At 48.8% G+C, this 61,854-nt stretch overlaps 1 protein-coding gene across 1 annotated transcript; it reads left to right on the top strand.

Moving 5' to 3' along the window:
* Window positions 1-25,886: 25,886 nt before the first annotated feature.
* Window positions 25,887-26,819, top strand: LOC134413824 (olfactory receptor 14A16-like). The gene has a single exon (XM_063147866.1). The coding sequence runs from the start codon at window positions 25,887-25,889 to the stop codon at window positions 26,817-26,819; it is 933 nt and encodes a 310-aa protein (XP_063003936.1).
* The last annotated feature ends 35,035 nt before the right edge of the window (window positions 26,820-61,854 follow it).

Raw genomic sequence — 61,854 nt, 5'->3', positions numbered from 1 at the left:
GGGGCTCTGTGTCCCTCTCACCGCTGAGGGTGCTCGTGGCTGGGGGGGCTCTCCGGTCTTCTCATACCTGAGTGAAGGTGCAAATGAGACCATGGGAACGCAACCTGTGGATCTGCTCGAACTTGGACTGTACTAAACAAGAAATGGAAAGGAGTGAGGGAGAGAAAGAAATCAGAAATGTTTTCAGAGAGAAAGAAATAGGAAAAGGCTCCGTCCCGGACTCCGCAGCTTCCAGGGTCACCGGCAGGGCGCACCGCCTTTCACAATTCCAGCCAATCAGAAGAGGCACTAACCAAATTCCAGCCAACCAGAGCTTTTCTCGCCGATGACTCACCGGTTGCCAGGCGGGCCCGCAGAGCCCCGCGGCCCCCGAGCGGAATTTGGGGCTCGGGCCGGGGGACGGATCCGCCCCGGGGGGGTCCCCGAGCCCCCTGCCCAGCCCTGGGGCCGATCGGGGGCTCCCCCACCCAGCAGCCGGTGCTGCGGGGCCGCGGGGCAGAGCGGTGGGAAAGGGGGGTCCGGGCTGGGAGCGGAGGAAATGCGGGAGGAAGAGGAGGGAGAGGAGGAGCAGCAGCAGGAGCGGGAGAATCGCGGCGCTCGCAGCGCCCGCACGCCGAGCCTGCAGCACCCCCTGCCCCGGGAGCATCGCCCCCAGCCCCGAGCCGCAGGGGAGGGCGGAGGCCGAGCTCGCCCCGGCTCCAGCCAGGGGTCTCCGGGAGGATTTTTCTGGAGAGTGTTCGGAGCCGGCAGATCCTGGACTCGAGCCCCGGATATCTCCGGGCTCCCTAAGAGGAGCTTTATTGGGGGAAGAGGAGCCGCGATCGCCCCTCGGGAGGGTCCCGGGGGTCCACGTGGGGATGGCCCGGTACAAACGGGGCGGGACATGGGTTTTGGGGATCCCCGTGAGAGCCGGGGCTGTGGAACGGGGGACCCCCGGGGCGGGGAGAGGGGAAGGGGCGATACCGGAGCTGGGGGACCCCGGCAGCCCGGAGATGAGGCGGGGACGGGACCCCCTGACCCTGACAGGGGTGTCCTGGGGCGACTTCGTGATGCTCGTACCCCATCGGTCTGTTTAGCCCAGAAATGAGTTCTGCACCTTTCAGGCCGGTTATGAGAGGGAAGGGGAGGAGGAAGAGCAGTAGTTTGTTTTCATACACTGCACTCACTCCTCCACATTCTGGCTCCTGGACTGTTGTGATGACTTAAGGAGCTGGAACAGAGGCCACATGGAGTTAAGAGGAATAAAGTTGATTTTTATTGAAGTGCCTTCAAAGGCCACACCCTGGCAGCACAGGAGCCACAGCTGTGGCTCTGCCTGGATGGCTCCAAGATGGGAGCAAAAGAGGGCTTGGTCATGAGATCTCACATTTAAACAAGTTTTAGTCCATTTGTATATAGAAGTTAACTGCTCAATTAATAGTTTCAAATTATGAAGTTACATCTTCCTTGCTTGCATGCCTGCTCTCCTCTTTTCACGTTGTTTATGCTTTGGGCCTGAAGTTTGAAGAGATTGTCCTTGAGTCTCCAGCTAGAACAGGTTTTGTCTTCACCACCCTGTGAAAAGATCCCAGTAACAGTTAATATAAAGCTAAAAGCTGCACATCAAAACAGAACGGAAAAATTTAAAACCTAAGGTATCAGTTGTCTGCATTTGGACAGACAGCAGGACAGAGCTCTCCTTTGCTTTTAGTTAGTTTTAGCTCGCTGAGGCAGAGAAGTTCCCCCAACTGTGGTTTTTCTTTCTCTTTGGAGCTGTTTAAACCTGCTCTGGACTGAACACCCAGAACACCACCGGCAGCTCCCACCTGTGGCCCACCTGGCCGGGCCTGGGCCAAGGCAGTTCCAGTGCTGGAGGGGCCGGGCCCTTAACAGACTGATAAGAGACTGATAAGAGACTGAGTGAGCAGAGCTACAGCCCACGGAGGGACTTTCTGAGTTTGTCATCTCTTTTGGAGCGGCAAGAGGTTTTATTTTTTAATATTGTTCATTTTTTGTGCTGGTGAATGCTTTGCCTGTTAAATAAACAGTTTTTTCCCCTTTTCTCCATGGAAATATTTTCTCGATGTGGTTGGAGGAGGGGCCGCTTGAATCTGCTTTCTAGAGGAAACTCTTTTGGAGATTTTCTCCCACATTTGCCCTAAACCAGGAGAGGGTGGTGGGAAGAGGGGAGAGTCCCTAGTGACAGGACTGGGGTGAGGCTGGAGAAGGGGACCCCAAAACCCCCCAGAATCCCTAAGCAGGACCCTGGAGAGGGGAGATCCCCAGTGCCCATGGGATCTCAAACAGCCCTGAGGCAGGGGACCACCAGAACCCCAGAGACTGGAAATGGGAAAATCCTGGTGGCTTTTTTTTATTCACTCGATTTTTGAAGGGTTTTATGGACACCAGATGACTTCTAGTGATGGAGTTGGGTGGGAGGAATCCCCAACCCAAAGCATTTACACCTTATTTTTTCCCCAAACCAGGATTTCCCGTTCCCAAACCTTGGTAATATGGAGGAGGAGAAGTCTGCAAGGAAGAGGAAGATGCCCTGGGACAGCCAGGCAGGTGAGGAGGAAGTCAGTGCCCCTTTCCCCCTCTCTCCTGCTCCATCTCCCAGCTCAGCATGGCCCCCAGCTGCAGGACAACCCTGCTGCCAACACTGTCCTGCCGGGGATGCCCTGGGGGGATCTCCTTCTTCTTCCCTCTGGCACAGAGGCAAATCCCATCCTCTCCTTGTCCTTCCTACCCCAGAAAAGGAGCTGAGGATGGAGACCAGGGATGACAAATCCGCACAAAACCTTGTGGAAGAGGCTGTTTTGAGTGACTCCAGGGCAGAGGAATCCAATGGGGAAGAAAACCCAGCCCAGTGTGCTCTGAGGAGGAAAGACCCACCCTGAGCCAGGAAGGCAGCCAGAGATCCAGTCAGAACTCAGAGCTGGTGGCCCATGAGCAGCTTCATGACAGTGAGAGGCCCTATGAGTGCTTGGAGTGTGGGAAGAGCTTCACCCACAGGTCCGACGTGGTTGTCCACCTGAGGTTCCACACCGGGGAGAGGCCGTACAAGTGTCCCAAGTGTCAGAAGAGGTTTTACACCAGCACCCACCTCCTTGTACATGAGCGGATTCACACCGAGGAGAGGCCCTTCCACTGCCCTGAATGTGGGATGGGCTTCAAGCACAACTCCACCCTCGTCACCCACCGGTGCATCCACACCAGGGAGAGGCGCTGTGAGTGTCCCCAGTGTGGGAAGAGCTTCTCAGACCGCTCGTTCTTTACCCGACACCAACGGAGGCACTGGTAAGGGCAGCCCTGTGAGTGCCCCGAGTGCAGGAAGAGCTTCATGCACTGCTCCAGCTTCATCCCCCATGGGAGGACCCGCGTTGGTCAGAGCCCTGGTGACCCACATTCCCGGTGATCTGCATTAGGAAGACGGCTGGGTATTCTTTTGTTATGACCCTAATTTTCTTTGGATTCATCTTCATCCCTTTAAAACAGAGAAAATTGGGGTAAAAATCAATAAATTCATCAAAGGCATGAATCCTCACTTTTTACTTGTGTTTCAGGGCAGTCTGGGATTCCGGGAAATAATTGGGAGAATTTGGGGGTTTTGGGGGTATTTGGTTTAGTTTTCTCCCTCTCTTGGCACTTAAAGAGACAAGAGGGTTCGATGTGTCAGCTCAATAGCACTGAAACTACTCACTCCCACCCCAAAATTCCTCGATTCCACAGCCCCTTGGTGTGGAATGGGGTTGGAAGGGGATTGGGCGAAGTGTGATGCAAATCAGGAGGGGTGAGATGGGTACTGGGTGGTGCAGGATGGGTGGGATGGGGTTTGGGAGGTGTGAAATTGGGGAAGTACAGCTTGGGAGGGGGGGTCATGATGTCCAGAAGGGGTGGCATGGGTTGGGGTTGAGGCTGGAGAGGTGGGCTGGGGTCAGGAATGAGACAGCCAAAGTTTGGGGATGATGAAGGGAGGAAGAGCCCTTTACTGAGTGAGCTTTTGAATAATCCACATTTCTGAAGAGATTTTGAGGTATCTCACATTTCTGAGGTGGTTTTGGGGCACTCTCCAGCTCTTGGGGGGTTTCCTGAGAGCAGCTCCATGGAGCCCCATTTCCAGGGGTGGTTGCCTTGGGCACGAGCTCAGAGATGTAGCCAGAGTCCGTTGCCTCAGTGCTGGAAAGCAGAGAAATGATGAACGGCCCCAGACATCTCCAGTGGGTGTTTGGGGCAGGGAGAGTTCTGCATAGGTGGGGCGGTCACTGCCCCACCCCAGCCACTGCAGCCTCTGGTGCAGCCCCAAAGTGGCTGCCAAGCCCCTGGCACCCCGAAAACCCCACCTGAGAGAGGGACCAGAGCAGGTCAGGCTGTGACACAGGTGTGACACTGACACATCCCATGGCCCCGGAGCTCACAGCAGCTGAGATCCAAGATTGACTGTGGATCTCTCTCTCCCTCTCTCTCTTCTCCTGACTTCCTCTTCTCAAAATCTGGTTAACTTGCAATTGGAACGGCTAGAGTTTGCTAAGTCAGTGCTTTATGAAGTGATTTACTGAAATTACATGTTGCTTCAGATTTCCTAAGTACCTCATTCTCTGAAGTTTGCAACTAAAAGTTTGTTCTCCACCCTCCTGAGAAGTTTGTTGTTTTCTCCCCCTGGCCATGTGTCCTGCAGGCTGTACCCCCTGTGCATGCTGCTCCTCTGCCCTGGCGGGCTGCACTCACCCATCTCGCTGTGCCCCAGCATTTCTCACCCAGCGTTTCTGTGCCCTCCCTGGGCTCCCTGCACCCAGCGCTGCCGGCTCCTGGCACACAGAGCCAGGGCAGGAGCCCACCCTGCCAAGGGGCTCTGGGGCAGGGCGGGAGCTGCGATGGCTTCTGAGCTCAGCAGCTGCTCCTGGCATGGTTCCATGGGGATTGAGCACAGCAACGCTGCTGAGCATTGTCCCTGCTGAGGGTCACACACTGCCGGGGCACAATCTCTGCCTGCAGGATTGCTGAGCATTGTCCCTGCTGAGGGTCACACACTGCCGGGGCACATTCCCTGCCTGCAGGATTGCTGAGCATTGTCCCTGCTGAGGGTCACACACTGCCGGGGCACATTCCCTGCCTGCAGGATTGCTGAGCATTGTCCCTGCTGAGGGTCACACACTGCCGGGGCACATTCCCTGCCTGCAGGATTACTGAGCATTGTCCCTGCTGAGGGTCACACACTGCTGGGGCACATTTTCTGGCTGCAGGACTCGTGCCCGACCCAAGCACTGCACTGATGGCTCCAGCGTTGCTTTCCAACAAAAACAGGGGAAGGCAAACTGTGTGCAGCTCATGGTATTTTAGAGTGTCTAAAACTCACTAAGTCATTGATCTTAAAGGTGAGATGCATTTGGAATTCATGGCATGGAGAAGAACTCCAAGATGGAAAAGGGGAGCATAGAAATAAATAGAGGAAAACATTTCAGATGATTTGTTTCTATTTTCATTTCACTTCTGGAAAGCTGGTTCAGTTTTCCAAGAATCTTCTCCACAGTCCTGTCTGCTCTTCTCAAAAACCTTTCCTGGAGAACAAGGTCGAGCTCCTGTCACAAGATGTGCCACCACGTGCAGCTTCATTTGGCTTTCCACACTGTGCCTGCAGCAGGACTCTTGCAGCAAAGCAGGACAAATGTTTGGAGAACTTGACAACTTGTCCTTTCTTTTCCTGGGGGACTGGGGAGCTGTGCCATTGGTGAGGTTTTCATTGTGGCTGTTCCAACCTTGGAAAACAGGAGGTGGTACCAGGACTTGTTCGGGAATGCAACTCTGACTGAATTCAGAAAAAGAATCTCCAGAAGCTGCAGCCAGAAGTGGGGAGTTGTGTGATAATCATTCACACATCTCCATAGACACCTGGAAAGTGATCTAGAACATGAAAATTGGTTGTCAGAGGCAGTTTGTTTCTGTTTTCAGTTTAGATGATTGTACATCTCTTGTGCTGGTATAAATCAAGAGCACAATTAGTTCACGATAAGCAACAGAACAAGCTGCATCTCCCAGAGTAGTAGACTGAAAGGATCTGGGAAGGAGAAATACAGGGAATGACTTGGTGGACTTTGTCTGTGAGAAGGGTAATTTCTTTTAAGAGTTTCTAAACTATTTCCTCTGCTTTTCTCCTTCTTAATATGGCCATTTCCCTCCCAGATTCCTGATGAAATGAGAAGCCTGACCTTGTGGAAAAGCATGAAAAATGCCCTGTTCCTCTGCAGGGACAGTCAGGGTGGAACAGGAAGCAGTTTTGAAATAATTGTGTGATAGATGAGTAATGCGATGGTTGAGTCTCAAAATTAAAAGGCAGATATTATGCATATCCTAAGACAAGTTTCATAGTTTTATAGTTATGTTTTACTCCCCCCTTGTTTTGTTGTTTCCTGGTAGTGGGGTATTTGGGAGGATTGGCTTGTTACTATGGCAACACCTGACCTCCAATCAGGATGTAAGGAAGTGACCTCCGCCACTGGACAGGAAAGAAGGAGTTGATTAACAAGATTTTGAGACGGGCTAAAGGGTTAAAAGGCAAAACATCCATTGTGTGGATGAGCACATGGTGGGAAAAAATCCTTTGCTCCCTGTGCCATAATATTTTCTGTGTTCAGTCTTCTGTTGTTCTTTTTGATAAAGTTTTAATAATCCTTTTAAAGTTTTGGAAGTGAGCATAATTTCTTACAAATGGGGACTTGTCTGCGAAATAAACCTGGTGTCCTTAGGAGTTTTCAAAAGGGACACCCCCTTCCACAGATTGGATGGAGTCTATTGGACTCTCCCAGTTCCACCAATAGTTGCAGGTTGGAAGCCCAGAGACACCAGGAGATTGGATAAAGAAAAGAGGGGAAGAGAGGTGAGCACATCCACATAACTATTTTTGGCCAGATTGTGACTCCATAATTCCAGTATATGAAAGTGAGCTTCACATTAGTAATATACTGGATCCATCCTTGTCTCTTGAAGCGTCAGGATATTGGACGTTAGAAAGGAAAAAGGAACAGTGGGATGCATGGAGGGGGAGGAAAGCGGGGATCCCATAGACAAGGACCCCATGGCTGGTGGGACATGTAGGATTGAAGGGTTTGTGGGGACTTGGGAGCAGGGTTCACCCATTGGGGAAACTGTGTTTGTGCCGGGGACCCACAGCGGGATTCCCATCCAGCACACACCAAGGGAGCCGGTGAGTTCCACATGGCGCGGCAGCTCGAGCAGTGCTCAGAGCAAGGGCAGCCTCTGGGGTGCAGCCAGTGCTGTAATTTCCAGGGCCAGCCGAAGCCGGGCTGGAAACGGGGTGACCACTGAGGGGTTTGCTGCAGGGAGTCATCCAGGAGCCAGTGCAGCAGTTTTTGTGCTGCCAAGTCAAGGGGGTCAGGGCAGTCCGGCCACCAAGCTAAGTCACGTCAGGGCAGATCTGCCAAACCGAGGGGGTCAGGCTGGGCCGGCTGCTGAGCTGAGCCAAATCAGGGCAGGCAGAGCTGCTGAGGCTGAGCCGAGTCAGGCCAGGGGCAGGACCACAGCTGCCAAGCCGAACTGGGGCGGGCGGAGCCTGCAAGCTGAATTGGAGTGAGCAAAGCTACCGAAGCCAAACCAAGTTAGGTTTGAAGCAGGATGGAAGCCACTGCATTGAATCAATAATGGATAATTATACATGGTGGAGTTGCCGAAGCCGAGCTATGTTGGGCCAGGGGTGGGACTGCAGCTGCTGAGGGGAATTGGGCCAGGGGCAGGTCATAGCCCAGCTGAGCCAGGTGGGACAGGGAGCAGAATGCGACCGTGGGACCAGAGCATTGAACCAAGGAGGAGATGAAGGGCAGGGACCAATCCTGTAATACGGAAGCCCTGGATTGTAAGAATTTTTTCTTTTTTTACTTGTCAAAAGAGAAGTACAGTGTTTTTGTTTTTTCTCTCTTCCCTTTCCTTCTCTTTCCTCCTTCCCTTGTTCCTTTTTTTCCCACTCCCCCTTTCCTTTTCCCTTCTGAGAGAGGCAGGCTCTGTCCGGAGGGCCTGTGGTTGCAAAGGTGGGCTCTGACAGAGGAGGGCCTTTGATGGGCGAGTCAGGATGGGACTATGGGCAAATAGGGAATCCCCGAGGGAAGGAGTAGAAATTGAAGAGGTACCAATAGTTATACCCCCAGATGGCCCACTGGGAAGGAAACTAGCCCGGTGGAAATATGACCCAAATACTAGAGAAAAGGATGAGCTCAAAATTCACTACTGCATGGTAGAATGGACCAGAAGGGAAATTAGGAGCAATCATGTATACTGGCCGAGGTATGGGTCAGATGAAGGATGGATGTGTCAGGCATTAAACATCCATGTAAGAGCTATGTTTTGCGGAGAAAAGAAGAAACTTCACAACTTCGTAAAAGTTGTAAAGTTCGGTATGCTTTATTACGACACATGCTGGACGCAAGCTTCTCTAATAGGTAAGCGTACTTCTGAAGACTTCGGGTCTTCTTTTATCTCTCTCTCAAATGCATATGCATACAGTTTCACAATAAGTTCATACATATTCATTCTGCGTGACATTTAGCACCAGTTCTTCTTTATCAGAGGAATTTTTAGGTCTGGGGTAGATCGACTTTGCGGTAATTCCTGTTTTCTTTTCTCTGTTTCTTTGCTGTCTCTGGAATGCGGCTTTTCTTTCAGTTTTTGGCTCTACAGACTTCTCACTTCTTCTCGGCACTTCACTTAATTCAGAATGGATTTTTACTTCGTCTCATTCCCCCCTTTCTTAGGAAATAAGTAAATTCTTTTACTTAAGGAAAATTCTTGCGACGATAGGTGTTTTTTAACGCTTCACTATGCACGTTTGACAAAGATGTTAGTACAGCTATTCGTTGTAGCATTTTACAGTTCTAAATTAACAATGTAATAGATAGTCTTAAACTTATCTTAACTAATATTAGTAAAACTACAATGGGGTGACACAACTTATTAAAGATTCTATTCGCAGTTGGTGACTACTTAAAGATCACATCTCACTAGTGATGATTTATATTTTGTTTTATTCTTTGTAGAACTCTGGTTATCTCTTTTGTATCGTGTTGGACAGTAATTAAGGTTTTCTTTCTACTTTCTTGGATTTCTTTCAAGATTTTTAATAAGTTTTGGTGCTCAATTAATTGTTTCACTAATGTAAGGTTCATCTTAATAGGGTAGGTGGTAGTCTGTGATACATTGTGTAATTAGCTTTAATTAGCTGGTGGGATGTCACTGGGGCTAAGTACGAAAAATCACACTCGATAATCTTAACAAAATTACAAATACAGAAGTTAGAATGATTTTTATTAGACAGAATAACATCATTGCTATCAATATTTACTGCAGCACAGGCAGTCTTTAGACACACACACTCTTTTTTAGTATATACGATATACTAAAAAATATATCGTATATACTATAATATATCGTATATACTGACAGTTCTCTGGTCAGTGACTGGATGAATTTCAAAGTGACAAATACTCTGTTCAGTGTTCAAACACACATCTTGAGCATTAATAGTATTGCTTTCGCAAATGAATCTCATCTGTTCTCTAGTAATGCAGGATTCTAAGTTTACTGTCTGCTACTTTCTATTTATCTTTCGTGCTTATACTCTATGTTCTGAGGGATAGAGTATGGTTTTTTCATGGTTTAATCTTAGGGCGATGATGGGATGGATAACATAAACAGTGGCATTACGTATGGTAAGCACAAAGGCAGTTGCTACATTAGAAACAGGATCATAGGTGAAATTCACTATAGTCTACTAGGACTGAAATTTCTTTTCAAAATCAATTGCATTGTCTTACACAACTTTCTGAATTTTAGCTGGAAAATTACCTTCACCCCTTTTTCGTATAATCAGAGCTGCTGTTGCTTGCATCTATAACTGTGCTTGTATACAACTGAATGCTAAGGACACATTATCTTGAACTGTACTAAGTGCTTTTACTATCAGTTTGTGGTCTTGATCTTCGGCTGTTTCTCATTTTGACAGAACTTTCGAAATCTGCTACTGGCTAGTTCTTAATGCTAACAGAGATGACTGCAAGGGTTGCTTCAATTTTGTTAGGCTACTTGCTGCAGTGGCTAGTCTATTCATCAGTATTTTTGAATTAATTCTATTTAAAACTCTTAATCTTGTCTCTAATATGCCAGTTAGATTTCTTCTTGTTCTGTTTCAGAGGTATGCTTGTTTTTGTAACTATGCTGTCTAGCTCTTAAATGAAGTTTTTAGGAAGGAGGAGCAGGCTGGTTGGATTTTTGAGATGTTAATTTGCATTATCAACTCTACACGTTTGAGAGACTATTCTGGATTGAATAATAGTTGCTGCTCACTCACATTCTTTACTACATAGGGGCTTACTCTATACACTTCAGGTTCAAGTTTGGGTTGAGTCTGAACTATTTGAGTCTTGGTGTGGGCTGTATAGGGTTCTGCTGTGGTAAAAGGTGTAGTATCTATTTTGAATTTAAATGAAAGCCTGATATCTTCTTGTGCTTAAAGGCAAGTTATTTCTACAGGCTGTATTAAGGTGAAATTACACTAGCAGTCTGATTCATTTAGGCTATCACAGATTTTTTGGCGTTCATGTACACTAGGAGAGGTTGAGACACTAATTTCATTTGGTTTCTCGTAAGTTGTCTCATTTATCATCTGGCATCTTACTTTAATTTCTTATCTTCTGATCTTTTGAAGTGTCTACAGCTTCTGTTCTTGCCATTCTTGCTCTCTATATACTTGATCTCTATGAATTACTACAGTGGATAGGTTTAAATCTTTTATCTCAGAAGGTTTTCTCATGGATTTAGTATACTGATTAAACGCCTGGGACTAAGGCTATTCAGCATTGCTCTGAATAAAGGTACTTTCAAGTTCTAAAACTTTAGTTATGATTACATACAAAACAATTCTACAAACTAAAATATGAGCTACTCTCGACTGCAATATACTCATTTTGCTCGAGTAAGTTTTAGTCTCAGTTCATCGTCTCTTGGCGTCACTCTTCAAGAGGTTTCTGGGCCTTCTTCACTCGAGAGTGATGAATCTAGGCGTTCTGCTCTTTGATTTTGATTGTAGTGAAGGTGGTGAGAAGCACTTGGAATGGTCTTTCTTACTGTGGTTCTAAGGTCTTTTCTGTAAGAGACTTAACATATACATAATTTCTAGGTTGTATATTATGTACTGGCTCATTTAATTCTCTGCTCTGAGTTTTAGCCACATGTTTCTCAATTTCTTTGAGCTGTTTGTTTAAAGCTACTATGTAGGTGGCTAGTGTTACTTCTCTAGTATGGGTGGACACTCTCTTTTGTATTCTATATGGTCTTCTATAGAGTATTTCAAAAGGGCTTAACTTTTCTTTAGCTCGAGGTTTCGTTCGAATTCGCAACAGTGCTATTGGAAGAGCTTGGGGCTAAGGTAGATTAGTTTCTTGCTTCAGTCTTATGATTTGCTGTTTAATCAAATGATTCATCTTCTCTACTTGGCTGCTTGATTGGGGGCGGTATGGAGTGTGGAGTTCTCAGTCTATGCTCAGGTGGCTACTAATCTGTTGTACTATTTTGGAAATGAAATGTGATCTTCTATCTGAGGATATTGTGGCTGGAACTCCGAAGTGTGGTACTATTTCTTGTAATAATACTCTGGTCACTTCTCGAGCTTTGACAGTTCTGGTGGGGAACGCTTCTGGCCACCCTGAAAATGTATCTGTCAATACTAGCAAATACCGATACCCCCCTTTCCTTGGGAGTTCTGAAAAGTCAATTTGCCACTGCTGTCCAGGCCCATGGCCTCTCTCAATCTGACCGAGTTTCGGTCTGGGGGTGTTTTTGGGGTTAGTCTGGAGGCAAAGATCACACTGTCGGGTCACTTGAGTAATAGTGGCATATAAATTCTTAGCAACAATTCTTTCAATCAGATAGGTGTATAAGGCATCTATTCTTCAGTGCGTTTTCTGGTGTTCTTCTTTTACTAGTGACTACAATAGATGGGAAGGGATTACTAGCTTCTTTTCAATGGTAGCTCACTCTTCTTGGTTATACGTCTCTTTTTGATCTTCAATTAATTTCTTATCTCTCTTGTTGTATTCTGGCTTACTTTCAAGGGAGATTTGTCTATCTGGAATAAGGGCTCTTTTAGTAGCTACCTCACTTTTTGCTGCTTCTTTTGCTTCTCTATCTGCTAGCTCATTTCTTTCTTTCAATTCTGAGCTCACTTTTTGGTGTGCCTTAATATGCATAATTGCTACTTTTTCAGGCAGCTGAACTGCTTTCAGCAGCTGGATTATCTCTTGTGCATGTTTGATGTTCTTTCTCTGTGAGGTAAGCAGTCTTCTCTCTTTTCAGATGGTCTCATGTGCATGTACAATTCTGAATGCGTACTTCGAGTCTGTGTAGATGTTTATCTTCTTCTCTTTTGCTCTTTCTAAGGCACGGGTCAGGGCAATTATCTCAGCTTTTTGCGCGGAGGTACTTGTTGGTAAGGGTTCAGATTCGATTACTTCTCTGTAGGTGGTTACTGCATACTCAGCATGTCGCTTTTCATTGGTAACATAGCTGCTCTCGTCAGTGAACCAGGTCTCTGCATCTTCTAGAGGGGTGTCTTTTAAGTCTGGGCGGCTGGAGTAGGTCGCTTCGATGGTCTCTAGGCAATCATGGTGTACTGCTTCTCTTTGGTTTCTACTGAGAAAGGAAGTTGGGTTGACAATATTAGTCACTATGATCTCTACATCATCTTGCTCTACTATGATGGCCTGGTATTTCAGAAATCTCTGTGGCGAAAGCCAGTGGCCACTCTTTACTTCTAGTACTGCAGATACAGTGTGGGATACTAGCACAGTCAATTTTTGTCTCAGGGTAAACTTGCGTGCCTCTTGAATATTCAGCACAACTGCTGCTACAGCTCTGAGGCAACTTGGCTATCTTTTGGCTGTTGCATCTAGTTGTTTAGAGAGGTAGGCAACTGCCTTTTGGTATGGACTCAAGTTTTGAGCTAGTATTCTCAGGGCAATTCTCTGTTTCTCATGGGAAAATAGGAAGAATGGTTTACTCACATCTGGAAGTCCTAAAGCTGGAGCTGACATGAGAGCCTTCTTCAGCTGGTGAAAGGCTCGTGTTGCTTCTTTTGTCTACTGGAGATCTCTGCTTCTATCGGCAATCAGAGCATAGAGGGGTCTGACAAGCAGTCTATAATTATAGACTTACAGCTGGCACTATCTTGCTATGCCTAAGAAGGTTCGGAGTTCTTTTATGGTCTGGGGTTTTGGGGTTTGGCATATGGCTTTTTTGCGAGCCTGCCCTAAAGTCCGTTGCTTAGCACTCACTTCGTACTTCAGGTAGATAACTTTCTGTTTTACTATCTGCGCCTTTTTCTTTGATACTCTGTATCTTTGGAGTCTTAGGAAATTCAAAAGGCTTACTGTCTAGGCTACACATGCTTCTTTTGTCTGAGTGGCTACTAGAAGGTCGTCTACATACTGCAAAAGCCTTCTTTCTTTTTGTGGAGCTTCTCAGGACTCTAGATCTTTTGCAAGTTGCTCTCTGAACAAAGTAGGGGAATTTTTCTAGTTTTGGGGTAGTCTGGTCTATGTGAGCTGGGTTTTGCGCCCACTCTTAGGGCTTTCTCATTCAAATGCAAAAATTTTTTGGCTGGCTTCATGGATGGGGAGGCAAAAGAAGGCATCTTTTAGATCTAAAACAGTAAACCAGGTTAGCTCAGGTGTTAGGCAAGTTAATAAAGTATATGGATTGGCTACCACCGGATACAGATCTTCTGTTATTTTATTGACAGCTTTCAAATCTTGTACTATCTGGTATGACTCATCAGGTTTCTGAACAGGTAAGATGGGGGTATTGAAATCAGATTGGCATTCTTTCAGTAATCTTAACTGCAGAAAATTTTCAATTATTGGGCTGATTCTTTCTTTATCTTCTTTCTTTAGGGGGTACTGCTTGATTCTCACTGGTTGCGCCCTTTCTTTGAGTTTGATTATTATGGGAGAGGCATTTTTCGCCCTCTTTGGCACATCAGAGGCCCACACCTCAGGAAATACTTGACTCAGTATTTCTTCATCAATTTCTTCCTTAATGCCAATAGCTGTCAGAGTTAAACTTAATAACTCTATGTATTTTTGATCATTTACCTCTAGAGTAATTTCTCTCTTTTTGAATGTAATGGTTGCTTGTAACTGTTCTAATAAATCTCTCTCTAAGAGTGCTCTTGGTGAGTTAGGCATGTACAAGAATTTATGAATACTTTATTGTTTTCTTAATTTATACTTCAAAGGTTTACAAAAATATGCTCTTTCAGACTGGTTAGTTGCCTCTTGCACTACAACATAATCATTTTCTACAGGTACTAAAGCTTTATTTAGAACTGAATATGTAGCTTCTGTGTCAACTAAAAATTCTACTCTTCTCCCTTCTTCTCTCAGCTTCATTGTTATAACTAGTGGATCTGCTGGGGTAGAATCTCTCGGTCTTCTTCAGTTGTCTTGTACGCGTGCAGCCATCTGCTGGTTACTCTTTCTTCGTTCTGGGCATTGGTCTTTCTAGTGACTAATTCTTTTGCAGATTGCACACTGGTTCTTGTCTAGCCGAGGTGGTTTCTGTCTCGGCGGTCTTTGGTTGTATTTCTTCTGCTTTTCTTCTTGTACTACTGCCACTAACTTTTTCATTCTTTGTTTATATTTTTCTTTTTGGTTACTAAATACTCTTTAGGCTTCTTCTAACAAGGCTTTGAGATTCTTCTCATTTGGTCTCTGAATTTTCTGAAGTTTACGTCTGATATTTCTAGCAGATTGCTCTAAAAATGAATTAACTAGTTGATTTATCTCTATTTCAGACTCTGGATCTAATGATGTATGACGACGCATAGCATCTCTCAAACGCTCTAGGAATTTAGATGGAGTCTTAGAAGGCCCCTGCTTAAGGGAATATAAGGCAGACTAGTTTATGGTTTTTGGAATAGCTCTTTCTACCCTTGTTGCTATTTACTCTTGATACTCTGTTAATTTCTTTACTTATGCTGACACATTAGGATCTCATTTTGGATCTTGGAGGGGGAAATGTTCTTTTACATTTAGCTGTGTGGCCTTACAGTAATCTTTTGCCAAATTCTCTGTTGTTTTTAAGATCAGCTGTTTCTTAGTCTCAGTGAAAGCATGTAGTAGAACCTGGATGTCAGCTCAGTCTGGATTGTGTTGTTTGATAACATATCGTAAGCATTTGGCAGTGAGTATCGGGTCAACACGATAATTCTTTGCAGTCCTCCTCCTTTTTGGGGAAGTTCTCTTCTTCCTCATCTTCGGTTTCAGCCTCAACTTCTTCTGCCTCCCCCCTCCCGGGGAGGAGTTGGAGGACTTTTCACTCACTCAAATGAGTCTCGTTCTTGCTCTTCAGAATGATAGACTTTATCCGATCTCATACACCGTTGTCCTATACTGCATGCTGAACAACAGCGTTTGATTTGCTCTCTCTTTGCCTTGTTATCTTTTTCGAGGGCCAAGACCAGTGGGTCTGAGGGTGATTTAATCTCACAGTCTTTTTGCTACTCTTGGTGATTCCTTAAAACAAAAAACATATCAGCATATGAAACCTCATCTCATTTACCTTCTCATCTTAAAAACAACATTAACTGCAGTAAAGTATTATAGTCTAGGGTTCCAGTGGGTGGCCACCTTGCTCTGTCTCCTAACTTGTACAAGGGCCACCAGCGTGTGCAATACTGGATTAAATCTTTTTTATTCTCAGAGCCTCTCCGGCTAGTGATTTTTTTCTAGTGGGCTAAGATGCACTCTAAGGGGTTAGCTCGTAGAACTTCCTTGCTCTGGTTGGTTCCTATTATTTCTTTCTTGCCCTATCTCGCTTCTACTTAAATTTCTTTTCACAGGACTTCACAGTAGCTTCTCAGTCTTCTTCCCACACACTCCAAGTGGCAGGTACTAGATGCGATTTTCTACACAAAAGCTTTAAGATCTTAGACTCTGAATCAGTTCGATGAGAAACCTCTAACTTACACTTGGGGCAAGTGCCCCGTCGCCTGCTGGAACAGCAATACTAGCGTTTTTTACAAACTATGTACTCTAATAATACTCACGCAGCGTGCCAGCCCCTTGATGCACCAAAGGCTACTGGAAATTTCTCGCTCTAAATCTTCTACGGCAAGCTGTTCTCAGTCTAGACTTACGAGAGTGTTAGCTGAAGTCTGGTAGAGCTCTTCTAAATGAACTCGTTCGTCTCTCCTATCTATCTAATAATTCACCGGATTCACAAACTCTTAAGGGTCGAGTCTAAACTACTGAGGCAGAGGAACTCCTCGGGTTCGTCTAGCCACGGTGAGAGTGTACACAACCTACACCACAATTTACTACTTTTATTCAACAACCGTTCTCACTCACACTTTTCTACAGTTTACTCTGTTTTCCTCTGTTTTCTCTGTCGGGCGCTCCCTGCCCCCACAGCCTGCTCCGGCCGATGTTTACTCAGCCCCTCCAGCGACGGGTAGGACTTCCCCCCCCGCGCAGCCTGCTTCGGCCGGCACTTACTCTGCCTTTTTGGCGGCGGGTAGGACTCCCCCCCCGCACAGTAGAGCACTATGGATCTGCTCTCTTTTATACAACATACACTTTATACACTTGCACGATTACAAACACAGCGCGCTGATCACACAATGCAACATACAGCCACACAGTGTCTGGACACCACTCACACACACAGGCAAAGAAAACATACGCGGGTCTAGCTCTGCTCTATCAGAACAATGGACCCTAATACACGCATACACGGGTTCACTCAGCTCACCCCCAGAGCTGCTAGTGGTTCTGCTCTATTAGAATTGATGAACTTCGTTTCTAATACAGTTTTCAGCTGCTCTATCAGCTGAACTCAGCTGCTCTATTAGCTGATCCCAGATGTCTCTGGGTCTCTGGGTGATTTACTCTCTTGCTCTTCTTCCTCCCCCCGGGGGCCCCTCAGTACATACTGTATCTTCCTCCGCAGGCCAGCAGGTCCTTGTCTGTCTCAGCAGGAGGCAAGCCGAGATGAGCGGAGCCCCACCAGGAAAATCTTGGGGCGCGCCTAGGAGTCCGTCGGTCCCCTCCCTGCCCCTGCGGGGACAGAGATGGAGACAAAAAGTATCTCCTTCTCCTGGCTGGCTCGCCAAGAATGTTTTGCGGAGAAAAGAAGAAACTTCACAACTTCGTAAAAGTTGTAAAGTTCGGTATGCTTTATTACGACACGTGCTGGACGCAAGCTTCTCTAATAGGTAAGCGTACTTCTGAAGACCTCGGGTCTTCTTTTATCTCTCTCCCGAATGCATATGCATACAGTTTCACAATAAGTTCATACATATTCATTCTGCGTGACATTTAGCACTAGTTCTTCTTTATCAGAGGAATTCTTAGGTCTGGGGCAGATCGACTTTGCGGTAATTTCTGTTTTCTTTTCTCTGTTTCTTTGCTGTCTCTGGAATGCGGCTTTTCTTTCAGCTTTTGGCCCTACAGACCTCTCACTTCTTCTCGGCACTTCACTTAATTCAGAATGGATCTCCACTTCGTCTCAGCTAAGAAACCATTCAATCAGGAAGAGAGTGACTATGCTGCCTGCTGTGGGAGGGAGAGTTCACTCTCAAGGGTGAGCATGTTTAAGCTATCAGAAAATAAAGAATGGGACCCATTAGAACACTTACCACCTCCACCTCCAATAGCCTCAGATGCACCTCCCCTACCCCCTGATGGGCCTAGCCAGAACACCAGGAGCAGAGTAGAACAAAGACAGGAAAGCAGATCAGGGGATGGGAACCAAGCAGCCGGATTATATCCCCTGAGGGAAATACCCCTGTGTGGGGTGCAGGGAGGAATTAGATTTGTAACCATGCCTCTCAGTTCTTCTGATGTGAGAATGTTCAAGAAATAATTGAAAGGATTACTAGAGGACCTCACTGGATTAGTGGAACAGTTAGACCAGTTTCTGGGGCCCAATATTTATACATGGGAAGAGATGCAATCAATCATGACCATGCTATTCATACCAGAAGAAACACAGATGATCTGAGTGGCTGAGATATGGATATGGGAAAGGGAGTGTGTGCAAGGATCTCCTGGAGATCTGAAAATGCCCACAGTGCACCCCACCAGCGACCACAACAACACTGGGGGGAGGCAAGACATGGAGGAATATGGAACATTGATTATAAGAGGTATCAAAGAGGCATCTCCATGTAATTAAAATGCTCATAAAGCTTTTGATGAGCAGCAAAGGAAGGAAGAAACCCCAACAGATTGGCTAGAAAGACTGAGAAGGAATATGAGGAAATATTCAGGGGTTGACCCTGATACAGTGGCCACACAGGTCTAACTAAAGATAAATTTTGTCACTCAAGCCTTGCCAGATATATGGAGAAAGTTAGGAAAGTTAGATGGTTGGCAAGAAAGCAGGTTAGAGGATCTGTTAAGGGAAGCACAGAAAGTTTATGTAAAGAGGGACTAAGAGAAGACCAAGACAAAAACCAAAGTAGTGGTAACTGCCATTAGGGAAGGAAACCAGCATTTAAAGAACAACCCAGGTAAGGGAGGAGGATTCCAAGTGCAGGAAGATAGATGGAGGGGAGATTCAGCTCCTTGGGACAGGGCATAAAAAGGAGAGTTTGGGAAACAGGGGAAACTATGACCAGTTTGCCTTTACTGTAAAGAGAGTGGGCATATCAGAAAGAATTGCCCCCAGAAGGAAAAGGAGCTGAGGATGTATGAGACTGAGCAAAAAGGAGAAATGGAAGACTAGGGGTGTCAGGGGCTCTACCTCCTGGGTACCATCAGGAGCCCTTGATAACTTTAAAAATAGATCCCCAGGAGGTAGAATTTGAATTCTTAGTAGACACAGGGGCTGAAAGAACTTGTGTTTGTAGAATCCCAAAGGGGTGCAAAAAGGATCAAGATACTGTGCAAGTAGTAGGCGCTAAAGGAGGGTTCAAAGTCTCAGTTATAATGCAAATAAAGTTTGAAGGAACAAATAAAATAGGAATTGGGAATGTTCTATTAGTTCCAGAAGCAAGATGCAATCTATTAGGGTGAGATTTACAAGTGCAGCTAAGCATTTTAATACTCCCAGAGGAAGGAAAAATGTTAGTTAAACTTCTCAAATAAGGGAAGAAGACGAGGGCAAAATTCATGAGATGGTGTGGGCAAAACTAAAAAAATTGAGGCAAATTGAACGTGAAACCTACAGTAATAAAATGAATTGATGACAGCTATCCTGTCTGTGTATGACAATACCCACTCTCCCTGGAAGGGAGATGAAGACTGCAGCCACTGATCCAGGATCTACTTGAGGATGAGACCTTAGAACCATGTATGTCCCCCCATAATACACCCATATTACCAGTAAAGAAGTCAGATGGGACTTACAGACTTGTTCAAGATTTGAGAGACGTGAACAACAAAACAGTGAATCAGTACCCAGTAGTGCCTAACCCCTCTACACTACTGAGTAATATCCCCCCAGCACACCAGTGGTTTAGTGTCATAGACCTAAAAGATGGTTTTTGGGCAGGTCTACTGGCAAAGAAAAGCAGGGCTATATTTGCTTTTGAATGGGAGGACCCTGATTCTGGGAGTAAGAAACAGTTTTGGTGGACTAGATTACCCCAAGGGTTTTCCAAATCTCCAAACCTCTTTGGTCAAGCCCTAGAAGTAACACAATTCTTCTCCATCAAACCTGAGATAAAGCTCATCCACTATGTAAATTATTTCCTTTTCACAGGACAGGAAGAAAAAGAAGTTTGGGAATCCACCATAGTGTTGTTAAATTTTCTGAGGGACCAAGGACTTTTGGTATCAAAAGGGAAACTCAAATTTGTAGAGAGGGAAGTAAAATTCCCTAGGACATGTGATTTGTCAAGGGAGCTGGTGGCTGAACCCTGAGAGAATTATGGGGTTAGTTTCACTCCCACTGCCAAAAACAAAGAGAGAAGTCAGAAGGTTTCTAGGCTTGTTGGGATATTGTAGGCTATGGATTGAAGGATGCACACTGGCCATCCAGTTCTTGTATGAAAAGTTAGTGGAAGAAGAGATTAGGTGGGGAAAAGATGACGAACAAAAGTTTGAAGCTTTAAAGAAAAACACTGTCAGTTCACCAGCACTGAGTCTTCCTGCCTTCTATCTGTTTGTGGATATGGAAAAAGGGGTAGCACGTGGAGTAATAGCCCAGGACTGGGTAGGATCCAGACAACCAGTGGCCATTTTATCAAAATTATAGACCCTGTCAGCCAGAGATGGCCAACTTGCATTCAGGCTGTGGCAGTTACTGCCATACTCGTAGCAGAAAGCAAAAAATTAACCTTTTGGGGGAAAATTGAAGATATATATATCGCAAAATCAGTAAGGAGTATCCTGAGCCAAAAGGCTGAGAAATGGCTCACTGATTCCTGAAGGCTAAAGTATGAAGACATCGTAATAGATAATGGTATAGAGCTAATAATGAGTAACCAACTCAACCTTGCCCAGTTTTTGGATGGAGAAACAGATGAGAAACTAATACATAATTGCCTAGAGGCTATAAACTATCAAACTAGAGTAAGAGAGGACGTAACAGATCAAACACTACAAGGTGGAAAATGATTGTACCTCGATGGATCTTCATGGGTAATAAAGGGGCACAGAGTATTGGGGTATGCTATAGTACATGAAGGGTTAGAGGCCATAGAAAAGAGAAAGTTACCTTCCAACTGGTCAGCACAAGTGTGTGAGTTGTGTGCCCTAAAACGAAGTCTGGAAACATTAGCATGGAAAAGGGGAACAATATATACAGGACTCAAAATACACTTTTGGAATAGTGCATAACTTTGGAAAAATTTGGGAAGAGAGGGGGCTATTAAATTCAAGAGGAAAGGGACTGATTCACGAAACTTTTGTCTTAGAAGAGTTAGAAACCTTACAATTGCCAGAAGAAGTAGCAGTGGTCTATGTTAAAGGGCATCAAAAAGAGGCAACTCAGGAGGCACGAGGGAACAAGGTAGCTGATTTAGAAGCTAAAAATGCAACTGAATCAGAAACAGATAAACTAATAATGGTATTAACACCCATAAAAGAAATGCAAAAAGTCCCCATATTCAGTAGGACAGAAGAGGAAGAACTCATTGAAATAGGAGTCAAGAAAGAAAACAAAGGGAAGTGAAGATGAGCAGGTGGGAGGCACGTATTGAATAAACCCCTTGCCAGGAAAATGTTAGAAGGCATACAAGGAACAACACATTGGGGTACACAAGTGCTAAGTGATCAATTTCTAAGGGATTTGGGCTGCATAGGAATTTTCAGAATAACTAAGCAAGTAACTGAACGGTGTGTGATATGTCAACAAGTGAATAAGAAAATCATGAGGAAAACACCCAGAGGAGGGCGAGAACTAGCCTTACAGCCCTTCCAAAACATCCAGGCTGACTTTACCAAGCTTCCCCAGGTACAATGGTGGAAATTTTTGCCAGTGGTAGTAGATCACGTGACTCATTGGGTAGAGGTGGTACCCACTGTGAAAGCCAGTGCCAGTGTTGTGAGTAAAACATTTCTAGAATCAATCATTCCCCAATATGGGATGGCAAAAAGGATTGATTCAGACAGGGAAACTCATTTCACATAGAAGATATTGCAGAAAGTTGTTCAGGCCCTGGAAATAAAATGGGAATTATACACTCCATGGTATCCAAAGAGTTCTGGTTGGTAGAGAGAATGAATCAAATTCTTAAAAGAGCTCTAGTCAAGCTAATGATTGAAACCCAAATGTCATGGATAAAATGTCTCCCTTTGGCCATATTAAGAATTAGAACCCAATCCCAGTCAGATGTGGGGGGTGTCACCCTATGAAATGATGTTTGGGTTACCCTTCCTGACCTCACCCCAGAAGGTTGCCACCAATGAGGAAGGGGAAGCCAATGCCAAGAAATAAGTTATGCCCATAGCACAAACCTTAGAAGGTCTAAGGCATAAAGGGGCAATTCCTCAAACTACCACCCTGGATTTCAGAATCCATAATATTAATCCTGGGAATTGGGTGATGATTAAGTCATGGAGAGATCAGCCTCTAACTCCTCAGTGGGAAGGTCCCTTTCAGGTCCTTCTCACCACCGAATCAGCTGAGCGACCTGCAGAGTGGGGATGGAGTCATGCCAACAGAGTCAAAGGCCCAGTACAAGAACCCAAAGAGTGGACTATAACACTCAAGCTGGGTGAAAGAAGACTGACTCTCAAGCAGAGACTGAAAGACAAGCAGGAAAACACCAAGACAACCAAAAAGTAGAGTCAAGCTTCCACCAACCAGCTCGAGAACGGTCTTCCTGTTTTAGTTGGTGAGAATTACCAGCATCTGTTGAGGAGAAGTACACAAGGGACTGTAAAAGGTAATGAGGCAGCATCCTTAAGAAGTAAGACAAGGAATAGAGGGCAAGATGTGGTTGGCCCCTTTGTTCACTACCAAGAAGGCTCCATAGCCCTGCTGTGGGTAGAAACCCTGTTGGCATGGTAAGGTGGGGACAAAAGGCCATACCAGACCTCTGTCACTGCTCAGTTGTCTTTTAATTCAACAGGGACTGGAGGGCAGGACCGAGTTGGCCTCTGTACTCACCCCTAAGATACACTGACTATGGGTAGCAGCCACATAGGCACGGTAGGTGGGAGTCAAAGCCATACTGGATCTCTGTGATGCCCTTTTGTCCATTCCAAATAAGTGTGTCTAAGGAAAACCCGAGATTTTTTCTGCTGTTGCCACTGTCCTTGCCCACATCAACAGATGCTGGTATGACTCATTCAAGAGAGAGAGAATTTTTTTTACTTAATTTTTCGAGCAAAATTACTTATAGAAAAAGAAAAGGGGGGGTTGTTATAGATGAGTAATTCTATGGTTGACTCTCACAGTTAAGGAGTGAATATTAAATATATGTTAAGAGAAGTTTTCTAGATGTGTAGTTATCTTTCTCCTCCCCCTTGCATTGTTATCACAGGATGGCCTCAATAGTCGGGGCATTTGGGAGGGTTGGCTTGTTACTATGGCGGCACCTGATCTCCAATCAAGGTATAAGACAGTGATCTCCACCACTGGACAGTGAACAAGGAGTCAATTGACAAGACTTTGTGAGGGGCTAGAGGTATAAAAGACAGATCATCTATTTTGTAGATAAGCACATGGTGACGGAATCCTTTGCTCCCGACACTGTGTCATTTTCTTTATTAAGTCTTCTGTTGTATTTTGAAAAGATCTTAATAATTTAAATTTTTGAAAATGAAAATGGTTTCTCACATGAGGTTGGGGAATGTGAGGCAAGGTTGTCCACACTAGGTGAGCTCCAAGGTACAACTTCACTGACCTGGCCAGACCTCCTGCGGAGCACCCGTACATCAATATAAATCACTTAATGCTCCAATCAGCTCTTGTCCAAAGTAAACAGTAATAAAATACACTCTTTAAAATAGGATTACATATTACTTAAAAGCTCTTTGAAATATTTCTCCACAACTGTAAAAGGAAATCTGCCTGATGAACTGCATAAGAGAAGAGGGAAATCAAGGCAGAACCACGGTTTGTCAGGACTTGCTTGATCCTAATGAGCCCTGTGGTGCATTTGGAGCTAAGCACTTGAACCTCAGGGCCTAAGAGGATATTGCACAAACCTTTCCAAGAGTCAAAGTCAGAAGAAAACACCAAAGTGTCTCAAAGCATGAATGGGTTTCACTGAGGTCCATCACCAACACAGGCTCCTCATGGACTCCTTGGAGGAGAGAACTGAAGGCCAGAATTGGAAAAAACACCTCTCAGAGATTCGGAGTGCAAAGGAAAATCCAAAGTACCTTAAAAACCTTGAGTATCTGAAAGCATTAATGAACCCAACTGAGTGTCAGTACAGAGCTCTCAGGGGACTCATTAAAGCAGATAACTGGGGCCATGATTGCACAAACCTCTCGTAGAGTCTGTATATAAAAAGCAACACCAAATACCTTAAAATAGCTGAAGTACCTGGAAGCATAAATGGCCCACTGTGTGTCATTACTGATAAAGGCTCTCCAGGGACTAATTAAAGGAGATATTGGAGGCAGGGACTGCACAATATTTTTCATAGAGTCTGTATCAAAAGGGAAACACCAAGTAGCTTAAATAACTGAAGTACCCTGAAGTACTAAGGAGCCCCACTGAGTGTTGCTACTGACAAAGCCTCTCCAGGGATTAATTGCAGCAGATAATTGGAGTCCATGATTAGAGACTCCAAGGCAAAAGCCAAGCCCAAAGTCCTTTGAAAAACCTGCGGTCCATGGGAGCATTAAGGAGACCCCAGAGCAATTCCTGCAAAGGCTCCCCAGCGACTCCTTCCAGCAGATACTTGAGGCCATTGGGATGTGGGCTAGGGGGGGATTCTGAGGGCAGGACAAGGGGCTGACAGCGCCCAGCCTGGCTGGGGCTGTGCCAGGAGGCCCCAGTGCGTCAGGACAAGGTGTCTCCTCACAGCCCTTGGTGGCACAGACCCTGCTGCGCCCCAGGGCACAAAAACTTGGCTTCTCTTTGTCCCCACCTGTCATCAGCCCCTCCAGTTCTCTGCTCTGCCTGGGGCCTGGGGACACTTTCTCAGTCGTGTCCCTCAGTGGGACCCATTAAAAGTCCAAGAAACTTTGGAGTTGGATTCTGACTTGGAGCTCTGGAGAGGTTTCTTCAGCTCCCTCTCAGGGACTGATGTTCAGAGCCTGAGCACAAAGCCCCAGAGGCTCATTAATGTCCTTGTGCTGTGTCTGTGCTGTTGAGCTGGCCTGGGTCCTGGCACAGAGGCAGCTCCTGGTAAGCAAGAAGAGCTTCAAAAGCACATTTCTCTTGATGAGAAGCTCTTCTGCCAGCCCAGTAGGGCTGGGGCACTGCCTGCAGCCACCCCGGGCACAGCAGAGAGGCACAGAGAGCTTCAATCAGTCAGGGCTGGGAAGGTGCTGAGAAGTGCCTGGGGCAGAATCACTGCCAGCCCTTGGCACAGGAACCTCTGGCTGCAGGACAATGCAGCTGCAGCTCCTGGAGCCATCTCCTAAAGCTGGAACATCCCAATGTCTACAGACCCTGTGAGTACATTCTCTGATTGTCGCTTGGGCAGAGCAGCCAGGGGTGCCCAGGGCTGTCCTGCAGAGCAGGGTCCTGCAGCCCAGGGTGCTGTGCTGGGGCAGGGACTCTGCTGCCTGCCAGGGACAGCTCTCAGCCAGCTCTGGCAGCTGCTCCCAGCACTGGGGGACAAGATCTGGGTGGGAGGAGACAGCTGGTAAGGCTTGGAAGTGTTCTCCTTGTGAGGGGAGGATGCTGCATTGTTCAGGACTGCTCCCAGCATGGCATTTAACTGCAGAACATTTCCAAGAAGATTATACAGGGAGCACAGCAAGGCAGGGGCTGCAGGAAAGGGGAAGTCCTGCTTTTTTAATCTATTGTTGTGGGTTACCTGAATGGGAAATTGACCATAGATATTCATTTCAGTTCAGCTTGAGGCAAATAAAAAAAAAATATTTCTGATCTAAACAAATCAGGCAGTGACAGAAATCAGCACAGCGCCCATCCCAGGCAGAATCATTGTCACTTTTCCAGCCTCCTCAGGGTTGCTTTGATGTTGCCATCAGAGCCTGTGGAGCCATAGCTGCCCCTGGGCAGTGCCAGTGTTGGGAGGGGTCTGAAGGGCAGAGCTGAGCCCCCTGGGTTGGGCTGGGCTCTGGCAGCACTGGCAGGGCCCAGCCCTGGGCACAGGGAAGCAGCTGCTGACAGGGACAGCTCCAGGCAGCAGAGCCCTGGGCAGGGAGTAGGGGAAAAGTGCCCCCAGGCTGTGGTGGGATATTTAAAGTCATCTCAAACAAAAATATTTTATGATTAATTTCTTTACAGATTGCGATACCAAGACAGGTCAAATGTCCAACAGCAGCTCCATCAGGTACTTCCTCCTGCTGGCATTGGCAGACACCCGGCAGCTGCAGCTCCTGCACTTCTGCCTCTTGCTGGGCATCTCCCTGGCTGCCCTCCTGGTCAATGGCCTCATCATCAGTGCCGTAGCCTGCGGCCACCACCTGCACACGCCCATGTTCTTCTTCCTGCTCAACCTGGCCCTCAGCGACCTGGACTCCATCTGCACCACTGTCCCCAAAGCCATGTACAATTCCCTCTGGGACACCAGGGACATCTCCTACTCAGGATGTACTGCTCAGCTCTTTTTCTTTCTCTTCTTTATTTCAGCAGAGTTTTCCCTCCTGACCATCATGTGCTATGACCGCTACATGTCCATCTGCAAACCCCTGCACTATGGGACCCTCCTGGGCAGCAGAGCTTGTGCCCACATGGCAGCAGCTGCCTGGGCCAGTGCCTTTCTCAATGATGTCATGCACACAGCCAATACATTTTCCCTGCCCCTGTGCCATGGCAATGCCCTGGGCCAGTTCTTCTGTGAAATCCCACAGATCCTCAAGCTCTCCTGCTCAAATTCCTACATTAGGGAACTTGGGCTCATTGCTGTCAGTGCCTGTTTAGGTTTTGGTTGTTTTGTGTACATTGTTTTCTCCTATGTGCAGATCTTCAGGGCTGTGCTGAGGATCCCTTCTGAGCATGGATGGCACAAAGCCTTTTCCACCTGCCTCCCTCACTTGGCTGTAGTCTCTCTGTTTGTCAGTACTGGCATATTTACCTACTTGAAGTCCCCCTCCATCTTCTCCCCATCCCTGAATCTGGCCCTATCAATTCTGTACTCAATGGTGCCTCCAGCCCTGAACCCCCTCATCTACAGCCTGAGAAACGCAGAGCTCAAGGCTGCAGTGTGGAGACTGATGACTGGATGGTATCAGAAACATTAAACTGCTGGCCAATTTCTGCAAATGACTTTTAATAAAACTCATCCTTGATACTTCTTGTTGGTTTGGTTGTGGAGTATTTTATCCCTTTTTTTGGTTTTTCATATTATCTACAAAGAAATGTCATTGTTTGTGCAATTTCTCATTTTGTTTCTCTCCACATTCCCTGTGGCCACAGACTGTGTCAACGAGGGGCTGTGCTCTCGGTGACTTTAAGGAACTGAAGGATCTCCCAGCAGAGTTTTCTGCAGAGATGCCCTTTTGTTGCCTTCTCTGCAGCTGCAGCAGCAATGTCTGTGTGCAGAGCTGGGGGCAGATCATTGCTGGCCCAGCAGCTGTGCCCAGCAGCAGCAGCACTTGGTGTTGCCAGTGCTGCTGCCGTGGCCCTGCCCCGCTGCCCTGCTGGCCCTGGTGTTGCTGCAGGGCCTGAGTGCTCTCGGGGCCGGGCACAGTCCTGGTGGTGGCAGTGCCGGGGCTGCAGCAGGGACAGGCCATGGGCACGGCTGGGGCAGCACTGACGCCTCAGGCCAGGCCCTGGGGACTCCAGGCTCCTTGCCCAGGCTCTCCCAAGAACACACCCAGGCCAATGCTCAGCACAGAAAAGCCCCGAGAACAGCCCCAGGCTGGCTGTGGGTGGGCTGGGGACAAACAGCATGACTGGGGCTCTGCAAGGGCCCTGGGGGAGATGGGAAGAAGCAGCAGAGCAGGGGCTAATCCATCCCCAGTGCTCTGCAGCTCTGCACAGACCAGGGCAGCATCCCAGAGCATCCTCATGGAGCTGCCAACAACATCCCCCCTCTGCAGCCCTGGCCTCTCCCCCAGCTCACACAGGTGCCCCATCCTTGCAGGCACAGACACGGCAGCACTGCCTCAGCAGCGCCTGTTTGCATTGCACACAGCAGGCAGGAGCACCCCTATGCTGTTTCTGTGGGGACATGAACCTGAGGGAGCACAAATGCCATCAGCCCCTGGGGCCAACATGGGCTGGGGAACACCAGGGAAACCACTTAATTTTGTCCTGGCCTCTGCAGTCAGCCAGAAAGCTTGTTCCCATCAGCTGGGAGTTTCCTGTCCCACTGCAGACGCTGTTGCTCAGAGCCGGGGCTGCCTGGCTGCCACCCCAAAATAGCCCTAAGCATTTCCTTTCCTTTACCTTTGCTTTCTTTAGCCTGCCCTGATACAAATTTCTTCCTCTTGCCCACTCCAGGAGGCCCAGAACTGGACACAGCCCTTGAGGTGCTGCCAAACCAGTGCTGAGCATAGAGGAAGAATCACTGCCTTGCTCCTGCTGGCTACCCCATTCCGGATCCACAGGATTTCCAGGGGTTGGGTGAGGAAAATAGTGGGGTAGGGGTGAGGACAAAGTGTTATTGATTTTCAGCCATGAATGTTCTTGATCTTTATATCTATTCAAACTGCATTAGAGGGAGCTGAGGGTCAATATCAATTAGACATTTGTGATACCAAACTATAAACAGGAAAAGAATACTGGACAAAATAGTTCTCTTTGCTTTTTTTTTTTTCAATATAGCAGATTCACTTTGAAGACACTTCTGAAATCTGTCCAAACAAATCACATAAGAACTGAAAACTTAAATTATTCCCATGGACTTTTCTTGTTGCGAACAAAGTGTTTTGAACAAAAAGTTTATGAGTGTTTGTCACGGAATTCCTGAACTGATGAGCTCAAGAAAGGAAAGGCCTCTGGAGTAAAAAAATTCATCAGCAACCTCCAAGTGGCTGAGGATCCATCCCCATCAGAGCAGCAATGAACAGAAATGGGCACAGCTTTGTGGCTGCCCCAGCTCTGAGATTGGCCCTGGGCCTGGAGCAGGAGCAGCTCTTGATGGCCCCAAGGCCAGGGCTCTTGGGCTGCCCTGGGCAGATGGGATGGCAGCAGGGGCTGCAGAGCTCTCAGCACCTCAGCCCGAGGGGAGCAGGGCAGCCAGGGAGCCTCCTTTGGCCTTGGCCAAGCACCTTCCCCCATGGCTGGGGCTGAGTCCTGTGGCAGCTGCAGATGCTGCTGTGCCCTTGCCAGGGGCTGAGGCTGTGGGGTCAGTGCCCAGAGCAGCCTGGCCTGAGCAGAGCTGTGGGGCCAGAGCCGGCTGGGCTGGGCTGGGGAGAGGCCCTTGGTGCTGCCCAGAGCTCAGGGCAGCTGGCAGAGCTTGCATGGAGCTGGGCTGGGCTCTGAGAGCCTGTCCCAGAAACCATCAGTGTCCATCTCAGCCTGGCTGAGAGTGCAGGGGCAGGACTCAGGCCAGGCCTTGTGGGGCAGGGCCAGCGCCTGTGCAAGGCATTGCAAACAAGCAAATGGCCCAGAGAGGAGGCTGCTCTGTGCCCTTGGAGGCATGGACAGAGCAGGGAGGAGGCCCAGGACATTTGTCAGCGCCAGCCTCTGTGCCCATGTGTTGGCAGCCCTGGCTGCTGAGCCCAGCTTTGGCCTGGGCTGAGTTTGGCTGTGGCCCAGCTCCATCCTCCTGCACGGCTCAGGGCCTGTTCCCAGCCATGGCCAGCCCTGGTCGGCCTCTCTGCTGGCCCAGAAGCCGCAGAGCCTGGCGCAGGGCTGTCTGTGCAGACCCACAGGTGCCAGGGCCTCTGCAGCAGCTGGCAGAGGCTGCCCAGCAGGGAGGCCATGGGGCACAGAGCCCCACGGCTGATGTGGGCACCGCAGCACAGGGGCCATTCCCAGCTGCAATGCTCCGGGCCTGGGCTGGGCCTGCACAGGGGCTGGGCCACCATGGCTGGGCCAGCACAGGGCCACAAAGGGGCCGCACAGCCGCTGCCGGGGCTGACAGCAAGGCCAGGCACACACAAGACATTGCTGAGCATGGCCTGTGCTGGCCAGGCCTGACTGTGCCAAAGGCAGAGCTCAGCGGCCCTTGGGGGCTGCAGGAACGGTCCAGAGCCCAAAGAGCCTCCATGGCTGGGCTGGAGACCAAGGCTGCAGGAGGGAAATGCAGGGCTGCTGTGGGATGGGGAGGGCATTGAATTCCAGCACACACCTCAGCTCTCTGATGATCCCGGCACCATGCTGGGCCCTGTTACAGACTGGAGCAGAGCAGATGTTGATGGGACAGGAGCCCTGTGGGGCTGTCAGGGACCTGCAGCTTGCAACGTGCTCTGCTCTCCCTCAGGTGTTTTCGGAGACATCCAATACTAGCTGGGCCCCTCAAGGCACAAGTGGCACTGCCTGTTCATGGGCACGCAACTGATGTCTGCCTGGAAAGGGGCACAGGTGTTAATACCTGTTAGTTTCATACTATACAAGAAAATATTTATTTTCTGAGTAATTTGAGTGCTCTTAAGGAATGGCAACGTTTTCCCACCAGAAACGGGGATTTCCTGGAAGCATACTGATGGCAGGAGAAGAAATACTGATCTTCCCATCTACTTGTGTCACCAATAATCAGTCTATTATTTAATCTCTCTCTTTTTCATCAAGTGCTTCCATCTCTCCTGATGAAATAGCCATGTCTAAGGACATCTCTTCACTAGACCAGCTGGATATTTGTTCTTTCCATTGGTCCCAGATTTCCTCCACCAGATGCTCTCTGGTCATTCAAGTGCCTCTCAACTGACTGGCTTCATGCTTTGAGCTTCAGGGAGTTGCCCAATCTTTCTGAAGTTTAAATAAATATCACATAAGGTGACATCTTAATTGTCTTTATCACAGAATTACCTTTCTTATATCTATGTCTAAAACTGTTCCTGCATAGGAATCCTTTAGGGATGGTGGACATGTCAGATGCTGCTGGGACATTGCAGAGAGCTGAGGGAAGAGCTGTGATGGTTATTCAACTGTTGAAATGTTCAACTTGTGTTTGTTGGCAAGAAACCTTTCTGTGCCTCTGAGTGTTACCAGTCCGTGACCCTAAAGGACACAAACCTGCTCGGTTGTGGTTCCCAGTGCAGGGGCTGCACTTGGACCTTGGCTCTCCACAGGAGAGCTCTTCATCCCCTTTCTCTCTTTTCCTCCCTCTGGGCATGGAGAGAGCTCCTGACTTCAGCATCTGACTCATGTGTGCAAAGATCAAGGCTGGGCAGAATTGGGGCAGAAAGGGTTTGGGGGGACCTTGGGATCGGTGCTGGGCACAGAAGGTGTTTTCCATTGTTCTGAGATTGTCTGCTGTGGAAAGTGGATTTAATATCCAGCAGAGGGATGACTTTTGCATTTGATAGAGCTGTGCCATCCCCTGGCTTTTTTGGCTGACCAGAAATGAACATCCCTCTTTGTCTCGGACAGCTCCTTCTCCAAGGAAAGCAGGTGGGAGTTGGAGCCAAGGAGCTGAAAGCTGCAGGTGCAGCCTGGGCTGGAGGGAGCTCAGATTTGCACAAGGCTGCTCTGAGTGCCAGGGCTTGGATGGGGCAAATGGTGGGGTGGGGGTAGGGACAGAGTCTGATTGATTGTCAGCCATGAAGTGTCTTGAATTTCATATCCATTCAAACTGCATGCGGAGGTACTTGGATTCAATGTCAATACAAGAGTGCATCTATCAAGTTATTAACAGGTGGAAAAAACCTAAGCAGGACCTAAGAAACTTTTCTCACTGTCTTTTTAAATAGAATCTATTCAACTTGAATACACTACTGGAATTCTGCTAATTAACCACAAAAGATTTGAAAGTTAAAATCAAATTGTTCCCAGAGGCTTGGCTTGTTCAGGTGCTCTTAATGTTAACGAGCCCTGGGACACTGAATTCCTACACTCAAGAGCTGAAGGCTGAACAAGCCTATGGAGCAGGAAAATTCAGCAGCAGCCTCCAAGTTGCTGAGGATGTCAGCAGCCCCCACTGAGGCCATCCCTGCCCAGAGACCGTGGGGGAATGGGCAGACAAGGAGAGCATCCCTGGGGCTGGGGCAGCACAACTCAGAGGCACCAGGGGCTGCAGCTGGGAAATGGAGTGTGGAATGTGGCTGGGAAAGCCCTGCCTGGGCTGTGCCAAGCAGGACACAAAAGCCCTGACCCCCATCCCCCAAACAATTCTCTCAAACAAGAAGACATTTAAAAGGAATTGCAGTTGTTTCTGTACCCTGAGTTGGACTCCCTGGGGAAATACAAACACAAGATTCTGAGGAGCTCTCATGAACAAAACAGCCTTTACTGGCTGCTTTAGAAGATCAGACAAACTTTGGCAAAATGTTTATTATGACATTTTCGTGAGTTTTGTTAATTTGTTAATTTAAGATTTTTCTAATCTTGAGGTTTCTTAATTAATGTATTGATGAGTGTGGTGCTTTTCATGTCAGTTAATTATTTATGTATTTATTTCATTGTGAGAAAGGATTACGGGAAAGGTAAAGTTGGCCTAACATTTTAAAAGGGTATGAAGAAATGTCTATTAAAAGTAAATTTAAAAATAAAAAAGTAGTAGAAATTCAAATAAACCATTTTTGAACGCTTTGTTTTCTTTATAACTTTTTCTTTTTACTGACAATGTAAAGAAAGTAAACTTAAAATTTCTAGTTTGTTTACTATTTCTAGAATAGTCTTTTTAAATTTAATTTAGGGAGAGAAGTTTTTCTTTTTAAGCTTATTAAGATTTTTTTACAAGAGGAAAATATAGGTTTTTTGTGATTCTTAATTCTGTCATGGATAACAGTTGTCTGGGCAACTCTGTTATTGTGAAGTTGTTTTTATTACTACAAACTTTATACAGCTTGTTGATGGGCCATGTCAACTTATGGGGTATTGTGTTAAAGATGAGTTCTTTAAGGGTAAAAGGTTTTATTTTTTAATTTTATAATTTTTTTTATCTCTGGGAAGAGCTCTTCTTTTGGGGATACTGTTTTTATTTCCTGACTAAACTTTTATTAAAATTCTTATTATTTTAACATTTGTTTAATTTTAACATGCTGGTTTTTGTTTGATATTAATTTTAAATTATTTTAATAGTTTTTTGTGCTATAAAGAAGAAGAGTTTTTTCTTTATAGTTTATAAAAAGATTTTAGTTTTAAGATTAAGGTATTTTTTCTTATTTTTTATTTGGGATTTAATTTCTTCTTTAGCGACTTTGAGGGGTTTTTATTGCTTTTTATATGCTTGTATTTTGGTTTTTTTTCTTTTACTTGAGGGAGCATTGAAGTATTGAAAGGATTAACACCTGACCTTCCAGTAACTTGTGGTGGAAGTTGTAGTTGTGTTGTGTTAGGATTGGTTTTATGGTTGGTTTTTGGGGTTTTTTGTGTTTAATTTTTTAGTTGTAGGGTTATTTTGTATGGGTTGTAGGTGTTTTTGGTTTTAGTTATGTTGGGTGGAAGGGACTTGATGGTAAGATTTTAATAGCTGTGGCTGGCTTAGTTCTGGTTGGGGTTTTGTAACCTCTTTTGTTTTCCTGTTTGGTAGTTGTTGGGGTTTGGTTTGGTTTGAATGGGGCTGATGGAGAGGGGGGTGGCCTGCGGAGGAGGGAGAGGCCTAAGCCCACTGCAGGGTTGCTTGGTTTGGTTTGGTTTGGTTTGGTTTGGTTTGGTTTGGTTTGGTTTGGTTTGGTTTGGTTTGGTTTGGTTTGGTTTGGTTTGGTTGAGATGGGGGCCAGGGCCAGGGCCTGCTGCTTCTTTGTTGACTGGAAAAGAAAGAGGAGGTTCCTGGGTTTTTTCGTCTTTAACATATATGCTTCACAGAGGTGTGTTCAATATCTTAGTGGTTTAACAGATTGTCAGTTACACAAAAAGTTTTGTATTACTTTTTAAAATTCTTCTCATGTAAAACTACAACATACATACAATCCACAAAAAACACTTCTCAAAATATTGACTTGGCCCCTTCAACTTCACAAACTCTAAGCCTGTTCAATATAATGTTAATCAAAATTTGTCGGAGCACAGAAACGAAGAAGAAGACACAGAAAGAGAGAAAGAAAAAAAAAAGATCCAGAGAAGCACAAACACAGCTGCCAACTCCTGGATTCTAGTGTTGTTCAGATGGAAATTCCAAGAGGATGCAGGGTCAAGATGTGTGCTAGCCTTGTGGTCAGCTTTCAATACCGCTTGGTCTTACTGGGCCCTTCCCCCAGGTGGGCCTTGGGCTCATTTGGTCCCTCAGGGGCTGGGCTGGGGCTGCAGAGGTGGCTGTGGAGCATTGCCTGTGCTGTGTCAGGGACTGGCAGACACTGCTGGGCTGGGATAGAGGGTCTGGGGGGATTTGGGTTCCAGGGCAGGGCAGGGCAGGGCAAGGCTGGACCTGCCCCTTCCTCCCCCACACAAAATGTTTTGAGCCAACAATCTCCTCCAGTCTGTCACAGTAAGGCAATATTGGAGGTGAAATCCCACTTCGGGCCATGGGCACCATGGATGAGAAGGACAGTTCTTTTCCATAGGAAGAAAAGCACAGACCACAGTGTTTGGAAGACAGGTGAGAGCCTCACTAGACCAAGGCCAGTCAGACGTGTCAGTAATAGCAGATTCTGTCTGGGAGCAGTCTTTGGATATAGGGAATTTTGGAGGTGGAACCCCAATCTCAGCCATGGGCACCTAGAGAATCAGGAGAGTTTTTTCCCATAGGAAGAAGAGCACAGAGCCTTCCCCAGTGTTTTGGGGACAGATGGGAAGTGACCCTCATGCAACCACTGCCAGCCAGACTTGTCCTGGCAATAATCTTATGTGAAAAATCTCTGGATATAAGGAAATTTGGAGGTGAAATTGCAATTCTGTCCATGGATGCCTGGTGGAGGAGGAGAGATCTTTTTCATAGGAAGGAAAGCCCAGAGCTCCATCGTTTGAATAGCAGATGAGAACAGAACCTCAGCATGCCAAGGTCAGGTTTCAGGCAGCCCCTGGGAGGCCAAACTAGCCAGACCTGTTCCATGTTCCCTTGGTTCCATGAGGCCTTGCAGTGTCACAATGGTCTCTGTGATTCCACAGGACCCAGAGTGTCGCGTGACTCCTCTGTTCCATGAGGCCTGCTATGTCACAATGGACCTTTAGACCCTGGGGGTTTGCAGTGTCACAATGGTCTCCTTTGGCTCCCAATGTCACGATGATCCACTGATGTCACAATGGACCTTTGGTTCCATCCAGCCCTGCAGTGTCACAAAGGCCTCTTGGTTTCACGAGGTCCCACAGTATCACAATGGTCCTCTTGGTTCTGTGGGGATCTCCAGGGTCATTTTGGCCTCACTGGTTCCATGGAACCTCACAGTGTCACAATGCTTTGCTTACTCTATGGGGCCTCACAGTGCAACAATGGTCCCTTGGTCTCACAGAGTCCCACAGCGTCACAATGGTCCCTTGGTCTCACAGAGCCCCATAGTGTCACAATGGTCCTTTGGGATCAGAGGGCCCCACAGTGTCACCATGGTCCCTTGGTGTCACAGGGCCTCACAGTGTCACAATGACCCCTTGTTTCCATGGCCCCTGTGCTGCTGCATTCCCCCCTCCCCTTCTCAGGCCGCCCTGCCAGATGAGAAATGCTCCTTGGGGCTCGGCCTTGGCCAACAGCCCCTGGGCTCAGCTCCTCTGCAGCTCATCACAAACACTGTCTGCTCCAGGCACTGCTGCTGCCCAACCAGCTCCTGGTTCCTTTAGGAGCAGCCCTGGGAACTGTTTCTGTTCCCTCAGTGGCACAACATCCCTGTTCTCACACTGTCAAAGAAAGCTGTGGATGCCAAGTGCGGTCAGGATGAACCATTGCTGGGACTGAAGCCCCTCTCTTGGGGCCCTGCAAACAGCACTCCAAAAGGAGCCCTTGGAGCTCTCCTGGGCCAGCGACTCCCTCTGAGTGGGGCCTCTCCCAGCCGGGAACTCTCCCGTTTGCTGCACTCGGGAATCCTGAACAACGATGGAGCCTGGGCCGATCCCCCCACTCCTCCAGGCTCAACCCTTTGCCCTCTGGGAAGATGCTAAAGCATCACAGTGAGCATTTCCTGCCCTCAGGGGAATTGCTCACAGCTGCCTGGACCTGACTCCTTGTGTCTGTGTGCACACAGGAGTGCCTGTGCTGGGGAAATGCTGCTCTGTGAGGGGCTTGAGTGGTGTGGATGGCTGAGTCAGTCACGCCTGTAAGGAAGGTTGAATCACAAGCCATAAGTTAAATGCTGCTAAGAGTTGTTTTGCTAAGTTGTTAAGTTTAATGTAAGTTTATAAGCTAAGTTGAATATGGTTAAGTATTATTGTACTGTTAAATCATTCAGTCATAGGTTATAAGTAAGGTTAAATACTGTCAAGTGCTGTTCTTTTGCTAAATTCTGAAGTCTAAGGTATCAGTCAAGGCCTGTAAAGTTTGAAATCTGGTTAGCTTTTAGGCTGTATTCTTTTTATCCTTGACCTCATTGCTCTTTTGTCACACACACACACATACACACACACACACACAGAGGGAGAGTTCTTGGTTCATTTCTGGTTTGATTGCCTGGATTCTGTTTGGTTTTGTTGTTGCTTTGTTTCCTTGGTGTGCCTGAAGTGTCCAGTCAGGAGCAGAGTGACTCTTGCCAAGGAACTTTGTGCTGCTGTCCCTTAATATTAAATCTGGTTTTTGCTGATCCCTTGCCAGGGATTTTTCAGCACTCTCAGCCCCTCATTTGTAACAGGGTGAAGGAGCCCTGACCGAGGCTCTGGCCCTGGGGGACACGGGGATGCTGCCGGGGGGTCCCTGTCCCCCTGTCCCACCCCCAGGGCCCCGGCTCCCCGTCCCCGTGTCAGGCTCTGGGGTCGATCTAGTGAAAAATCCTCTGAGGGAGGCTGCAGGGCCGGGGGCAGGGGGGACCCAGGGGGACAGGGGACCCCGGTGTGCATGTGCAGGGTTGGACTGCTCTGGGGGTGAGCTGTGAGGGGGGCCGGGGCAGAGTTATCTCCCCAGTGACCTCACACAGCCCCTGTGAAGTCACACCATCCTTGTGATGTCACACAGTCACCTGTGACATCACACAGCTTTTTTGCGATGTCACACAGCCACCTGTGATGTCACAGCCCACTCTAGCATGTCACACAGCACCCTTGTGATGTCACAGAGCCAACTCTGGGATGTCGGCCTGGAATGTCAGGCAGTTGCACTGTGATGTCACAAAAGACTCTGTGATGACAGAAAGCCACAATGTGATGTCAGAATCTATTCTGTGATGTCGCAACCTGCTCTATGATGTTACACAGCCAGCCAGTGAGGTCACAACCCATTCTCTCATTTCACAGGGCCACCCTCTATGATGGCAAGATCTCCTCTATGGCCACGCACCCTACTCTATGATGTCACAGAAGCTGTAAGATGTCCCAACTCCCTCAGTGATGTCACAAAACCCTCTCTGTGATGTCATGCTGTTATGAGTAGAGAAGTTGCCCATTTTATTAAAAGGTTGCAGAGTTCACAGGTTGGACCAGTTGCTGCCAGGGTGGAGTTCTAACTGTTTGTTGTTGTAATCACCTGTTTTTAATAGTTTTTCATTAACTACCTGTTGTTGATGGTTGCGAATTCCCCTTTTTGTCGAGTGGCACCCTGCTGCTTCCTGGAGGATGGCACCCGGGATAGGAAAAAGAGGGGACAACCAAGTTGGCATGCAAATGATATTGGGGTTGGCATGCAAATGAGGAAGCTCCGCACCAAACCTAGCCAAAAACCCCTAAAAACAACAAACCAACATGGAATTGAGGGATCAAAGTGATGTCTAGACGTGAAGAACAGAACCCAGTGTCCGCTAAGACTCTTTTTACCCCTCATCCTAACCTAAAAACATGTTGGCTGGAAAGAGGACCTCAAATGTCAAACCAAAATACTGGGAATCACCTGGTGCTCTGGTGAGGAAGGAACCCCCAGCTCTGCCTGCAGACCAGTGGACAAAGCTGCACTCTTTCTCCTCCTCTGTGCCACTTCTGGGGGCAGAAGCGGTGTGAGACCCATCAGATTACCCCACCTGAGCTGATTTTTAATAAAGACATTAAAAAGGAGAAAGATCTCCTGTCTGATTTATTTTGTTTATATTTAGAAACCAATACATGAAATAAACAGGGCCAGGAGACTTCTTCTCCTTTTTAATGCCTTTATTAAAAGTGATCAGCTCAGGATTGGGCAGCTCGGTGGGGCTGCAGTCTCCTGTCGTCTCTACCAGGACGACTCAGAGGAGGAGGAGGAGGAGGAGGAGGATATGCACAACTTTGTCCTATAGGGGCAGAGCTGGGGATCAGGTCCTCATGGGAGCCTTTTAGGGCATGATGATCCCGTCCTTGTTCGTTTTCCCATTCCTGTCCGCCCGGTCTCGGCACCGGGGACGACTCCCATGGTCAGGGCGAGAGGGACTCCGAAGGTGTTCCGCATCTCTGCAGGCTCAGCACTCGGCTCCTCAGGTCCAGATATCACTCCAACCTCTCAACTCTTAGTTCGCTCATTGTTTTGGGGTTTTCTCAGTACGTTTGGAGCCGTAGTCCCCCATAGCATGCTGGTCCTGGAGTCACTTTGCATAGCCGCCCCCCCCAGGTCTCTTCACTATTTTGGGGAAAAGTACAACTTAGCCTCGGGCAAGGCTCTCCTAATACAAAAGGAGCAATTAGCCACAACGACCCGCGATTACAATAACAAAACAGGCAGAACTAGAAGCAACAGTGCTCTGGCTGATTTTTTTGTAACCTTTTCTCACAAAAAAAATAGCAGAATTTTTGTTCATAACAATACATTTTTAGGAAGCAAAAAAAATATTGGTCTTTGGTTCTAAGTAATACAATTCCCTTCATTCATAAGTTGATCTCCATTGGCTATTTATTTATTCCTCTTTATGGTAACTAGTAATATTTGAGGTTTTTTGTCATCTTTTTTATCATCTTTTTCTCAGAAAGCGTCAAGGGAGGCACTTTGGGGTCCCTGGAGACATTTCTGGGGCACATTTGGGGCAGTTTTTAGTCTGGCGAGGGAATTCAGAGAGAACTTGAGGGTCTGGACGACACTTGAGGGACCCGGGTGGGCACTTGGAGGGGCCCTCAGAAATTCCGAGGGCCAGTTCAGGGTCTGGGACAGAACTTGGGGGTCCAGAGGAGCCCTTGCTGGTCAGGGAGGGGAATTTGGGGCCCTTTGGGGTCTGGGCGGGCCCTTGAGCGGCTCTGACGGGATTCTCTGGGGCGCGTGGGGTGATGGGAGTTGAAGGCGTGGGTGTAATACTGTTCAAGGGGGCCGTGGAGAATTACGGGAGTTCAAGGCGCAGCTGCAATGGCTCGCGGTGGGGCGTGGGGCATGACGGGAGATGAAGTCCCGGCTGGAACAGCGCTGGACTTGTGCCATGGAGCATGATGGGAGCCGTAGTCCCGGAAGTGACTCCAACTATTTGTTTGGAGGTCCAGGAAGTCTCTTCGGGGCACTTCTGTGTCCGAACCGCGATTTGGAATCCTCGGGGGAACGTAAATGGTTCGTGAGAACTTGCAGGGGTCTCGGGGAGCTCTAACCGGGCTCTTCAGGGCGCGGGGCACAGCAGGAGTTTTAGGTGTGGGACTGTGTTCTGAGGGGCTCTGGGGCCACGGGGGATGAGAGGAGATGAATTCCCAGAAGTGGCTGTACCGGGCATCTGTGGGGATGGGAGCACTCAGGGGATCTGGGGACACTTTTCAGGGGTCCCGAAAGGGTGCTGAGGGGGCACTGAGGGATCCTGGAGGGTCTGGGGGACAATTAAGGGACAAGGGGGGGGTGGATCCCAGGGTTCTGTGGAGTGCAGGACATGACAGGCGTTGTAGTCCTGGCTCCAGTGGGGCTCAGTCAGGCCATGGGGCATGACGGGAGTTGTGGCTACTGTAGGCACCGTCCCCGAGTCTCCGATCTCTGGTGCTGATTGGCAGGAGTCTCGGCAAATGGGATGTGGTGGAGGCGGGAACAGCCCATTCAACTTCTCCAGTCCCTCCCAGTACAGCCCAGTTCATCTGCAGTAAAGCTCAGTTCATCGCAAGTAGAACCCAGTTCAACCCCAGTGCCCCTCCAATCCCTCCCAGTACAGCCCAGTCCCTCCCAATACACCTGAGTTTATTCCCAGTCCCTCCCAGTTCCCCCCAATATCATCCACAGGATGCCCCAGTGTCCCCAGTCTTCTCCGCAATGGCCCCAGTGTCCCCAGTACGTCCCAGTCCTCCCCAGTGACACTCCCAGTATGTCCCAGTGTCTCCCACAGCGTTCCCAGTATTCCCCAGTATGTCCCAGGCCTCCCCAGTGTTTCCAAGGACAGTTTCATTTCTCACGGTGGCCGTGGCAGCCAAACCCAGCAGCGCAGTCAGTGCAGTGCCCATGGCCACAGCCCCTTGCAAGGGCCCAGTGCAGCTTGGGCTGATGATCCACCCTCACAGCTGGCCCGGGGCAGCTCTGCAGTGCCTTTGGTGGCACCTGGGGCTGGCACACACCTGAGCAGCGTGTCTGTTGAAGTGGGGAAACTCAGCAGTTTCAGATTGCTGCGAAAAATCCCAAAAAGTGAAAACCCCTCTTAGGCTGGATGCAGCCATTTCTGCAAGCACAGCATGGCTCAGGGGAGTAAAGACAGACAGGTTGGGGCTGGACAATGTGGAGCAAGGTTGTCCATACTGGGTCAGAGCTCAAGGCACAGCTTCTGTGAGCAGGCCAGAGCTGCTGAGGAGAGACCCTGGGTCAATATCAATCACACAATGCTGCAATCACCTCTGCTCTAAAGAGAAATAAATTAAAATACTTCATTTGAAATAGAAATGTGTTTTTCTTCCAAGTTCTTTGAGATCTTTCTCCATAACTGGTCTAGGAAAACTTTAATGATTCTCACAGGGCTTTGATGTTGTTTACATCAGACTCAGTACCTGAGAGTCTCTTCAAAAAACTTCTCAAGTACTCAAAATTAAATTGAAAGTCTGAAATTTCTTGAAGTTGTTATGGGTCCCACTAAGGGACATGGATCAAAAAGTGTCCCCAGGTTCCAGTTAGAGCATAACACTGGAGGCAGTGATGACAGCTGGGGACAAACAAGGCAAAGGTGTCTCTGGTGCTGAGCACACCTGGATGTGTTTGAGGAATGCCAAGGGCCAAGGCCTGAGCCCCAGGCCAGCAGCCATGGCCAAAGTGCTGCCCAAGTTGGCTCTGGCAGGGCTGTTTTGCAGCTGCTGCCCATCCCTGTGCCCTGTGCAGCCCAGGCTGTCCCATGGTGTCCCTGCCCTGTGCCTCTGTCCCTGCAGGCTGTCGGCATCCCCCGGCTGCCCCACTTGGCTGGGGCCTTCCTTTGCTGACAACTCTGCCTCCTGCCTGCCTCTGCCTGCCCACACAAAGCCTGGGGCTGATACCAAAAGTGTTTATTCCATGTTTACCCTGCCTGTGAATGTTCAGTCCAGGAACAAGACATGCAGGAGCTGCTTTCCCAGCAAGGATGGGTGGAAGAGCAGAAGAAGACATCTGGCTCAAGGGTACAGGAATAGAGAAAACAAGAAGGGAATCTGGGAACTTGGGGTGGGTTTTATAGAAATGGGTAAATTGTAATTCATATTTTGCAACGGTATATGTGCAACACACTGGTAGAATTACATGTTCATGTGAGGTTGGGAGTTATCCCATGTTGGACCTTTGGCCTGAATAAATTATACCCTCTGAAACAGCAAATTAGTGTTCAGGAGCCTTATTCTTATATTTCAGAGATTTGGTGACAGTGGTTCCTCACAGAAACAAGGAGTCAGCTGTGACACTGTGCAAACTCATGGAACAAAGGGTCCATGGTGACCCTTTGTTCCATGAACCCCATGGAACCAAAATCCATTTTGGCATATTGAGGCCACATTGAACCAATGCTCCATTGTTATACTGCGGATCCAAGGAGACCATTGTGACCCTGAGAAACCTCTTGGAACCAAGGGGGCATTGTGACACAGCAAGGCCTGGTGGAACCATGGGTCCATTGTGACACTACAGAACCTCACGGAACCAAGGTGACCGTGTTCTGCCGCGGAACCTCATGGAACAAAGGGACCATGGTGACACTGTGTCATGGTTTAGGCCTGGCACAGAGTCAGTGCCCCCATGAGAATACCCTCTCCCTGGTGTCTGCTGTTAGATGTGACCAGGAATAAGCAAAGCAGGCTCCAGCTTAGAAATAAAGAAAACTTTATAACCTAAAGTACAAGAAAAGAAGGGAAAAACTATAAGGGAAAAGTTTAAAACCTTACAAAAAGCATTTTCCTCCTCCTCCCTACCAAATTTCCCAATGTAATACATTCCCCCAAATCACCAACTCTCAGTCCAGCACCACCCTCAACACTCAATCCTCAGTTCATGAAGAGGAGAGGAGTCCTTCTTGCACCATAGGCTTCCCCTGGAAACACGCTGAAACCTTGTGTGCTCCCATGTCACTCAGCACCGCCTGGAATGTCCTTTGCCATTATGACATCTTTCCTTCCATGCCCAGTGCTCTCACCATTGTGCATGGATCAGAGCTGCTTTTAGGGTTGTCTTTTAAGGATGCCTTGTCTCACTCCAAAAGAGGCACAGTCTCTCCTTCGGGACATCTGTCCCCCCCATTTATTCACCCCCTGGGGCCAAGGTGTACCCTCACTGAACCCTCTTGGTTCTGAGGCACTGCCTCCCCCTAAATGCAGTCTCTGTGTCACAGGAATAAAAAATGGTTCAGTCTCTGGCCACACCAGAAAAGTCCATCCAAAAGGCCACTCCATCTCTCCCCCCACTCAGCCAGTCTTCTCCACTTCCCTCGGGCCTAGTCCTCGTTATCTCATCTCTTATCTCTCTTCTTATTCAGCTCTGAGGAGGATCAGCATTTTTGCAAGGTCCCAATCATATAAGAAAAGGGTTAAAAATTTCAGTCTCTGCCTGCCCCAGAGCTCCGGCACTCCCACGCTGCTCTTGCCAGGCACCTTCTTGCTGCATTCCCCACTTCTCCTCCTTGGCCAGCTGCTATCACATTCCGTTGTCGTCTCTCCCTCTCTCTGTCCTGGGGTGGGGGGGCGGGGGTGGCTCGAGGTCTCTTGGTGCTCCTCCACCCTTCCATCCTCAAGGGCCTCCTCATCCCCCACCTCTGTCCAGGCCCAGGCCTACTGCATGGCTGCCCCTCCCCTGCCCAGCAGCAGCTGGACGGGGGAGGGAGATCCGACCTCTTTGCCTTGAAGTCCCAAGAGAAACTCCCAGGGCCGAAGCTCTGGTTTTTAACCCCTGTGTGATCTCAGAGGTGTGTCCAAACCCCACTGGCCACATCAAGTGCCAATATCAAAATTTGAGCACTCATTGGTTTGACCACACCATCCCAGAATTCCTACTTCTTCCTGGTCAAACCAGCACACAGCGCAGAACTAAGGAGAGTGCTGCTGGCAGCATGAGAGCTCATGGAACCAGAAGTCCATTGTGACACAGGACGGCCTGATGTACACCAAGGGTCCCTTGTTAAACTGTGTGGCCTCATGGAACCATGAGCCATTGTGACACAGCAGGGCCTCATGGAACCATGGAGGCCATTTTTACACTTGGTGGCCTTGAGAAACCAAAGGGCAATTGTGGCACTTCAGAGCCTTGTGGAGCCAAGGGGACCATAGTGACGCTGTGAGGTTCCATGAAACCAATGGCCTGTTGTGACACTGCAAGGCCTTATGGGATCATGGAGACCATTGTGACACGACAAGGCCCCATGGAGCCAAGGAACTATTGTGACTCTGTGGGGTCTTGGCAGGCCAAGAGGCAGTTGTCACACTGTGTGGCACCATAGAACCAAGGAGGCCATTGTGACACTGCAGGGCCCCATGGAACTAAGGATCAATGAACAGTACAGGACCCCATGGAACCAGAAGTCCATTGTGACATTGCAGGGCCTCATGGAATCCTGGAGGCCATGATGACACTTAGAGGCCTTGTTGGATCATGGGGCTCTGCAGGGCCTCACGGAACCAAGGAGACCCTTCTGACACTGTGAGTCCCCATGGAACCAAGGGTCCATTGTGACACTGCAGCACCAAGGAGACCCCTGTGACACTGCAACACCTCATGGAAGCAAGGGACCATTGTGACACGGTGGAGCCCCATGGAAACAAGAGGCCAGTGTGAGACATCTGGGCCTGATGGAACCAAGGATCCAATATGACACCACCACTGTGACACTGCAGGGCCCCATGGATCCCAGGTAACAGGGAACAGGCCTGGTTGGCTTGGCCTGACTGGTCCAACTGCCCTTGGCATGTCGAGGGTCTCTTCTCATGTACGTCTGAAACCCTGGGGTCTGGGCTTTTCTTCAAATGGAAAAGAATTCAAGCATCCATGGCCAAAATGGGATTCCCCCTCCAAAATTCCCAATATCCAGGGATTGCTCCCACATAAAAGCTGCCATTACCAACACGTCTGGTTGACCTTGTCTTCCTGAGGGCTGGCTCTCACCTGCCTTCAAACAGTGAGGCTCTGTGCTTTCCTTCCTATGGAAAAGAACTGTCCCTCCTGCACAGGCACCCATGGCCAAAACTGGTACTTGTCCTCCAAAATTCCTACATTCAAGGGTTTTTTCTCCCAGACAAAAGTTCCCAGTACAGACAGGTCGTGCTGGGCTTAGCTTCTGGTGGTTGCCTCAATTCTGCCCTGAAATACTGGGGCTCTGCCCTTTCCATCCTAAGGGAAAAGAACCATCCTTCTTCTCCAGGTGCCCATGGTTGAAATTGGGATACCACCTTCAAAAGTCCTATATCCAATGATTGCTCCTACACAAAAGCTGCCATTACAGAAAGGTCTGGCTGGCCTTGGTCTCTGGTGCCTGCAGTTCCTCAGCCCCCGAAGCACTGGGGTTGTGTGCTTTCCTTCCTATGGAAAAGAATCTTCTTATTCCTCCATGGCCAAAATTGCTACTCCTCCTAAAATATTCACTATATGAAGGGTTTCTCCCAGACAAAACCTGCCAGCTCTGGCTGGTGCTGTGGGCTCTGATGGCCACCTGTCATCTACCCCTGAAACACTGGGGCTCTCTGCCTTCCTTGTGATGGAAATAGACCAGTCTCCTCATCCAGGGGCCAGGGCCAAATTTGAGATTTGGCCCCTAAATTTCATATATCCAAGGATAGCTCCCAAGCAAAAGCTGCCAGGAGAGACAAGTTTGTCTGGCTTGGCCTCCCAGGGGCTGTTTCTCATCTACCATCAAACCCTGTGGCTCTCTGCTTTCCTTCATATAGAAAAGAAATGGCCTTTTCATCAAGGCACCAGTGGCCAAAACTTGTATTCTACCTCCCAAATTATGTGTATCCAAGGATTTCTCTCAGGCACAAGCTGAAATTCCAGAAAGGTCTGGCTCGCCTTGGCCCTCGGTGGCTGCTCCTCATCTGCCCCTGGAACACTGGGCCTCTGCTTTCCTTCCAATGGAAGAGAATCGTTGTTCACATCAAAGTGCCCATGGGCAAAACTGAAATTCGGCCTAAAAAATTCCATCTATCCAAGGATTGCTCCAAGGCAAAAGTAGCCAGGACACACAGGTCTGACTGGTCTTGTCCTGAGGTGATTTTCTTAGGTTATGAGCAGAATGTTTTCATTTGCCAATACCTTGGAGAGGGCTGAGAGATCTCCCAAGGTGGGGGTTGGAGGCCTCAAGCACATGAGCACAATATAGGGACAAAGCATTTGCTCAGGGGGGTGGAGACTGAGGACAGCAGAGGAGAGCCCTGGGAGGGACTGGATGGTGGTTTCAGAGATGGTGGCTCCTTTTTGACATAGCAGAGAACAGACAAAGAAAGAATTAATGCAAAGGGCAGGTAGGGAGGGCCAGACAGAACCCAAAGAGAAAGGAATTTCCCTGCCAGGGCAGGGCTGTGGTGCAGCACATCCCCCATAAGGAGTCTGGGTCAGCCCCAGGCTTTGTGTGGGCAGGCAGGGGCAGGCAGGAGGCAGAGCTGTCAGCAAAGGAAGGGCCCAGCCAGGTGGGGCAGCCGGGGGATGCCGACAGCCTGCAGGGACAGAGGCGCAGGGCAGGGACACCGTGGGACAGCCTGGGCTGCACAGGGCACAGGGATGGGCAGCAGCTGCAAGACAGCCCTGCCAGAGCCAACTTGGGCAGCACTTTGGCCATGGCTGCTGGGCCTGGGCCTGAGGCAGGAGAAGGAGACAAGTGACCCTTGCACGGCTGGGGCCTCATTGCCTCCTTGTCCCTGCTCAGCAGCCTGGCAGGGGCCGCCCCATGCTCCTGCCCTTGCCATTGCACATCCCCACATGCCAGTGCCCATCCCGGGAAGAGCCCTGAGCAAGGAGGGAGGGACAGGATCTGCCTGGCCAGGGCCTGGGGCTCAGGCCTTGGCCCTTTGCATTCCTCAAACACATCCAGCTTTGCTCAGCACCAGAGACACCTTTGCCTTGTTTGTCCCCAGCTGTCATCACTGCCTCCAGTGTTCTGCTCTAACTGGAACCTGGGGACACTTTTTGAGTTGTGTTCCTCAGTGGGACTCATAACAACTTCAAGAAACTTCGGAGTTTAAATTAAACTTTGTTTTATTGAGAAGTTTTCTGAACACTCTCTCAGGGACTGAGTCTGATGTAAACAACACGAAAGCCCCAAGAGGGTCATTAAATTCATTGTGCTCTGTCTGTGCTGATGAGTTGGGCTGGGATCCTGGCCCAGAGGCAGCTCCTTGCAAACCAAGAAGAGCTTCAAAAAGACATTTCTCCTGAGGAGCAGCTCCTCTCCTAGCCCAGCAGGGCTGGGGCACTGCCTGCAGCCACCTCGGGCACAGCACAGAGGCACAGAGAGCTTCAATCAGTCAGGGCTGGGAAGGTGCTGAGAAGTGCCTGGGGCAGAATCACTGCCAGCCCTTGGCACAGGAACCTCTGGTTGCAGGACAAGGCAGCTGCAGCTCCTGGAGCCATCTCCTAAAGCTGGAACATCCCAATGCCTCCAGACTCTGTGAGTACAACTCTGAATATTCCTGGTGCAGGGGAGGTGAAATGCCCATGAAGCTTTGACATGCTGAGGAATGCTGTTCAGTCATAAAATATTTCCAATACAAGGACTGCATTAAAAATTAGGGCATTTCCAAAGACTTTGTATTCGGTTTCCTAATATTGGAGAATGGTAGGGACCGGGGGGATTAATAATAAAGATTGATTATGAATTATTACTTATGAAATTTTAAAAGTTCCTGAGACATTGGAATTGTTATTTTTGTGTTCTGTAGATTCACAGGAGGTCCCTAATGTACTTTCAGCCACTCTGCCCATGGACAGCACCAGCATCACCTTTGCTGGACCCATCAGGCTCAGGCTGAGCTGTCCTTTCTCCAAGCTGCAAACAGAACCTGCCCCAGCCAGTGCCCTGCACACAGGCAGGGTTCTGTCAGGCCAAGGAGAGTGCACAGAGATTTGGGGTCTGTGAGTGCTGGCAGGGAGAGATCAGGCACAGGGAAACACCTGCAGGAGGAAAATCTCCAGGAAGCAGAGAGAAGATCAGGCAAGGAGAGAAAACAAAACCCAGCAATGCTGTGGCAGGGAGAGTTTAGAGATGTCCTCAGGATCCTCTCCAGTGCAGCCCCTCCCTCTGAACAAGCCCCCTCCCTCCTGTGCCCCCAGCCCAGCCTGTGCCCTCAGGGTTGGGGGATCCAAGGCGTGCAGCCCCTCCTGTGCAGGCAGAGCTGCAGCAGAGCCATGGGGCAGCTCTGCAGCCCCGAGCCCAGTTCCCTCTGCAGAGCACAGGGCTGGGAGCAGCTGCCCGGCCCTGGGGGCTCTGGAGGGGGCACAGCTGGCTCAGGGTGACGCTGTCCCCGTGCCCGGCTCTGGGCAATGCTGTCAGTGCAGCCAGGGAAGGAGCTGCATCTCCCTCAATCCAATGCCATCATAAGGACACTTGGAATCTCCCTGAGATTTCAGTCCAAGCTTTGAGCTTCCCTCCAGGATACAAACCTGTCCTGTAGCATCTCTGTGTTATCTAAAAGCCCCACAGTGAGACACAGAGGGTCTATGATGAGAAAATGCTGTTGGGTTGGTGAAATGAGCCCTGTCCTGGGTACAAATGTGGGGCTGAGTCCTTGAGAAGGGGATGGACATTTGCTGGACTGTGGGGATCCATCTGCTCTCAGCAATGTCAGGATGGTTTTAAAGGAAGCATGGGAGGGTGATCATCCTCTGTCTGGGAAAGGTGAAAACTCAGAGAATCCTGGAACAGGACAGGGTGACAGACCTCCTTCCCTCCCTCCCTCTCCACTCACCACCTTGCCTCAGAGAACTCACTGTTCTCCCTGAGGGCAGCAGGAATGCAAAGAGTTTCTGACATCCAAAAATAATCAGCAGGGGAGATGAAGAAAAGCTGTAAATAACACTAGTACATTTAAACAGACTTTACCATTCCTGTTCCCTGGCAGTGGGAGGGCAGATGCTGACAGGGCTTTCTGTGTTAACAGAGATTCAAAGTGGAACATGAGGTCAGATCCCTGTGCCCCTCCTATGTCTGCGCAGCAAGGCTGAACTATAAAAACCTCTGTGTGTACCTGCCCTGAACCTGAAGTCCCACTCAGGCAGCACCAGCCAGGGCTCCACATTTGGAGCTGAAGGAAAATCTGCTGGAAATTGAAAAGGATGTCAGAGTGTTACAGGAGAAGGGCCTATGGAAATAGGCTTTGATTTTGCTGGAAGAAGTTTCTCCCAACCAGTCACTGACTTTTCTCCATGAACAGCTTCCAATGGCCAGAGACAGAAAATGTCCAACAGCAGCTCCATCAGCCACTTCCTCCTGCTGGCATTGGCAGACACGCGGCAGCTGCAGCTCATGCATTTCTGCCTCTTGCTGGGCATCTCCCTGGCTGCCCTCCTGGGCAACGGCCTCATCATCAGTGCCATAGCTTGCAGCCACCACCTGCACACGCCCATGTTCTTCTTCCTGCTCAACCTGGCCCTCAGCGACCTGGGCTGCATCTGCACCACTGTCCCCAAAGCCATGCACAATTCCCTCTGGAACACCAGAGACATCTCCTACTCAGGATGTGCTGCACAGCTCTTTTTTTTTGTGTTTTTCATGTCATTAGAGGTTTGCCTTCTGACCATCATGTGCTACGACCGCTACGTGTCCATCTGCAAACCCCTGCACTACGGGACCCTCCTGGGCAGCAGAGCTTGTGCCCACATGGCAGCAGCTGCCTGGGCCAGTGCCTTTCTCTATTCACTGCTGCACACAGCCAATACAATTGCCCAGCCCCTGTGCCATGGCAATGCCCTGGGCCAGTTCTTCTGTGAAATCCCCCAGATCCTCAAGCTCTCCTGCTCCAGTTCCTACCTCAGGGAACTGGGGCTTCTTGCAGTTAGTGTCTGTGTAGCCTCAAGCTGTTTTGTGTTCATTGTTTTCTCCTATGTGCAGATCTTCAGGGCTGTGCTGAGGATCCCTTCTGAGCATGGACGGCACAAAGCCTTTTCCACCTGCCTCCCTCACCTGGCTGTGGTCTCTCTGTTTTTCAGCACTGCTGCATTTGCCTACCTGAAGCCCTCCTCTATCTCTTCCCCATCCCTGGATCTGGCCCTGTCAGTTCTGTACTCGATGGTACCTCCAGCCCTGAATCCCCTCATCTACAGCCTGAGGAACCAGGAGCTCAAGGCTGCAGTGTGGGCACTGATGACTGCATGCTTTCAGGAACATTAAACTACTGGCCTGTTTCTGCCAATCACGTGTAATAAAAGTAATCTTCAATATTTCTTGTTAGTTCCACTTTAGAGCTTCTTTATCTTTGTTTTAATTTTAAAATATTGTCTACAAAGTGATGTCATTGTTTGTGCTGTTTCTCATTATGTTTCCCTTCTCCTTCACTGTCACCACAGCCGGTTTCTATGAGGAGCTGTGCTCTCAGTGGCTATAAATGAAATAAAGGATATCCCAGCAAAGTTTTCACCAGAGATCCTCCTTTTGTTCCTTCTCTGGAGCTGCAGCAGCAATGTCTGTGTGCAGAGCTGGGGGCAGATCATTGCTGGCCCAGCAGCTGTGCCCAGCAGCAGTAGCACTTGGTGTTGCCAGTGCTGCTGCCGTGGCCCTGCCCCGCTGCCCTGGTGGCCCTGGTGTTGCTGTAGGGCCTGAGTGCTCTCGGGGCCGGGCACAGCCCTGGGGGTGGCAGTGCCGGGGCTGCAGCAGGGACAGGCCATGGGCACTGCTGGGGCAGCACTGATGCCTGAAGCCAAGCCCTGGGGACTCCAGGCTCCTTGCCCAGGCTCTCTCAAGAACACGCCCAGGTTGATGCTCAGCACAGAAAAGCCCTGTGAGCAGCCCCAGGCTGGCCATGGGCAGGCTGGGGGCAAACAGCATGGCTGGGGCTCTGCAAGGGCCCTGGGGCAGACGGGAAGGAGCATCAGAGCAGGGGCTGATCCATCCCCAGTGCGCTGGACAGCCCAGGGCAGCGTCCCAGAGTGTCCTAATGGAGCTGCCAACAAGATCCCCCCTCTGCAGCCCTGGCCTCTCCCCCAGCTCTCACAGGTGCCCCATCCTTGCAGGCACAGACACGGCAGCACTGGCTCAGCAGCGCCTGTTTGCATTGCACACAGCAGGGGGAGCACACCCATGCTGTTGCTTTGGGGACATGAACCTGAGGGAGCACAAATGCCATCAGCCCCTGGGGCCAGCAAGGGCTGGGGGACACCAGGGAAACCACTCAGGTTTATTGGGACAAAATTCTGAGTTCGCCAATTCTAACCTGCAACCTAATGTCACATTGTCTGCCCTGAGCCTCCAGATTATACAGTCGCAGCTCCCTCTTGTTCTTTCAACCAGACTTCTGTTCCAGACCCCTCCCCAGCCTTGCTGCCCTTCTCTGGACACGCTCCAGCCCCTCCATGTCCTTCCTAAATTGGAGGCCCAGAACTGGACACAGCGCACGAGGCATGGCCTCACCAGTGCCAAATGCAGGGGAAGAATCCCTGCCCTGCTTCTGCTGGCCACACCATTCCTGATCCAGGCCAAGAGCCACTGGCCTTCTTGCCCACCTGGGCACACTGCTGCCTCATGTCCAGCCTGCTGTCCATCAGTACCCCCAGGTCCCTTTCTGCCTGGCTGCTCTCCAGCCCCTCTGTCCCCAGCCTGTAGCACTGCAGGGGTTGTTGTGGCCTAAGTGCAGGACCCAGAACTTGGTCTTGTTCAACCTCAGCTTGTTGGATTTGGGCCCTGGATCCAGCCTGTCCAGGGCCCTCTGCAGAGCCCTCCTACCCTCCAGCAGATCCACACTCACACTCAGCTTGGTGTCTTCTGAATATTTGCTGATGCTGGACTCAGTCCCCTCATCCAGGCCATCAATGCAGATATTGAAATCCGTGCTGGCTGGCTCTGATCCCTCGGCCATCCTGTGGGTGCCCTGTGATGGCACTCAGGGTGATCTGTTCCATAACCTTGCCGGGCACCCAGGTCAGGCTGACAGGCCTGGAGTTCCCCAGCTCCTCCTTCCAGGCCTTCTTGGGGATGGGCTCACATTGGCACCTCCAGTGCTCTGGGACCTCCCTGCTGAGCCAGAACTGAAGGTAAATGATGGAGAGCAGCTTGGGGAGCTCATCCCCCTGGGATGGATCCCATCTGCTCCCAGAGACACCTGTGAGCATCTCAGTGGCTCAGCAGGTCCCCAGCTGCTTCCTCCTGGATTACAGAGGGGGCTGTTCTGCTCCCTGTGCCCATCTACAGCTCATGAGAACACTTCTCCTAAGTACAACCTGTCTTGTTCTTGAAAACTGAGGCAAAGAAGGGGTCAAGTGCCTCAGGCTTTCCCTCATTTTTGGTAACCATATCTCCCCCAATAATGGATGGAGATTGTCCTTGTACCTCCTTTTGCCATTAATTTATTTATAGAAACATTTTTATTATCCTTCATAGAAGTGGCCTGGTTAAGCCTTAAGCTTTCACGTCTCTGATTTTCTTTCTGCATCACCTAACAACATCCTTAAGCATTTCCTGAGTTACCTGCCTCTCTGTCCAAAGGTGATGCACCTTCTTTTGGCCCCAACTTCCTGCAAAAGGCTCATCACATACAGAACGTCACCTGTTGGCTAAAGAACGCCTCAGAGGAGGAAAATACAAGAGTCTATAAATTAAAAGAGGGAAAGCAAGCTAGTAAAGTAAAAGAAGAAAAAGAGGCTGGGAAGGCTGACAAAAACTGGGACCTCCTTGATCACTTACCTCCCTCCTACCCTTGCATTACCTCAAATCTTTCCTCCAATTCCTCTTGCTGTGGAGCCAATTCCTCCTCCTCTCGCAGCTGTCATTCCTTTACCACCTCCTAAACCTGTTATACCTCCATCACCTTCCCCTCAGCCCTCTTCTTACTCTCTTTATCCTTCACTACCGTTCCCTTACCTCTGCCATCTCATGTACCCCTTATTCACCAGCAAGTTCCTGCTCTGCCTCCCCCACCACAAATGAGAAGCCAAACAACATCTCAGAATCTCATGCCCAAGAGTGAAGTTAACCAGTCAGCCTCCACAGCTGATGTTGTTACAACCCATTGAAAGTGGCTGAAGTGGAAAAATTGTTCCCCCTCGGAGAAGTTCCCATGTGCAGGGTGGTCATTGAGATTGGATTCATAAACGCTCCTTTGACGGCGTCCAAAGTTTTAAACTTTAAGAAAGAATTGTGAAATTTAGTGGAAGAGCCAGTAGGAATCGCAAATCAAATTGATCCACTTTTAGCCCTAATATATATACATGGGGAGAACTGAACTCCATCTTTAACATCCTATTTTCCCCAGAAGAGACTCGATTAATAAGAACTGCAGAAATTAAAATTTGGGAGCAAGGAAACCAACCCAGGCCCCCAGGTGACCAAAAAATGCCTTGAGTGGAGCCTGACTGGGACCCTAATCAAGAATAGGGGAGAAGGAACATTAGAGATTACAGGTCCCTGATGACCAGAGGGATAAAATAATCAGTCCCTAGAGGGAGTAATACCAGGTTAGTGTTTGACAGCACCCAGAAAAAAGACGAGACCCCAGCACCATGGCTTAATGGGCTAAAGGAAAACTTCCAGATTTACTCTGATGTTGACCCAGACAGCCCAGAAGGCCAATCTCGGGTTCCCTGTGGTCAGGGATGACCCCGAGAATCCTTTTTTCCCAGCCTGGTGTTTTGAAGGAGTCTGAATTCTTCGTCTCGGGTTTCCAAGGTGCTTGATTGTTTCTTATCTATAACATTTTTTTCTCTGGCCTGCCAGAGGTCAGACAGAGGCACACTCCCTGCCCCTGGGCTGGTGTCTATGTTTTATACTATGAACTATGTGTACTTTATTTATCATTATTTTCCAATACCTAAAGCCACACAGCAGGGGACTTTCAGTATTAATCAAAACAAATGCACCTTTTATTGAGTGCCCACAGCAGATGCAACAGAAGGATTAGAAAGGAGATAAAGGACAGAGAGAGAGAGAGAGAAAGGAGGGTTGGGTGAGGGGAATAGCTACCAACAGCGAGATGAAATCCTCGTGGTCCGGCCAATAGATCCATATTGTCACATCAGGGAGAGTCTCAAAGCCTTTGGTTAACTCAGGGCTCTTTTATAATCTACCGCCGGGAGGGAGCAGGATGGCACATGGAGGGAACAGTGGAGAATAAATCCATTGGGAACAGGTACAGACAGTCCAGTTCTGAACAGCACAAACTGGTGCCAGCAGTGACCAGGGCCCGTTGTTTCAGGTCTGGTTCCTATGGGAAACATCCCGCTTCCCATGGCAGACATCCCGCTCCAGTCAGGCCAGCGCCCCTGGGTTAGAATTTGAAGGGTCTCAGTCCTTGGGGAGGGCTCCAAACTCCTTGACGGCAGCTGTGAGGCAGATGAGGGATCTCTGGACCGTCTCTTACAGACTGACATCCCAAAAAATAAAAAAAATTATGCACTTCCCCTTAAAAATAAAATGTACTGAATTAATAAAATTATAATTATTTTTCTTATTTATAACAGTATTATTCTATAATTGTATTACCAAATATTAATATTCACATTTTAAATTCCATACCTTTTTACAAAGCAAAAAATTTATTGGTCATTGGTTCTAAGTAACGCAATTCCCAACATTAATTCATTGACCAGTGTGGCTACTGATTTTGCTTTCTTTATGCTAATTAGTCCTATTTTCAATCCTTTCATCACCTTTTTTCATCATTTTCAAAGACAGGATATAAGGGGCCACTTTGAGATCCATGGAGACATTTCTGGAGCATATTTAGGGCAGTTCTGGGTCTGGGGAGGTGTCGTGGGGTGACAGCCTTTATCCCAATATCGTGTGTTGTGTCTGGCAGCTGTGCCTTTTCTCTCTTCCCCCCCCATCCCCCCCGGCCGTCTTGCTGCGGCGGGGCGGGGAAGAGAGGAGGGAGTGTTTGACCAGGTCCTTTTTGCTTTTGGCTTTTAGCTGCTTGGCTTGGCTAGCCGCTTTGCTTGCTTGCTTGCTTTCTGCTTTTTGCGCTGTTTCCTTTCCTTTTCTTTTGTTCCCTCTTTCTTACCCTCCCCTGAAGATACTGGACCAGCTCCGGACCTGACCTGAGACATCCAGGACACCTGGAGCTTGCGAGAGAAGCTTGGCACCCTTCACAACACAGCCTGGTTTCTTTTCTTTTCTTGTGTTGGGGAGTGTTCTTTTGTTACTTGTAAATAAATAGGTTTTGTTTTCCACTTTGCTCCTCTGAGAAATTCCTTCCCGAACCCGGTGTTGGGGGAGGGGTGGTTGGAGGTTTGTTTTGTTTGGGGGGCTCCCTTTTGGAGATTTCCCCTAATTTGTCCTAAACCAGGACAGTATATCTTTTGGTGCATTGGCCGGGAAACGGAGGCCAAAAAACAGTGGAAAAAAGCCCTATAACAATAATATTTTGGTTTTGGTTATTTTGTGGGCATATTGGTGATTCATAATGTCATTTGGAGTGGAAGCTTGCTGGTATTTCTGGTCCTTAGGGGTGTTTGAAGTTTTAATACCTTTGTGGTCTCTAGGGTTATTTCCTTACGCAAAAATAGCTCTGGTGTTGTCCCTAATAAGTAGCTTTTGTAAGCAGGGGGCACTAACCAGAATAGTCATTGTGCTGGTCTTATGTGTGATGATGTGTCGGATAAAAATGCTGGACTTTGTTTCAGGAACGTATGGATTGTTGTTATGGCTGTGTAGTCAGTTTGTTTGGGGAGAAGAAGGGGAAGGGGCTTTTCAGCCTTTGTCTTCCTTCTTCTCCTCCAAATTGTTGACATCTCTATTAAAAAATACTGAATTTCCCCTGAGTTTGAAAGAAACCATCTTTCTGGCATTTAATTTATTAAGCCTTTTCTATACTGTCTGGAGTGTGTATAAAATGAAAGCTGAGATTTCTAGAGGGGTTAGAGACACTCCTGACTCAGGAGTAAAACAAAGCAGGAAAAATCTTGACTGGAGTGGGAAATGGGAGGACATGGGCCAGACATTAAAGGAATTTTCTGATCCTATAGATTGGGACTTTCCATCTGATCAAATTCAGGATCCAGTCGAGGTGGCAAAGTATTTGAGGGAGAAGTGCCATGGTAATACTAAGGAAGAAAGGATTACTGCAGTGAGCTGGGCCTTGGCGTTTGTTTACTGTCCTCTGCTAGATACTGTGGAGCAGCAGATAGCAGAAAGGGAACAGGGAGATAAGTTAGTTACTATCCCAGTGACCCAGGCTGCAGCTAACATCCCAGGCTCCAGGCTAGCAGCTGAATCAGACAATAGGCCCCAAACCATGGCTGTTGCAGCTAATACAAGAGGTGGAAAGTGTAAAGGCAAGACTGATCGAAAGGTGGAGGATGATGAGGATGATGCGACCGATCGAAAGGTGGAGGATGATGATGATGATGCAGGAGAAGGACCCTCACCAAAATCAGAGGCCATATCAAGGGGCACAGAATCTGGAGCTAATATTGACTCCTTTTCTCTGAAGGATCTCAGAGGCCTAAGAAATGATTACAGACGACAACCTGACGAATCTATAATTAGTTGGTTAGTCCGCCTTTGGGATGCTGCAGGGGAGGTTACGATTTTGGATGGTACTGAAGCGAGGCATTTGGGATCCCTGTCACATGATCCTGTCATCGATCAAGGTATGATGAGGGGGGCTAACCCTCACAGCCTCTGGGAACGGGTCCTAAGAAGCGTAGCAGAACGATACCTGTGTGCGGATGATCTCTATATACAGCAGACATGGTGGAAGACCATAGAACAGGGGATCCAACGCCTGAGAGAGATGGCGGTGGCAGAGCTCATTTTCTCAGATGATACAACAACTAGGAATCCGGACCTGGTACCATGCACACCTGTAATGTGGAGGAAACTTGTGCGACTTGGGCCACCTGAATACGCTTCTGCCCTAGCAATAATGAAGCGGGATGATACATATGAGACTGTGCTCGATATGGCAAAGAAGCTTCGAGCGTATGCAGATGCTGTGCATGGCCCAACTCATGCCAGAATTGCAACAGTGGAAACCCGACTGCAGAAACTAGAGGACAAAATAGAAGAGAATCATAAGAAACTCCAGGAAGAGATTAAGGAGGACCTTATTCAAATCTCGGCTGTACAAATTAGAGGCCCTGGTGTCCAACGCTGGTGCTCCGTTGATGGGCAGAGAAGGTACATCCCACGGGCGGAGTTATGGGTTTTTCTGCGTGAATCTGGAGAAGACATGAGGAGATGGGATGGAAAACCCTCCGCTGCTTTGGCACAACGGGTGCGTGATTTGAAGAAAAGAGAAAGTATCACCAAAAAGATAGCAGCTCCGGTCGCTCGTAGCCGAGATGTTAAGTATGCTGATGACGATGACATGTCCGATCCCCTTGAAGGAACTTCTAAGGTATACGCCCAAGGAAAGAAGGACAATCCGGCCTAGAGGGGCCCTGCCTCCAGCCAGGAAGAGGCACGGGAAAACCAGGTTTTTTGGAAGGTGTGGATCAGATGGCCTGGCACATCAGAGCCACAAGACTATGAAGCATTGGTTGACACTGGATCACAGTGTACCTTAATGCCATCGGAACACGTGGGGACAGAACCTGTTTCCATTGCTGGAGTGACGGGGGGATCACAACAGTTGACTTTGTTGGAAGCTGAGGTGAGCTTGACTGGGAAGGAGTGGCAGGAACATCCGATTGTGACTGGTCCAGTGGCTCCGTGTATTTTGGGCATAGACTTCCTCCGGAATGGCTATTACAAAGATCCTAAGGGATTCAGGTGGGCTTTTGGAATAGCTGCAGTGGAGATAGAGGGTATTAAACAATTGAATACCTTGTCTGGACTATCAGAGAACCCATCTGCAGTAGGACTCTTGAAGGTAGACGAGCAACGAGTGCCAATTGCCACCTCAACAGTGCACCGCAGGCAGTACCGGACGAATCGAGATGCCGTGATCCCCATCCACAAGATGATCCGAGAGCTGGAGAGTCAAGGGGTGGTCAGTAAAACCCACTCACCCTTTAACAGCCCTATCTGGCCTGTGAGAAAATCTGACGGAGAATGGAGATTGACTGTGGACTATCGTGCCTTGAATGAAGTGACTCCACCACTGAGTGCGGCTGTACCGGACATACTGGAACTGCAGTACGAGCTGGAGTCCAAGGCAGCAAAGTGGTACGGGACCATCGATATTGCTAACGCGTTTTTCTCCATCCCTCTGGCAGCAGAATGCAGGCCCCAGTTTGCTTTTACATGGAGGGGAGTGCAGTATACCTGGAACCGACTGCCCCAGGGGTGGAAACACAGTCCTACCATCTGTCATGGACTGATCCAGGCTGCACTAGAAGAGGGTGAGGCTCCAGAACATTTACAATATATTGATGATATCATTGTTTGGGGGAACACGGCAATAGAAGTGTTCGAGAAAGGAGAGAAGATAATTCATATTCTCTTGGAAGCCGGATTTGCCATTAAGAAGAGCAAAGTCAAGGGACCTGCCTGAGAAATTCAGTTCTTGGGGGTGAAGTGGCAAGATGGACGGCATCAGATTCCTGCGGATGTTATTAACAAAATCACTGCTATGTCCCCACCAACTGATAAGAAGGAAACACAAGCTTTCTTAGGTGCTATAGGTTTCTGGAGGATGCACATCCCTGAGTATAGTCAGTTTGTGAGACCCCTTTATCTGGTTACCCACAAGAAGAACGACTTCCATTGGGGTCCTGAGCAGCAGCAAGCTTTCGTCCAAATCAAGCAGGAGATTGCTCATGCTGTAGCCCTTGGTCCAGTCAGGACGGGACCAGATGTGAAGAACGTGCTCTACTCTGCAGCCGGGAGCCATGGTCTGTCCTGGAGCCTTTGGCAGAAGGTGCCTGGCGAGACCCGAGGCCGACCATTGGGATTTTGGAGTCGGAGCTACAGGGGGTCTGAAGATAACTATACCCCAACAGAAAAAGAAATCTTGGCCGCCTATGAAGGAGTCCAAGCTGCCTCAGAGGTGATTGGTACAGAGGCACAACTCCTTCTGGCACCCCGACTACCGGTGCTGGGATGGATGTTCAGAGGAAAGGTTCCCTCTACCCACCATGCCACCAGTGCTACTTGGAGTAAGTGGATTGCCCTCATTACGCAGCGCGCTCGAATTGGGAAGTTAAATTGCCCTAGGATCCTGGAAATAATTACAAATTGGTCCGAAGGTGAAAGCTTTAGTGTCGCGGATGAGGAACAAGAGCCAGTGACCCGGGTTGAGGAAGCTCCGCCATACAATCAGTTACCAGCAGAAGAAACGCGTTACGCTCTATTCACCGATGGTTCTTGTCGCGTCATAGGGATGAAATGGAGGTGGAAAGCAGCTGTTTGGAGTCCCACTCGACGGGTTGCAGAGGCTACTGAAGGAGAAGGCGAATCCAGTCAATTTGCTGAAATCAAAGCTATTCAACTGGCCCTAGGTATTGCAGAGAGAGAGAAGTGGCCAAGGCTCTATTTGTATACCGATTCTTGGATGGTAGCCAACGCTCTATGGGGATGGCTGAAGAGATGGAAAGAGGCAAACTGGCAGCGAAGAGGAAAACCAATTTGGGCTGCGGAAGAGTGGAAAGATATCGCTACTCGGTTAGAGAAGTTACCTGTGAAGGTTCGTCATGTAGATGCCCATGTACCCAAGAAGTAGAGCTAATGAAGAGCAGCAAAACAACCAGCAAGTCCATCAGGCTGCAAAGATAGGGGAGTTGAAGATAGATCTCGACTGGGAGCATAAGGGAGAGTTATTCTTAGCACGATGAGCCCATTATGCCTCAGGCCACCAGGGTAGAGATGCCTCCTATAAGTGGGCACGAAACAGAGGGGTGGATCTAACCATGGACAGCATCTCTCAGGTTATTCGTGACTGTGAGACGTGCGCTGCCATCAAGCAGGCCAAGTGGGTGAAGCCCCTCTGGTATGGGGGGCAGTGGTCTAAGTACAAATATGGGGAGGCCTGGCAGATTGATTACATCACACTGCCTCAAACCTGCCAGGGCAAGCGCTATGTACTAACCATGGTAGAAGCCACCACAGGATGGTTGGAAACCTACCCTGTGTCTCATGCCACAGCCCGTAACACTATCTTGGGCCTTGAAAAGCAGGTCCTTTGGAGGCACGGTACTCCCAAGAGAATTGAGTCGGATAATGGGACTCATTTTGAAAACAATCTTATTAATACTTGGGCTAGGGAACATGGCATCGAGTGGATATACCATATCCCCTATAATGCACCAGCTGCAGGGAAAGTGGAAAGGTATAATGGATTGTTAAAAACCACCTTAAAAGCATTGGGTGGGGGGGTTTTAAAAAACTGGGAGCAGCATTTGGCAAAGGCTACCTGGTTAGTTAACACTCGAGGTTCCACCAACCGAGCGGGTCCTGCTCAGTCTGAGCTCCTTAATATAGTAGATGGGGATAAAGCCCCAGTGGCCCATGTCAGAGGTTTCTTGGGAAAGACAGTATGGATCAACCCTGCCTCGAGTACAGACAAACCCATCTGTGGGATTGTCTTTGCTCAAGGACCAGATTATACATGGTGGATAATGCAGAAAGATGGAACAACACGGTGTGTACCTCAGGGAGACCTGATTGTGGGATGAGACTCATATATGAATGTCATTGTTTGTTGAATGTGAGACAGAAGGAAACTGTAAGTGTCAAAGGTCTGAGCAAGTAAGATGAGAGGAATGCGTAAGTGTCAAAGGTGTGAGTAAGTGAAATAAAAGATTTATTGTATATTCACGATATTGGATAAGGGGTGGAGTGTCGTGGGTTGACAGCCTTTATCCCAATATCGTGTTTTGTGTCTGGCAGCTGTGCCTTTTCTCTCTTCCCCTCCCCCCCCACCCGGCCGTCTTGCTGCGGCGGGGCGGGGAAGAGAGGAGGGAGTGTTTGACCAGGTCCTTTTTGCTTTTGGCTTTTAGCTGCTTGGCTTGGCTAGCCGCTTTGCTTGCTTGCTTTCTGCTTTTTGCGCTGTTTTCTTTCCTTTTCTTTTGTTCCCTCTTTCTTACCCTCCCCTGAAGATACTGGACCGGCTCCGGACCTGACCTGAGACGTCCAGGACACCTGGAGCTTGCGAGAGAAGCTTGGCGCCCTTCACAACACAGCCTGGTTTCTTTTCTTTTCTTGTGTTGGGGAGTGTTCTTTTGTTACTTGTAAATAAATAGGTTTTGTTTTCCACTTTGCTTCTCTGAGAAATTCCTTCCCGAACCTGGTGTTGGGGGAGGGGTGGTTGGAGGTTTGTTTTGTTTGGGGGGCTCCCTTTTGGAGATTTCCCCTAATTTGTCCTAAACCGGGACAGGAGGGAATTCAGATCAGAGAGAACTTGAGGGTCTGGACGACAGCTGTGGGGCTGGGTGGGCACTTGGAGGGGCACTCAGGGAATCCGAGGGACAGTTGTGGGTCCGGGGCAGCACTTCGGGGTCCAGGGGGGCCCTTGGACTTCAGGGAGGGGAATTTGGGGCCCTTTGGGATCCGGGCGGGCCCTTGGGGGGCTCTGACTGGGCTCTCTGTGCGCAGGGGGTGATGGCAGTTGTAGGCGCGGGTCTAATACAGTTTAACATGGCCGCGGAGAATCACGGGAATTTCAGGTGCAGCTGCAATGGCTCTCGAATGGGTGAGGGCATGACGGGAGATGAAATTCTGGCTGAAACAGCACTGGACATGCGCCGCGGAGCATGATGGGTATCGTAGTCCCAGAAGTGGCCCGAACACTTTGTTTGGGGGTCTGGGAATGCTGTTGGGGGACACTTCCGCGTCCGAGACGCCAATTGAGGTCCTCAGCTAAACATAAATGGTTCGAGAGAACATTTGGGGAGCTCGGGGAGCTCTAACTGGGCTCTTTAGGGCGCGGGCCACGGCAGGAATTTTAGGCGTGGGACTGTGTTCTGAGGGGTACTGGGGCCGCGGGGAATGAGAGGAGATGAATTCCCAGAGATGGCTGTACCGGGCATCTGTGGGGTTGGGAGCATTCAGGGGGCCCAGGGACGCATTTGGAGGGTCCTGAATAGGCGCTGAGGTGGCACTGAGAGATCCTGGAGGGTCTGTGAGACACTTAAGGGACAAAGGCAGGGAGGATCCTGGGATTCTGTCGAGTGCAGGGCATGACGGGCGTTGTAGTCCTGGCTCCAATGGCACTCAATCGAGCCACGGGGCATGACGGGAGTTTTGGCTACAATAGGCACCATCCCCGAGTCTCCGATCCCGGTGCTGATTGGCTTTGGGCGATGATGGGCGGGAGTCCCAGCAAACGGGATGCAATGGAGGCGGGAACAGCCCATTCAATTTCTCTAGTCCCTCCCAGTACAGCCCAGTTCATCCCCAGTACAGACCAGTACAACCGCAGTACATCCCAGTTCATCCCAAGTAGAACCCAGTTAAGCCCCAGTGCTCTCCAATCCTTCCCAGTGCAGCCCAGTCCCTCCCTATACACATGTGCGCATTCCCAGTCTCTCCCAGTTCATCCCAATGTCATCCACAGGATGTCCCAGTGTCCCCAGTCTGCACCTGTATCCCCCAGTATCAGTCCCAGTTTGTCCCTGTCCTCCCAAGTGTCACTCCCAGTATGTCCCAGTGTCTCCCACAGCGTTCCCAGTGCCCCAGTTTGTCCCAGGCCTCCCCAGTGTTTCGAAGGACAGTTTCATTTCTCACGGTGGCCGTGGCAGCCAAACCCAGCAGTGAGGTCAGTGCAGTGCCCATGGCCACAGCCCCTTGCAGGGGCCCAGTGCAGCTTGGGCTGATGATCCACCCTCACAGCTGGCCCAGGGCAGCTCTGCAGTGCCTT

This window comes from Melospiza melodia, unplaced genomic scaffold (genome assembly GCF_035770615.1).
Source record: "Melospiza melodia melodia isolate bMelMel2 unplaced genomic scaffold, bMelMel2.pri scaffold_51, whole genome shotgun sequence".
NCBI classification, from domain to species: Eukaryota; Metazoa; Chordata; class Aves; order Passeriformes; family Passerellidae; genus Melospiza; species Melospiza melodia.
The sequence above is the reverse complement of the archived record's forward strand: the minus strand, read 5'-3'. Positions and strand labels throughout refer to the sequence as shown.

Bases quoted from the DNA above. Each gene is read 5' to 3' on its own strand.
- LOC134413824 (XM_063147866.1), top strand. From the start codon at position 25,887: ATGTCCAACAGCAGCTCCATCAGGTACTTCCTCCTGCTGGCATTGGCA.